The 72,089-nt window shown below is 50.7% G+C and overlaps 2 protein-coding genes across 3 annotated transcripts in view; both read right to left on the reverse strand.

Moving 5' to 3' along the window:
• Positions 1-16,401: 16,401 nt before the first annotated feature.
• dmac2 (distal membrane arm assembly component 2) lies at positions 16,402-58,612 on the reverse strand. Of its 2 annotated transcripts, XM_085973463.1 has the most exons (6): positions 58,509-58,612; positions 51,751-51,932; positions 42,905-42,985; positions 25,298-25,437; positions 22,143-22,305; positions 16,402-16,891 (listed from the first exon to the last, which is right to left on the reverse strand). In XM_085973463.1, the coding sequence occupies exons 1-6, from the start codon at positions 58,608-58,610 to the stop codon at positions 16,714-16,716; spliced, it is 846 nt and encodes a 281-aa protein (XP_085829589.1). In that variant the 5' UTR covers positions 58,611-58,612; the 3' UTR covers positions 16,402-16,713. The 2 variants fall into 2 exon arrangements, with proteins under 2 accessions (XP_085829589.1, XP_085829590.1); XM_085973464.1 differs by lacking the exon at positions 42,905-42,985.
• Positions 58,613-64,330: 5,718 nt separating this feature from the next.
• prss16 (serine protease 16) overlaps positions 64,331-72,089 on the reverse strand; it is a 33,622-nt gene continuing 25,863 nt past the window's right edge. The window contains 2 exon segments of the mRNA XM_085973467.1: positions 64,331-66,094; positions 66,930-67,075. Coding sequence (XP_085829593.1) covers positions 66,029-66,094; positions 66,930-67,075 — 212 coding nt within the window. The 3' untranslated portion in view covers positions 64,331-66,028.

Raw genomic sequence — 72,089 nt, forward strand, 5'->3', positions numbered from 1 at the left:
ACAGAGTAAAGCTCCCTCTACACTGTCCCATCAAACACTCCCAGGGCAGGTACAGCACGGGTTAGATACAGAATAAAGCTCCCTCTACACTGTCCCATCAAACACTCCCAGGGCAGGTACAGCACGGGTTAGATACAGAGTAAAGCTCCCCCTGCACTGTCCCCATCAAACACTCCCAGGGCAGGTACAGCATGGGTTAGATACAGAGTAAAGCTCCCCCTACACTGTCCCCATCAAACACTCCCAGGGCAGGTACAGCACGGGTTAGATACAGAATAAAGCTCCCTCTACACTGTCCCATCAAACACTCCCCGGGCAGGTACAGCACAGGTTAAATACAGAGTAAAGCTCCCTCTACACTGTCCCATCAAACACTCCCAGGGCAGCTACAGCACAGGTTAAATACAGAGTAAAGCTCCCTCTACACTGTCCGCTCAAATACTCCCAGGGCAGGTACAGCATGTGTTAGATACAGAGTAAAGCTCCCTCTACACTGTCCTGTCAAACACTCGCAGGGCAGGTACAGCACAGGTTAGATACAGAATAAAGCTCCCTCTACACTATCATATCAAACACTCCCAGGGCAGGTACAGCGCGGGGTAGAAACATAGAAGATAGGAGCAGGAGTAGGCCATTCGGCCCCTTGAGCCTGCTCCGTCATTCAATGAGATCATGGCTGATCATCCAAACTCAGTACCCTGTCCCTGACCCCATATCCCTTGATCCATTTAGCCTTAAGAAATATATCTAACTCCTTCTTGAATATATTTAATGATTTGGCCTCAACTGCCTTCTGTGGTAGAAAATTCCACAGGTTCACCACTCTCTGGGTGAAGAAATTCCTCCTCATCTCTGTCCTAAATGGCTTACCCCTTATCTTTAGACTGTGACCCCTGGTTCTGGACTCCCCCGCCATCGGGAACATCCTTCCTGCATCTAGTCTGTCTAGTCCTGTTAGAATTTTATAAGTTTCAATGAGATCCCCTCTCATTCTTCTAAACTCCAGCGAGTATAAGCCCAATCGACCCAATCTCGCCTCATACGTCATTCCCGCCATCCCAGATATCAATCTGGTGAATCTTCGCTGCACTCCCTCCATGGCAAGAACATCCTTCCTCAGATAAGGTGACCAAAACTGCACACAATACTCAAGGTGTGGTCTCACCAAGGCCCTGTACAACTGCAGCAAGACATCCTTGTTCCTGTACTCAAACCCTCTCGCTGCGAAGGCCAACATACCATTTGCCTTCTTAACCACCTGCTGCACCTGCATGCTTACCTTCAGCGGCTGGTGCACAAGGACACCCAGGTCTCGTTGCACTTCCCCTTCTCCCAATCTATTGCCATTCAGATAATAATCTGCCTTCCTGTTTTTGCCACCAAGTGGATAACCTCGCATTTATCCACATTATACTGCATCTGCTATGCATCTGCCCAATCACCCAAACTGTCCAAATCATCCTGGAGTTTCTCGGCATCCTCCTCACAGTACACACGCCCACCCAGCTTTGTGTTGTCTGCAAACTTGGAGATATTACATCTTGTTCCCTCATCTAGATCATTAACATATATTGTGAATAGCTGGGGTCAAGGACCGACCCCTGCGGTACCCCACTAGTCACTGCCTGCCACTCAGAAAAAGACCCGTTTATTCCAACTCTTTGCTTCCTGTCTGCCAACCAGTTCTCAATCCAAGTCAGTACCTTGCCCCCAATCCCATGTGCCTTAACTTTGCACACTAATCTCTTATGCGAGACCTTATCGAAAGCCTTCTGAAAGTCCAAATACACCACATCCACTGGTTCTCCCTTATCTATTCTACCAGTACATCCTCAAAAAATTCCAGTAGATTAGTCAAGCACGATTTACCTTTTGTAAATCCATGTTGACTTTGTCCGATCCTGTCACTGTTTCCAAGTGCTCTGCTATTACATCTTTTATAATGGACTCTAGCATTTTCCCCACTACCGGTGTCAGGCTTACCAGTCTATAATTCCCCGTTTTCTCTCTACCACTTTTTTGAACAGTGGGGTAACATTAGCTACCCTCCAATCCATGGGAACTGTACCAGAGTCTATAGAATTTTGGAAGATGAGCAGCAATGCATCTACTATTTCTAGGGCCACGTCCTTAAGTACCCTAGGATGTAGATTATCAGGCCCTGGGGATTTATCGGCCTTCAATCCCATTAATTTCCCGAACACCATTTCCCTACAAATACTGATTTCATTCAGTTCCTCCCTCTCATTAGGCCCTATGTTCTCCGACATCTCTGGGAGTTTATTTGTGTCCTCCTTTGTTAAGACAGAACCAAAGTATGTATTTAATTGATCTGCCATTTCTTTGTTCCCTGTTATAAATTCCCCTGATTCTGACTGCAAGGGACCTACGCTTGACTTCACCAATCTTTTTCTCTTCACATATCTATAAAAGCTTTTACAGTCAGTTTTTATGTTCCCTGCAAGCTTACTCTCATACTCTATTTTCCCCCTCTTAATTAATCCCTTTGTCCTCCTTTGTTGGATCCTAAACTGCTCCCAATCCTCAGGTTTACTGCTTTTTCTGGCCAATTTATATGTCCTCTCCTTGAATCTTATGCTATCCCTAATTTCCCTTGTTAGCCACGGTTGAGCCACCTTTTTTGTTTTATTTTTATGCCAAACAGGGATGAACAAATTCTGTAGTTCATCCATGCGATCTTTGAATGTTTGCCATTGCCTATCCGCCGTCAACCCTTTGAGTAACATTCCCCAATCAATCCTACCCAACTCGCGCCTCATATCATCGTAGTTTCCTTTATTTAAATTCAGGAACCTAGTCTCTGAGGCAACTACTTCACTCTCCATCTTAATGAAGAATTCTATCATATTATGATTGCTCCGACCCAAGGGGCCTCGCACAATAAAATTGCTAATTAATCCTTTCTCATCACATAATACCCAGTCTAAGATGGCCTGATCTCTAGTTGGTTCCTCGACATATTGGTCCAGGAAACCATCCCGTATACACTCCAGGAATTCCTCCTCCACAGTATTGTTACTAATATGGTTAGTCCAATCTATATGTAGATTAAAGTCACCCATGATAACTGCTGTGCCCTTATTGCACGCGTCTCTAATTTCCCATTTAATGCTATCCCCAACCTCCGCATTACTGTTTGGAGGTCTGTATACCACTCCCACTAATGTTTTCTGCCCCTTGGTATTTCTCAGTTCTACCCATACAGATTCCACATCATCAAAGCTAATATCCTTCCTTTCAGTTGTGTTAATCCCCTCTTTAACCAGCAATGCTACCCCACCTCCTTTTCCTTTTTGCCTATCTTCCTTGAATATTGAATACCCCTGGAAGTTGAGTTCCCAGCCTTGGTCACCCTGGAGCCATGTTTCCGTAATCCCAATCATATCATATGCGTTTACCTCTATTTGCGCAGCTAATTCATCCACCTTATTACGAATGCTCCTCGCCTTAAGACACAAGGCCTTCAGGCTTGTTTTTTTTAACACTCTTACACCTTTTAGAATTATTATTTACTGTGGCCATGTTTGATTTAAACCATTGATTTCTCTGGCTGCCACCTTTGTTTTTCTCCTTACTGTCTTTTGCTTCTATCCTTGTTTCCCTTTCCTCTGTCTCCCTGCTCAGGTTCCCAACCCCCTGCCATTTTAGTTTAAACCCTCCCCCAGAGCACTAGCAAACACTCCCCCTAGGACATCGGTCCCGGTCCTGCCCAGGTGCAAACTGTCCGGTTTGTACTGGTCCCACCTCCCCCAGAACCGGTTCCAATGTCCCAGGAATTTGAATCCCTCCCCCTTGCACCATTCCTCTAGCCATGTATTCATCTGAAATATCCTTCCATTTCTACTCTGACTAGCACGTGGCACTGGTAGCAATCCTGAGATTACTACCTTTGAGGCCCTATTTTTTAATTTACCTCCTAACTCCCTATATTCAGCTTTTAGGACCTCATCCCGTTTTTTACCTAGCTGGTAAGTAAGTGAGCGTGTGCATATATACATCGTGCAGTGATAGGAACAGGCTAAGCTGCCACACCCCTGCAGTAGAACCATTCACTGTTCAGGCTCGTTTTTCAGATGAGACGTTAAACCGAGGCCTCGTTTTCCCTCAAAGCTGGACGTAAAAGATCCCATGGCACTATTTCGAGGAAGAGCAGGGGAGTTAGAATCATAGAATCATAGAATGGTTACAGCACAGAAGGAGGCCATTCTGCCTGTCGAGCCCATGCCGGCTCTCTGCAAAAGCACTTCAGCTAGTCCCACTCCCCCCACCCTTTCCCCGTAGCCCTTTACATTTTTTCTTTCAGATGCTTATCCAACTCCCAAACCCTACCATTATCTCACTACTGCTCAATCGATACCCCCTGTATCTCACCGCTGTCATCGAATGGTTACAGCACGGAAGGTGGCCATTCGGCCCGTCGAGCCCGTGCCGACTCTCGGCTAGTCCCACTCCCCCGCCCTTTCCCCGTAGCCCTGCAGATTTTTTTCCTTCAGGTACTTATCCAACTCCCTTTTGAACGATAAGATCGAGTCTGCCTCCACCACCCTTTCAGGAAGTGCATTCCAGATCTTAAGCACTCGCTGCGTAAATAAGTTTTTTCTTACGTCACCTTTGGTTCTTTTGCCAATCACCTTAAATCTGCATCCTCTGGTTCGCGACCCTTCCGCCAATGGGAACAGTTTCACTCTATCCAGACCCCTCATAATTTTGAACACCTCTGTCAAATCTCCTCTCAATCTTCTCTGCTCTAAGGAGAACAACCCCAGCTTCTCCCAGTCTTATCAACGTAACTGAAGTCCCTCATTCCTGGAATCATTCTCGTAAATCTTTTCTGCACCTTCTCTAAGGTCTTCACATCCTTTCTAAAGTGCCCAGAATTGGATACAGTACTCCAGTTGGGGCCGAACCAGTGTTTTATAAAGGTTCATCATAATTTCCACACTTTTGTACTCTATACCTCTATTTATGAAGCCCAGGATCCCGTAGGCCTTTTTAACTGCTTTCTCAATCTGCCCTGCCAACTTCAACGATTTGTGCACACATACCCCCAGGTCTCTCTGTTCATGCATCCCCTTTGGGATTGTACCCTTTAGTTTATATTTCCTCTCCCCATTCCTTCTACCAAAATGTATCACTTCACACTTTTCTGCATTAAATTTCATCTGCCACGTGTCCGCACATTTCACCAGCCTGTCTATGTCTTCCTGAAGTCTATCCCTCTCCTCCTCGCTGTTCACCATACTTCCAAGTTTTGTATCATCTGCAAATTTTGAAATTGTGCCCTAAACACCCAAGTCCAAGTCATTAATATATATCAAGAAAAGCAGTGGTCCTAGAACCGACCCCTGGGGAACACCACTGTATACCTTCCCCCAGTCTGAAAAACAACCGTTCACCACTACTCTGTTTTCTGTCACTTAGCCAATTCCGTATCCAGGCTGCCACTGTCCCTTTTATTCCATGGGCTTCAACTTTGCTGGCAAGCCTATTATGTGGCACTTTGTCGAACGCCTTTTGGAAATCCATGTACACTACGTCAACTGCATTACTCTCATCAACCCTCTCTGTTACCTCATCAAAAACCTCGATGAAATTGGTTAAACACGGTTTGCCATGAACAAATCCGTGCTGGCTTTCCTTAATTAATCCTCACCTATCCAAGTGACTGTTAATTTTGTCCCTGATTACTGTTTCTAAAAGCTTCCCCACTACCGAGGTCAAACTGACTGACCTGTAGTTGCTGGGTTTATCTTTACCCCCTTTTTTGAACAATGGTTTAACAATTGCAATTCTCCAGTGTCCTGGGGCCAATATTTATCCCTCAATCAACATCACTAAAACAGCTTCTCTGGTCAGTATCACGTTGCTGGTTGTGGGAGCTTGCTGTGCGCAGGTTGGCTGCCGCGTTTCCTACATTACAACAGTGACCACACTTCAAAAAAGTACTTCACTGGCTGTGAAGCGCTTTGGAACGTCCGGTGGTCGCGAAAGGTGCTGAATAAATGCAAGTTCTTTCATTCTTAATGGATGAAAGACAGAAAGGCTTGCATTTATGTCCCTCCTTTTATGATCTCATGGCGTCCCAAAGTACTTTTTGATGTGTAGTCACTGTTGTAATGTAGGGAACGCTATAATGATGGATGAGATTAGAGAGAGTGCCATAGTCATTTATTGTGTAATGCTGTCATAAGCATCGGGAAGGTCGTCTGACTGAACTTTAATTTTGCTGGTTTCCGTGGTGACAGATAGTAAACAATGTAATTAACTCGCAGTCACCAGGGAACTGGATATGGATAGGCAGAGCTCAGGGTGGGGGTGGGGGGCGGTGCTCAGGACCCTCGATTAGAGCTCTCTCCCTCTTTTACTGTAACTGTCTGGTCCCAGGCTCTGTGTAAGGGCATTGGGAGTGAGGAGACCCCTTTGTAAATGCCCCCGAGGACCGTTCCCGGAGTCCGTGCAGACTGAGGCCCTAGACTTTGTAGTTTATCTCTTTTATATCGCAGTGTGCTGCCAGCTCATGATCATTATGAATTGGTACAACAGGATATTTACTGGAGCCAGACTCTAAGTGAATCTAATCTGTCTCTGATTACCCCACCTTTGCCCCCGCCCATTGTTTGTTGCTCATGATATCTCACTTGTGATCTTGGCTCATGTAAACTTAAGCTCCACGTATAATTCCCTGATAATTCCCTGTGCCCGCTGACCTACATCGGTTCGAGGTTAACCAACGCTTCAATTTAAAAATTCTCATCCTTACTTTCAAATCCCTCGCCCCGCCCTATCTCTGTAATCTCCTCCAGCGCCATTTAAACCCGCTGAGATATCTGCACTCCTCTAATTCTTGGCCTCTTGAGCATCCCTGATTTTCATCGCTCCACCATCGGCGGCCGTGCCTTCAGCTGCCTGGGCCCTAAGATCTGGAATTCCCTCCCTAAACCTCTCCACCTCTCTCTCCTCCTTTAAGACGCTCCTTAAAACCTACCTCTTTTCTGCCCTAATATCTCCTTATGTGGCTCAGTGTCAAATTTTATTTTATAACGCTTCTGTTATAGGTTCCAGAGTGACCAAGGTTGGGAAATAAATAGAGACTGGCAGAATAGAAAAGGAGGTGGGGGATGCTGTAGCCCTGATAATAAAGATGGGGATAAAGACAGCAGAGAGAAAGGATCTTGGCTCAGAAAAACAAAATGTTGAATCAGTTTGGGTGGAGCTAAGAAACAACAAGGGGCAGAAAACACTAGTGGGAGTAGTTTATAGGCCCCCTAACAGTAGTTGTAGTGTCGGGCAGAGTATCAATCAGGAAATTAGAGATGCATGTAACAGGGATAATACAGTAATCATGGGGACTTTAATTTTCATATAGATGGGGCAAACCAAATTTGCAGTAATAGTGCAGAGGAAGAGTTCATGGAATACATTCAAGATAGTTTTATAGATCAGTATGTCGAGGAACCTACTAGGGAACTGTCTATTTTAGATCTAGTATTGTGCAATGAGACAGGGTTAATTATGACCAGCACAGTGGCATACGAAACCGTGGATTACACAGAAGGGGTGCGAGTGCATTTGTTGGGAATTCTGGCCTCTGATTGCTGACTTGTTCTGTGATGAATGTGGGCCAGTGGGATTAGTTTGGGATTGATACAGGGCTATGGGGAGAGAGCAGGATAGTGGAATTAGTTTGGGGATTGATACAGGGCTATGGGGAGAGAGTGGGACAGTGGGATTAGTTTGGGATTGATACAGGGCTATGGGGAGAGAGCAGGACAGTGGGATTAGTTTGGGATTGATACAGGGTTATGGGGAGAGAGCGGGACAGTGGGATTAGTTTGGGATTGATACAGGGCTATGGGGAGAGAGCGGGACAGTGGGATTAGTTTGGGATTGATACAGGGCTATGGGGAGAGAGCGGGACAGTGGGATTAGTTTGGGATTGATACAGGGCTCTGGGGAGAGAGTGGGACAGTGGGATTAGTTTGGGATTGATACAGGGCTATGGGGAGAGAGCAGGACAGTGGGATTAGTTTGGGATTGATACAGGGCTATGGGGAGAGACTGAGGCAGTGGGATTAGTTTGGGATTGATACAGGGCTATGGGGAGAGAGCAGGATAGTGGAATTAGTTTGGGATTGATACAGGGCTATAGGGAGAGAGCGGGGCAGTGGGATTAGTTTGGGATTGATACAGGGCTATGGGGAGAGAGTGGGACAGTGGAATTAGTTTGGGATTGATACAGGGTTATGGGGAGAGAGCGGGTCACTGGGATTAGTTTGGGATTGATACAGGGCTACAGGGAGAGAGTGGGGCAGTGGGATTAGTTTGGGATTGATACAGGGCTCTGGGGAGAGAGCGGGACAGTGGGATTAGCTTGGGATTGATACAGGGCTCTGGGGAGAGAGCGGGGCAGTGGGATTAGATTGAGATTGATACAGGGCTCTGGGAAAGGAGCGGGACAGTGGGATTCGTTTGGGATTGATACAGGGTTATGGGGAGAGAGTGAGGCAGTGGGATTAGTTTGGGATTGATACAGGGCTATGGGGAGTGAGCGGGGCAGTGGGATTAGTTTGGGATTTATACAGGGCTCTGGGGAGAGAGCGGGACAGAGGGATTAGTTTGGGATTGATACAGGGCTACCGGGAGAGAGCAGGACAGTGGGATTGGTACAGGGCTCTGAGGAGAGAGCGGGACAGTGGAATTAGTTTGGGATTGATACAGGGCTATGGGGAGTGAGCGGGGCAGTGGGATTAGTTTGGGATTGATACAGGGCTACGGGGAGAGAGCGGGGCAGTGGGGTTAGTTTGGGATTGGTACAGGGCTACAGGGAGAGAGCGGGGCAGTGGGATTAGTTTGGGATTGGTACAGGGCTCTGGGGAGAGAGCGGGACAGTGGGATTAGTTTGGGATTGATACAGGGCTATGGGGAGAGAGTGGGATTAGTTTCTGATTATTCTAGCACAGGGCCGGCACTGACACGATGGGCTGAATGGCCTTATCTGTGCTGTAAACTTCTATGGTTCTGCACCTGGCTGTACCTTTACCACAAGGCCAGCAGAGGAGAGGTCAAGTGACTGTACTGCACCATCGGAACCGATCAGCAACTATCAAAGTTTAGCAAGTTAACACTCGCTAAGACAGCCTAAAGAAACAAGTTCATTCCTGATATCTGATCACCCCATCATTAATTCAATTTGCTACTGTGTTTGCTTTTTAAAAGTAAGATATTGTTAGTAAAGTACTTTTGATGTCCTGATATAAAGTACTTTCCTGATTATATAAATGTTCTGATTAGACATGTCAGATGAGATGTTAAACCGAGGCCCCGTCTGTCCTCTCAGGGCAGGGGAGTTCTCCCCGGTGTCCTGGCCAATGTTTATCTCTCTATCAACACCTTAAAAACACATGGTCATTCTCCCATTGCTGTTTGTGGGAGCTTGCTGTGCACAAATTGGCTGCTGCATTTCCTACAACAGGGACTACTCTCCCTCCTTCTGTCTCTGCATCTGCTTAAAACCGGTTTACATCTCTAACTTTTCCCAGTTCCGACGAAAGGTCACCGACCTGAAAACGTTAACTCTGTTTCTCTCTCGATAGATGCTGCCTGACCAGCTGAGTATCTCCAGCGATTTCTGTTTTAATTTCAAAGAAGTGATTCATTGGCTAAAAAGGGCTCTGGGACATCCTGAGGTCGTGAAAGGCGCTATAGAAATTCAAGTCCTTTCAATTCTTTTTTTTTCTTCCTTTCACTAAAAACCTGCTCCAGCGTATATACAAAAAAATCACCTGCAGAAATCTCCCCAAACAGTTGTTAGGCAGAAGTCCTGAGGAAGGGCTTTCAGCTTGATAAGTCCTCGGCCTGAAATATCTCCCCTCACAGACATTGCCTGACCAGCTGAGCATTTCCAGCATTCTCTGGGTTTTTTTTTTGTTTTCGGCTCTCCAGCTGTGTTTGGCTTCAGGGTTTTTTTTAAAAAAACCAGCAGCTGTTTCTCCTCTACTTGGCAAGAAGAGTCATTCCTATTCTCACATACTGGATCAGTGGCTAAGTGTGACCGCCAGGGCTGGCATTGTGCGTGTGCTGGGAGTGATACCGATTTGTAAACAAATCCTCGGCCTTCGAGCAGAGTCAGGCATTGTTTAGAGAAGAATTTTCGCTTCCGTTTCCTCTCAGTTAGGGCTGGCCATTGCGTGGGAAAACAGCCATTTGATGCTCTGAAGCAACTTGGGGCCAAACATTATCTTTATTGGGTAGAAATTACTCTCTCCACTTGGTCCATAGCAACATGAGGTGGCTGTGATGAAATATATGCCTTCATCAGCCCCTGTGTTTTACCTGCATTGTATTCTGTGTACCGCCCCCCCTTTTCCCCTATTGTGTGTATTGGCTCCGCCCCTGTCTTTTGTCATATCAAGGTTGATGTGCCTCAATAATTCCGAGACTCGATGTTAGCGAAACAAAACAAGGCTTTTATTAACTTAGAAGGTAACACGCAGTGGAGAGAGGTATCTTCCATCTGGAGGTCTGCAGTACTGGATATGAGGCCAGACTGAGCTTGCTTACATAGGGGCCAGGTATGGGCGGAGCCCTACACACAATACATTACAATATACAATACAATGGTGAGGAGACGGAACTGAGGTAAGGGAACTGAAACCTGAAACCAACCACAGTCACAGGCAGTGATGAATGGAATATTTCATCACAAAGGTCTCAAGAGCTGTATGAGTCATTCTGCCAGACGAATCCGATGTGGAATGACGTGCAATGTTCTTAGCGATTAAAAGCCTTCAGTTGAATCCTTTAACTTCTTGTCTGAGTTATTGATGGCACATCAGTGGCCATTTAGCCACTCGAGCCTGTTCCACCATTCAATGGGATCCTGGCTGATCTGCGACCTAACTCCATATATCCGCTTTTGCCCCATATCCCTTAATACCTTTGGCTAACAAAAGAACAATAACAATTTCTATTTATACAGTGCCTTTAACATAATAAAATGTCACAAGGGGCTTCACAGAAGTGTTATGAAACAAAATTTGACACCGAGCCACAGATCAGGACAGGTGACCAAAAGCTTGGTCGAAGAGGCAGGTTTTAAGGAGCATCTTAAAGGAGGAAAGAGAGGTAGAGAGACGGAGGGGTTTAAGGGAGGGAATTCCAGAGCTTAGGGCCGAGGCACGGCCGGCAACGCTGGAGCGATTAAAACCGGGGATGCGCAAGATGCCAGAATTGGAGGGTTGTAAGGGCTGGGGGAGCGAGGCCACGGAGGGATGTGAAACCAAGGATGGGACTTTTGAAGTTGAGGTGTTGCCTGGACGGGAGTCAAAGTAGGCCGGTGAGCACAGGGGCGATAGGTGAATGGGACTTGGTGCGAGTTAAGACACGGGCAGCCGAGTTTTGGACGAGCTCAAGTTGATGTAGGATGGAAGCTGGGAGGCCGGCCAGGAGTGCGTTGGAATAGTCAAATCTAGAGGTAACAAAGGCAAATGGATGTGGGGTTTCAGTAGCAGATGAGCTGAGGCGATGTTACGGAAGTGGAATAGTAGCAAGAACTCCTGTGATCTTCAAATAACTCACTGGCATTTTTTTTTATTAGGTCCACAGGTTTCTGTTCCGGGACTATTTCTGCTCACCGTGCTCATCAATAATTTGGATGTAAGGCCAGATTGTCCAAATTTGCAGAGGATACTAAAGTAGGAGACATCGTAAATAATCCTGAGGAGTAAAAGAAGCTGCAGGGGGATAGCGATAAGGTGGTGGAATGGGCATAAACGTGGAGGTGATAGGTTACCTCCCTCCAGGGCTCCAAGGGTTAAATCTTGAGAGGAACTTACATAAACTAGGCTTGTATGTCCTGCAATGCAGAAGGTTAAGGGGTGAGTATTTTTAGGATTTTGAAAGGAATTGATAGGGTGTATAGAGAGAAACCTTTTCCACTGGTGGCGGAGTCGAGGACAAGGGGACATTCAGGAGAAGTTAGGAAACACTTTGATATACCTATCAATTCGTCCAATAAAAAGCGACGAGTTAGGAACGTAACTAAAGGTTTTTATTGACTAAATAACAGAGCCCACCCTCGTGGGTGATCGGGTCCAACAAGGAGGAATACCAGCCAGTCGACTACCTTTATACCTGGGCAGGTAGGTGGAGCCATGGGCGGAGTCGGAGGTGGTCAGCCCAGGTATAACAGCGCGACAAGAGGCGACCTCGTATAGCGATACAACAGTGAGAACAGTGATAACAATACAACAGTGATAACTATAGTGTAACGATAGTGAACGATAAAAGTGGTTTACCACACACTTCTTTACGCAAAGGGTGGTAGAAGTGTCCATCAAAACTTTGACCACGCTCGATCAGCTCTGATGGGCGGGTCACATGGTCCGCATGCCCGATACGAGACTTCCAAAACAAGCGCTCTACTCGGAGCTCCGGCACGGCAAGAGAGCCCCAGGTGGGCAGAGGAAACGCTTCAAGGACACCCTCAAAGCCTCCTTGGAAAAGTGTAACATCCCCATCGACACCTGGGAATCCCTGGCCCAAGACCAGAGCACAAAGTGGAGGAGAAGCATCCGGGAAGGCGCCGAACATCTCGAGTCTCTTCGCCAGGAGCAAGCAGGAAGCCAAGCGCAGGCAGTGCAAGGAGCGCATGCACGTCAACCCAAGCACCCCACCCACCCGCCCCTTCAACCACCGTCTGCCCCACCTGTGACAGAGACTGTAGGTCCCACATTGGACTCATCAGTCACCTGAGAACTCATTTTTAATGTGGAAGCAAGTCATCCTCGGTTCTGCCTAAGAAGAAGAAGAAGGTAGAAGTGTGGAACTCACTCCCACAAAAGCAGTCGATGCCGGCTCAATTAATAATTTTAAATCGGGGATCGATAGAATTTTGCTGCACAAGAGTATAAAGGGAGATGGAGCCAAGGCAGGCGGATGGAGTTAAGATATGGATCAGTCATGATCTCATTGAATGGCGGAACAGACTGGAGGGGCCGAATGGCCTCCTCCTGTTCCCACGTTGCTTCTGAGGAAAGAAATTTACGTGTTGTTAAACGATGATAGTATTCAAGGCAAAGGTGCCGATTTTAAATTGACAGTAAGCCTGTGGCGAGAAGATGTTAAGGTTTCCGCGGACGAAGTGCCGATATCAGCTCCGAGGCGGCCCAGTCCTTTAACTGGAGGGAGCGATGATCTGCTGCAAGTGACTCTTAGTGTGAATTGAGATTCAACTTGATGTTCGTCCAAGCGTTAAAGGCAAGAACGACTTCCTTTTATACTTATATCCTTATATATTTATTCCTTTTATAGGTTAACTCCGTTTCTCTCTCCATGGATGTTGCCTGGCCTGCTGAGTTTTTCCAACATTTTCTGTTATGTTGGATTTCCAGCATCTGCAGTATTTTGCTATTGTACAAAGAGAATGGAGATCTGCAGATTGCAAAAACTGCTGCAACAACAGGATGGGGGCCAGGTTTTAAATCAGAAAAACAGGATGTCACAGAAAACCGATCCCAAATAGTCAGGACATCTACCTGCCAAAGCCCCACTTGATGAATGGGCCACGATGCATTTGTGAGCGCATTGACTGAGGGGGGGTTGGAGGCCGCTGTGGCGCTTCCAGGCTTACAGAGACACTGCGCGGGTCGAGGGGAAAGCGCCCCGTGCAGGTCGCAAGACACCCCAGAGACGAGAGCACAGTATCCAGCCTCCCCACTCCCAGTGAGGGGAGCGCTGTGAGCGGGACTTGAACCCACAACCTTCTGACGAGTCGAGAGTGCTTCCGCCGAGCTCGGGAATTCTGCCGGAGGGGCCGTTAGACCGAGGCCCCCCGTCTGCTCTCTCAGGCGGACGTAAAATATCTCGCGGCCCCCTGACATCATGTTGTTTGCGGGAGCTTGCTGTGCGCGAATTGGCTGCCGTGTTTCCCACAGCACCAGGGTGACTGCACTTCTAAAAGTACTTCATTGGCTGTAAAGCGCTTTGGGACGTCCTGAGGTTGTGAAAGGTGCTATATAAATGCAAGTTCCGTCTTTTTTTTTTACAATTAAGAAGGGTTGCCCTTTAGTGATTCCTGTAGGTAAAGGGTGCGGGTGATCGGGCGAGGCCCACCCCAGTCAAATAGCCCACCGTCTGGGCTCGCACATGAAGAACTGCCGACGTGGGTGCGGGACTGGGGGGGGGGGCGCCCATGGATCAGTTACCCCAGCAGGAACTGGCGATTTGAGAAGTGGGAAGGAAAAGAAAAGAGCTGTAAACAGCAAGAACGCTTCCAAAAAGATCAGTGGTGTAATTTTCCGGAGCCAGCAGGGGTCCTGTGTTGATGCCAATTCTCGGGAGTTGCTCTGTGATTACGGCCATCAGCACACACACATTGAAATATGAGGGCATCACATTGCAACTTGGCAGCGAGCTAAGGAGCTGTGTCAGAAGGAATTCAAACAGCACGACAGACAGCCCAGTATTTGGACTTGCCTTAGTAATGGGCGAGGCTGTGATTACAGTGTAAACTCCACAGCACATTTACACACAAGCTCGGAGCAGGGGAGGCTTCCTTCTCACTCGATCCAGCTGCCAAAGATTTTGGGGGTGGGAACGTTGCATTTTATTCTTCCCTCATGAGCTTGGCAGCGGCTGCGAGGGCCGGGGGGGGAGAGAAGCTTGGCTCAATTGGCCTCGAGATTACCTGTTGATTGGGCAAGTGGAAAAAAAAAACCTCGGTAACCCCATTCTGCCTTTGTAAAATAAGGGGGAGAAATTCCCCTCATAAAAGCCTTCATCTGTGCCTTTTGTCACTTCTAGACTCGACTATTCCAACGCACTCCTGGCTGGCCTCCCATAATTCCCACCGGAGGCGCAAACGAGGGGAATTTCGCCCCCAAAATGTTTACGATAAGAGTTCCTTTCCATTAACCTCCTGCCCACTCCCATCGCCCGGCAGTCTGACTCGCTTCCTTTTCTCTCCTCCTCTGCTGAAGGCTCAGGTCCGGACTCCTGCTGGGGTTCTGGCCCATGTACTGGTGGCTCGTTGGTGGGTGGGGGGTGGGGTTTGGGATTCGGGAAGTGGAGGGAGAGGGTTCTTATGAACCTACTCGGGAGTGAAGTCTTTACCTTCTCTTCAGTGTTCAATTCAATTCAATTTTATTTGTCATATATGCAGCAAACGTGTGTACTGCACAATGAAATGTTGATTTTTACGAGTCCTCCCAACATTGGAATAAATATGGCATAGCAATGATAAAAATACTACAGGTAGACTATCCTTTATCCGAAAACCTCGGGACCAGCCGTGTTTCGGTTTTCGGAAAATTTCGGATTTCAGAAGGTATTTTATAAGACTGGGAAATTTGTCGGGGGTGGGGGTCGGCGGGGGGTTGGGGTCGTGCGCACGACTTACGCTGAACGAAAAAACTTTCGGTTTTTAGAGGTTTTCGGAAGTTCGGATAAAGGATAGTCTACCTGTAATAGAAATACAGTAATAATAAATAAAACAACAGTAATAATAACAATAATAAATTATTTGCTCATGAGTCTTATGGCCTGGGGGTAGAAGCTGTTTCGAAACCTGCTGGTACGAGACCGTATGCTTCGGTATCTCTTACCGGACGGGAGCAGGGCGAAGAGGTTGTGGCTGGGGTGGCTCGCGTCTTTGATGATTCTCAGGGCCTTCCTCCGGCACCTCTCGGGGTAGATATCCTGCACAGCAGGTAGTGGCAACGAGCATGGGAAAGAAAAGAAAGGAGGAAGGAAAGAAGGCAGGAAAGAAAGAAGGGAAGATAGGAAAGAAAGACTTGCATTTCTATAGCGCCTTTCACGACCACCGGACGTCCCCAAGCGCTTCACAGCCAATGAAGTACTTTTGACGTGTAGTCACTGTTGTAATGTGGGAAACGCAGCAGCCAATTTGCACACAGCAAGATCCCACAAACAGCAAGGTGATAATGACCAGATCATCTGCTTTTTAGTGATGTTGGTTGAGGGATAAATATTGGCCAGAACGCCGTGGTTAGCTCCCTTGCTCGTCTTGGTTTAGTGCCGTGGGATCCTTTACGTCCACCTGAGAGAGCAGACAGCCCCCAAAAAAGGTTAAATGAAAGCGGCAGGATGATTGTTGAATTGCTGCACAAATGCATTAAGTGAGGCTTCCTGTCCCTTTAAGTTACTGTAGGCATCAGCGTCACTGGGTCAAAATCCTGGAACTCCCTCCCTAACAGCGCTGTGGGAGCGCCTTCACCACACGGACTGCAGCGGTTCAAGAAGGTGGCTCACCACCACCTTCTCAAGGGCAATTAGGGATGGGCAATAAACGCCAGTGACGCTCACATCCCCGCCAATGAACAATTCAAAAATGACCCCACACAGTCAGCCTCACAAAAAATAAACGAGTTGAACTTAAATTTAATAAACTTTCGGTTCAGTTATTTGAAACCCTGATTGCATTCAAGTCGAAACAAAAGCAGAATTTGAGCGGAACGCAAAGCCCTCTTTAAGGTGACAAAAGTTCTGTAAGGGTAGCGTTGCAGTACGGTCTACTGCCGTTAGACTGGTTGCACAGGTAGCCGCCAGGATCATTCACTCTGCTGCCACAGGAACGGAGATGAGGGGGCGAGCTGAACTGTCTCGGACTGCTCCCGTGCGCCTTCTAGTGGCTGATTCAAGAGCAGCACTGACACTCGGCTGGGAGCTGGCTGATCACATGTTTGGATTCGGAGAGGAGGGGCGCTGTTCAGGGTCCTGCTCTGGCAATAACCCATCCTCGTACTCGATCCCCACAATCTCGCACTGCGGCAGACACTCTTCCAGCAGGATTCTCACCAATCCCCGGCTGTGCACCCCGGGAAGGTCCGACAGGTCCAGGCGCTTTAAGTTCCTGCACAAAGAAAGACAAAGGTCAGCGGCTCGTTGGAGGTCAAGGGTACAACTGGCACGGGAACGTGGCTAGGCCTCAGGCCTGCACCTAAAACAGGCGACATCAGGTGTCTCCTGGTCATCAGTGGAGTGCAGGCTGTGCAGTTTTAGGTGTCAGCCACGGCCTCGGAGTCAGAAGGCTGTGGGTTCGAGTCCCACTCCAGAGACTTGAGCACAAAAATCTAGGCTGACACTCCCAGTGCAGTGCTGAGGGAGCGCCGCACTGTCAGAGGTGCCATCTTTCGGATGAGATGTTAAACCCCCGTCTGCTCTCTCAGGTGGACGTAAAAGATCCCGTGGCACTCTTTCAAAGAAAAGCAGGGGAGTTCTCCCCCGGTGTCCTGGACAATATTTATCACTCAATCAACATCACTGAAACAGATGATCTGGTCATTAACACATTGCTGTTTGTGGGGGGCTCGCCACTTGTGGTATTGTATATCTTCAGGAGAGCAGCGGAAAAGGTTGGGCAATAAAGCTGGTTACTAAAGCTCACAGAAAGTTAACATGCAGGTACAGCAAGCAATTAGGAAAGCAAATGTTGGCCTTTATTACAAGAGGATTTGAGTATAAGAGTAAAGATATCTTACTGCAATTATATAGGGCCCTGGTGAGACCACACCTGGAGTATTGTGGACAGTTCTGGTCTCCTTACCTAAGGAAGGATATACTTGCCATAGAGGGAGTGCAACAAAGGTTCACCAGACTGGTTCCTGGGATGGGGGGATTGTCCTATGAGGAGAGATTGAGTAGACTAGGCCTGTATTCTCTGGAGTTTAGCAGAATGAGAGGTGATCTCATTGAAACATAAGATTCTAAGAGGGCTTGACAGGGTAGATGCCGAGAGGCTGTTTCTCCCTGGCTGGAGGAGAGTCACATAAGGGGTCGGCCTTTTAGGAATGAGGTGGAGGAGAAGAAATTTCTTCACTCGGGGGGTTGTGAATCTTTGGAATTCTCTGCTCCAGAGGGCTGTGGAGGCTCAGTCGTTGAGTATATTCAAGGCTGAGATCGATAGATTTTTAGACTCTAGGGGAATCGAGGGATATGGGGATCGAGCGGGAAAGTGGAGTTGAGGTCAAAGATCAGCCATGAGCTTACTGAAATGGCGAAGCAGGCTCGAGGGGCCGTGTGGCCGACACCTGCTCCTAATTCTTATGTTCTTATAGTCCTCGCAGGTCAATATTAATTGGTTTCTATCCTCTTGATTTATCCATGGCATCCTAAATTTATTAGTTCTTTGTTTAATGGAATATATCTTTGCAATCTCTATTCTTAAACCACAAACATCTCACTGTTGCTCGACTGCCCTGTGCCATTGTTCCTTCTACCTCTCCTCGCCTCTCTCAAATCTGCCCTAATCCAATTCTGGTGTTCTAGTTCCTCTACAGATGTTATCCCTTTCTATCTGGATCTCCTAGCGAGGGCACCGCTCCCAAGGTGCTCGCCCACATTTAGCTCATCTACCCGATCTACTTCCTTACTCGTACCCAGATCGTGCAACGCCTCCACCCCGTCTAGGCCGAATAACGAACTGCGTGAGAGGAAATCTGTCCGCAGTTCGGGAATCCCGTCCCCTTTTCTCCATTCCCGCCACATTGACCCTACTCCTATTTTAGCCGTGGTTCAGTGGGTGGCACTCTCGCCTCTGAGTCAGAAGGTCGCGGGTTCACGGTCCTCACTCCAGAGACATGAGCGCAAAATCTAGGCCGACACTCCCAGTGCAGTGCTGAGGGAGTGCCGCACTGTCGGAGGTGCCGTCTTTCGGATGAGACGTTAAACCGAGGCCCCGTCTGCTCTCTCAGGTGGACATAAACGATCCCATGGCCACTATTTTGAAGAAGAGCAGGGGAGTTCTCCCCGGTGTCCTGGGGCCAATATTTATCCCTCAATCAACATCACTAAAACAGATTATCTGGTCATTATCACATTGCTGGTTGTGGGAGCTTGCTGTGCACAGATTGGCTGCCGCGTTTCCTACATTATAACAGTGACCGTATCTCATTGGCGGTAAAGCGCTTTGGGGCGGCCCCGAGGGCGTGAAAGGCGCTATTTACAGGAAACTCTCGTTTTACCGGCACCTAAATAACCGGAAATCTCTGTTAACCGGCAAAATTCAGGAGTAGGTTCAGGTAAGTTTTACTTCATATTAGTGGCTGTTCCTGGATCTGTGGCCGTGTAACCGGGGTTCCTGCACCTGTTGCCGTGCAACAGGGACGCTTGGTTTGTGGCCGGGGTTCCTGCACCTGTTACTAAGCAACAGGGAAGCCTGGATCTGTTGCTGTGTACGGGGCTCTCATACCTTTAACTATACCTCTCTGTAATCCGGACTTTTTGATAAACCGGCACCACGCCGGTCCCGTCAGTGCCGGATAAAAAAGAGTTTCCTGCAAATGCAAGTCTTTCTTTCAAACTGCTAACATTGGCTCAGGGCACCCCAGAGGTCGGAGGTCGGAGCAGTGGAAGGTGAACTGGGAACAGCGAGGCCCGGACGATGTCAGCAGCTCCAGACGGCTTCACAGCGAGCCCAGTCAGTTCAGGCAGGTGCCAGGCCCAGACTGTGGGGCTGACAGAGAACTCCAAACATCTGGCCACAGCAGCAACAGGAAGGTGAATCAGAGGCGCCAAGCCGCACAAGGTGAGGGAAACAAAGAGCCGTTTATGCTTTGACCACACCAGGCAAAGCAGGATGAGGCGGAGTCATCGGGTCCGGAAATTTTGCAAGTAATATTTAAGCAAATTATGAAGCTTAAAACCTTTATTGAACTGCTAACATTCTTTGCAACTGCAAGCTGTTTCCAACCATTTAAAAAGAAAAAAATCAGATGTTAGTTTTTTTTTTAAACTTTCACAATTCTCCTCTTTCACTTTGGAATCCCTTGAACAGAATTGCTTTAACCAGCCCTCCCTGAAATAGCTGCGTGTGAAATTGGGCGTGCAAATTTAAAAAAAGGAACGGCTTTCACGACCACCGGACATCCCAAAGCGCTTTACGGCCAACGAGGTACTTTTTGGAGCGTAGTCACTGTTGTGGTGTAGGGAACGCGGCAACATAGAAACATAGAAGATAGGAGCAGGAGTAGGCCATTCGGCCCCTCGAGCCTGCTCCGCCATTCAATGAGATCATGGCTGATCATCCAAACTCAGTACCCTGTCCCTGCTTTCTCCCCATATCCCTTGATCCCTTTAGCCGTAAGAAATATATCCAACTCCTTCTTGAATATATTTAATGAATTGGTCTCAACTGCCTTGTGTGGTAGAGAATTCCACAGGTTCACCACTCTCTGGGTGAAGAAATTCCTCCTCATCTCTGTCCTAAATGGTGTATCCTTATCCTTAGACTGTGACTCCTGGTTCTGGACTCCCCGGCCATCGGGAACATCCTTCCTGCATCTAGTCTGTCTAGTCCTGTTAGAATTTTATAAGTTTCAATGCAATCCCCTCTCATTCTTCTAAACTCCAGCAAGTATAAGCCCAATCGACCTAATCTCTCCTCATACGTCATTCCTGCCATCCCAGGTATCAGTCTGGTGAATCTGCGCTGCGCTCCCTCCATGGCAAGAACATCCTTCCTCAGATAAGGCGACCAAAACTGCACACAATACTCAAGGTGTGGTCTCACCAAGGCCCTGTACAACTGCAGCAAGACATCCTTGTTCCTGTACTCGAATCCTCTCGCTACGAAGGCCAACATACCATTTGCCTTCTTAACCGCCTGCTGCACCTGCACGCTTACCTTCAAATTTGCACACAGCAAGATCCCACACACAGCAACGAGATAATTACCAGATCTGTTCTGAGGTGTTGGCTGAGGGAATAAATATTGGCCAGGACACCGGGGAGAACTCCCCCTGCTTCTTCTTCGAAAGGGTTTAACGTCTCATCCGAAAGACGGGCACCTCTGACGGTGCAGCACTCCCCCGGGAGTGTCGGACTGGATTATGGGCTCGAGGCTCTGGCGTGGGACTTGATAGGTCCAGCTTGTTCCCAATGAATTCTGGGATACCTGACTACGTTAACCCCCTATTTGCCCATAGTGTGGGTTTAGCTGACTGAAGCACATTTGCAGACTGCAAGACGCCACTTCACTTATCAAGCTTCAGAATGTGTGTTCACAGCCTCAGTAGAACCATTGTCTAAACATGGCCTGTCCTCCCAGGAGATAAGGGTACAACTAACAACCAACATAGAAGATAGGAGCAGGAGTAGGCCGTTCGGCTCCTCGAGCCTGCTCCGCCATTCAATGAGATCATGGCTGATCATCCAAACTCAGTACCCTGTCCCTGCCTACATTGTACCAGTCACAGGATACATGAATCACTGCGGCCTTGTAGCCATCCTGTTTGTTCGACAGTCAAGGATAAAACATGTTTTCTCAAACTATAAACTATGCCGATAATGGGGAAGAGATAACAGCAGGAATGTGGGGAGTAGGATGGGACAACCGACATCTGTGACTGGCATGGTCAGAGGGTACCCGAGTTCAAGGGGTGGGCCCGACAGTTGAGTGACTAACCACATACAGGAAACTTTCTGGTATCCGGCACCGATGGGACCGAGTTGGTGCCGTCCCATCAAAACTGCCGTATAAACCAGCGCTAATGTTAAAACGTACGGAGCTTTTCAGCTCCGTGTGAAGCAACAAACCCTGTTGCTTAGCAACAGCTTCAAAACAGTCGGCCGCAGCTTAAAAGCATCTCTGTAGCTAAGCAACAGCTTCAGCTAGACGCTTGGGAGCCGCGACTGGGAAAAAAAAACGAGAAGTAAAAAAACTTATAGGAAACGGCTCCTGAATTTTGCCAGTAGATAGAGCTTTCCGGACATTTAACCTCCGGTTAAACGAAAGTTTCCTGTAAATCAATAAAGAGTAACTGTTGTGACACTGCATGTATGCCCCCATTCTGTAGTAGGTGGGCGTTGCTTATAGAATTGTATAACTTGAATGAACCGCTGCTTGTCCCTCGAGAGTGCGCCCCTAGCTTGAGGAAGCCGAGTGGCTCTCCCTTGTGCACAAGTCCTCTTGATTGTTTTAATAAATTCTGAACGTGTCCTCAATTCCGTCTCCAAATTCGAATCTAACAGACTCGAACCCACGACCCCGCTGACCCCAGAGGCACGAGTGCGTCCCACTGAGGCACGGCTGTCGCCACCGAAGCGAAATCATTTGTGCCGCCAAACCGAATTAGCGGTGGCTGTCCCAGGTTGACGTAACTTACTTCAGATGGTGCAGTGAGGCCAGGCCTCGCTCTGTGACCCTGGGGCAGCCGGCCAGCCCCAACTCTTCAAGCGAGTCTCCGAACACGTGCAGGCGGTTCAAACACCAGTCGTCAATGTAGGGGCAGTTCCTCAGGTTCAAACACTTCAGCTGCTTCAAACACACTGAACAAACACAAGGACATTAGAAAAAAGAACTTGCATTTATAGAAACATAGAAGATAGGAGCAGGAGTAGGCCATTCGGCCCCTCGAGCCTGCTCCGCCATTCAATGAGATCATGGCTGATCATCCAAATTCAGTACCCTGTCTCTGCTTTCTCCCCATATCCCCTGATCCCTTTAGCCTTAAGAAATATATCTAACTCCTTCTTGAATATATTTAATCAATTGGCCTCCACTGCCTTCTGTGGTAGAGAATTCCACAGGTTCACCACTCTCTGGGTGAAGAAATTCCTCCTCATCTCTGTCCTAAATGGCTTACCCCTTATCCTTCGACTGTGACCCCTGGTTCTGGACTCCCCGACCATCAGGAACATCCTTCCTGCATCTAGTCTGTCTAGTCCTGTTAGAACTTTATAAGTTTCAATGAGATCCCCTCTCATTCTTCTAAACTCCAGCGAGTATAAGCCCAATCGACCCAATCTCTCCTCATACGTCATTCTTGCCATCCCAGGTATCAGTCTGGTGAATCTTCGCTGCACTCCCTCCATGGCAAGAACATCCTTCCTCAGAAAAGGCGACCAAAACTGCACACAGTACTCAAGGTGTGGTCTCACCAAGGCCCTGTACAACTGCAGCAAGACATCCTTGTTCCTGTACTCAAACTCTCTCGCTACGAAGGCCAACATACCATTTGCCTTCTTAACCGCCTGCTGCACCTACATGCTTACCTTCAGCGACTGGTGCACAAGGACACCCAGGTCTCGTTGCACTTCCCCTTCACCCAATCTATTGCCGTTCAGATAATAATCTGCCTTCCTGTTTTTGCCACCAAAGTGGATAACCTCGCATTTATCCACATTATACTGCATCTGCCATGCATCTGCCCAATCACCCAAACTGTCCAAATCATCCTGGAGTTTCTCGGCATCCTCCTCACAGCACACACGCCCACCCAGCTTTGTGTCGTCTGCAAACTTGGAGATATTACATCTAGTTCCCTCGTCTAGATCATTAATATATATTGTGAATAGCTGGGGTCCTAGGACCGATCCCTGCGGTACTCCGCTAGTCACTGCCTGCCACTCGGAAAAAGACACGTTTATTCCAACTCTTTGCTTCCTGTCTGCCAACCAGTTCTCTATCCAAGTCAGTACCTTGCCCCCAATCCCATGTGCCTTAACTTTACACGCTAATCTCTTATGCGGGACCTTATCGAAAGCCTTCTGAAAGTCCAAATACACCACATCCGCTGGTTCTCCCTTATCTATTCTACCAGTTACATCCTCAAAAAATTCCAGTAGATTAATCAAGCACGATTGACCTTTTGTAAATCCATGTTGACTTTGTCCGATCCTGTCACTGCTTTCCAAGTGCTCTGCTATTATATAGCGCCTTTCACAACCCCAGGACGTCCCAAAGTGCTTTACAGCCAATGAAGTACTTTTTGAAGTGTAGTCACTGTTGTAATCGTAGAATGATACAGCACAGAAGGAGGCCATTCGGCCCATCGTGCGTGTGCCGGCTCTTTGGCAGAGCGATCCAATTAGTCCCACTCCCCCCTGCTCTTTCCCCATAGTCCTGCAATGTTTTCCCTTCAAGTATTTATCCAATTCCCTTTTGAATGTTACCATTGAATCTGGTTTCACTGCCCTTTCAGGCAGCGTGTTCCAGATCACAGCAACTCGCTGCGTGAACAAATCGTTTTCTCGTGTCGCCTCTGGTTCTTGTTCAGCTCACCTTAAATCTGTGTCCTCTGGTTACCTTTTGGCTGCCGCATTTCCTACGTTAGAGTAAATAAGGAGAAACTGTTTCCAGAGGCAGAAGGGTCGGTAACCAGAGGACACAGAAACAGTTTCTCCTCATTTACTCTAATGTAGGAAATGCAGCAGCCAATTTGCGCACAGCAAGCTCCCACAAACAGCAATGTGCTAATGACCAGATAATCTGTTTTAGTGATGTTGGTTGAGGGATAAATATTGGCCCAGGACATCGGGGAGAACTCCCCTGCTCTTCTTTGAAATAGTGCCATGGGATCTTTTACATCCACCTGAGAGAGCAGACGGGGCCTCGGTTTAACATCTCATCCGAAAGACGGCACCTCTGACAGTGCAGCACTCCCTCAGCGCTGCACTGGGAGCGTCAGCCTAGATTTTTGTGCTCGAATCTCTGGAGTGGGGACTTGAACCCACAACCTTCTGACTCGGAGGCGAGAGTGCCGCCCACTGAGCCACTGGCCGACACCTTAGAGCCCAAAGTTGGAGGGTCACGGGTTCATACAGAGGCTGCAGCTACCCGCTGGTTGTAGGAGGCGGCGAGCTGGGATGAAGAGGCTCGGTCAAGGACTGACTGTTGGCCACGGTACTGGGAGAACTCCCTCCCCCCCTCCACCCCCCCCACAGAGCCAGTGTCAGCTGTGGTTCAGTGGGTAACATTCTCGCCTCTGAGTCATTGCTGTTTGTGGGAGCTTGCTGTGCACAAATAGGCTGCCGCGTTTCCCTGCATACAGGAGTGACTTCAGAAAGTACAGGAAACTTTCGATTAACCGGCCCCTAAATAACCGGAACGCTCTATCCACTGGCAAAATTCAGGAGTCGGTTCAGGTAACTTTTATTACTTTTTTTACTCCATTTGTTGCTGTGCAAGGGTGTAGCTGAAGCTGTTGCTAAGCTACAGAGATGCTTGCAACTTGTGCCGATTGTTTTGAAGCTAAGCAACAGGGTTTGTTGCTTTATACGGAGCTCTGAGCTCCGTATCTTTTACTATAGCGTTCGGTTATCCGGAATTGTTGATGAACCGGCACCACGTCAGTCCCGTCCGTGCCGGATACCAGAAAGTTTCCTGTACTTCATTGGCTGTAAAGCGCTTTGAGACGTCCTGACATTGTAAAAGGCGCTACAGAAATGCAAGTCTTTCTTTGGGAGAGGAAGGGGAAAGAGAGAAGCTTGGCTGTGAACCTTTGAGTAACAGTTGTCGCTAATTTCACCCATCGCTTACCTAAATTCTCCATCCCGTCGTAGGTTATGGAGGAGCCGCTGGCATCGACCGCTTCCAGCGGGACCTCTTTGTAATTGAGGAAATCCCAGCTGAACTTGCCCCTTTGATTTGCCCGGAACCATTCCTCCTGACCGGCAAACCTGCAAACAACACGGGACGGAATCAATGATCCCCGTAATTTTTCTGGGCGCCGCGCGGCCCCTTTAAGGGCCCCTCAAAATACCGCGCGGGCTGTGGCTTTTTGCGTCGGAAAGCCGGCTGTGCGGGTTCCCTGGAGCGCTGCGCGGCTACTCTGCATTTCTATAGCACCTTTCACGACCTCAGGACGTCCCAATCATCGCCTGGGACTGAGCCAAGCCCGCAGTGAGCCACAGACAGCTACAGTGTGCAAGGAGGCCAATTGTATCTGTGCCGACTCTCATTGCCAGAGCTATTCGGAATTAATCCCACTGCCTGTGCGCTCCCAATCGTCCTGGCTCTTCAAAGGCGATACGCTGCGGAGGCTGGAAATCTGAAATATAAACAGAAAATGCTGGGAACACTCAGCAGGTCAGGCAGCGTCTGGAGAGAGAAAGAGAGTTAACGTTTTAGGTCGATGACCCTTCGTCAGAGCTGGAAAATGTAGGAGGTTTAACAGGTTTTAAGCAAGTGCAGGGGCCGGGAAAGGGGGGAGGAAAGATCGAGTGGGAGCAGGAGTGATTCGTGAAAAGCAGAATCAGTACCAGCACTCGCTGTCCAAAAAGTTGGGGGTTATGATCTGAAATTGTTACATACATAGGATATACGGCACAGAAACAGGTAATTCGGCCCAGCCAGTCCGTGCCGGCGTTTATGCTCCACTCGAGCCTCCTCCCGTCGTTCCTCGTCTAACTCTATCAGCATAACCCTCTATTCCCTTCTCCCTCATATGCTTGTCTAGCCTCCCCTTAAATGCATCTATACTATTCGCCTCAACCACTCCCTGTGGTAGCGAGTTCCACATTCTCACCACTCTCTGGGGAAAGAAGTTTCTTCTGAATTCCCTACTGGATTTCTTGGTGACTATCTTATATTGATGGCCTCTAGTTATGCTCTTCCCCACAACTGGAAACATTCTCTCTGTATCCACTCTATCAAAACCTTTCATAATTTTAAAGACCTCTATTAGGTCACCCCTCAGCCTTCTTTTTTCAAGAGATATGTATACCCTCGCAATTCTGGTATCATCCCTGTAAATCTTCCCTGCACCCTCTCCAGTGCCTCTATATCCTTTTGATAATATGGCGACCAGAACTGCACGCAGTGTGTGGTCTAACCAAGGTTCGATACAGGTTTAGCATAACTTCCGTACATTTCAATTCTATCCCTCTAGAAATAAACCCTAGTGCTTGGTTTGCCTTTTTTATGGCCTTCTAAGCTGTGTCGCAACTTTTAGTGATTTGTGTATTTGTTCCTCCGAGATCCCTTTGTTCCTCTACCCCACCTAGACTCGCACCCTCCAAGTAATAAGTGACCTCCCTATTCTTCTGACCAAAATGTAATACCTCACATTTATCTGTGTTGAACTGCATTTGCCAATTATATACCCATTCTGCAAGTTTATTGCTGTCACACTCCCAGTCTGACCTCAGCCTCCTACGCTGTTCGAACGAAGCTCCACGAACAGCACCTCATCTTTCCATTAAGTGCTCGTGTGTGTTGAACTCGATGCGGAGTCTGGTAGGTTGTGAAGTGCTGAATCGAAAGATGAGGTGCTGTTCCTTGAGCTTCATTGGAACAGTGTACAGGGCCTTGGTGAGACCACACCTTGAGTATTGTGTGCAGTTTTGGTCACCTTATCTGAGGAAGGATGTTCTTGCCATGGAGGGAGTGCAGCGAAGATTCACCAGGCTGATACCTGGGATGGCAAGAATGACGTATGAGGAGAGATTGGGACTGATGCACTATCAATTGCTACAAAAGACTGGAGATTGAGAAAGTAATAAACAGGCTTTTATTACCAAAGAACAGAGCATGCCTCTTGTGGTTGCCTGGTATCCAAAAGGGCCGGAGGCTGCCGAGCAGCGACCTTTATACCCAGCCATGAGGGTGGAGCCAGGGGCGGAGTCAGCTGAGGCATGCACAGACAAGTACAACAATATGCAAGAGTGAACAACAGTATTAACAACAGTGAACAACAGTACTAACAGTGAACAACAGTACTAACAACAGTGGTGAACAAAAATACTAACAACAGTGGTTTACCACATTCACCCCTTGTTTAGAATTGAGTCCGGCGGGGTGAAGTGCACTAAAAATTTGTGTACTGAAGTCTATCAGGAGGCCTTGTAAGCCGTCCTGAGCGTCGCAGCAGCGGCGGTGATGGTGCAGCATCCAACGTTGAACCCGGTGTCTCATTCAGAGGAGGTGTAGCAGGTGGCGGACCCTGGGGCTGCTGCATGCCGTCTACAGGGGTCAGAGCATGGGTAATGGGAGGTAGCGATGGTGGTCTCTCAGAGGCACCCGAAGGTGCGAGGTCTCGTGCGGGGACTGTGTCCTGGGGGTAGGCAGGAGTAGCGGTGGGTGGCGAAGAGGGTGTTTCAGGAGCACCCGCAGGTGCGAGGTCTCGAATGGAGACTGTGTCCTCCCGCCCGTCCGGGTACACCACGTAAGCATACTGCGGGTTGGCGTGGAGGAGGCTCACCCTCTCGACCAGGGGGTCCGCCTTATGGGTCCTCACGTGCTTCCGCAGTAGGACGGGACCTGGAGAGGTCAGCCATGTTGGTAGCGAAATCCCCGACGTGGACTTCCTGGGGAAGGAGAACATTCTCTCGTGAGGAGTGGCATTGGTGGGTGTACAGAGCAGCGACCGAATGGAATGGAGCGCCGCAGGGAGGACCTCCTGCCAGCGGGAGGTCGGAAGGCCCTTAGATTTTAAGTTTAAAAGGACTGCCTTCCAGACTGTCGCATTCTCCCTTTCCACCTGGCCGTTACCCCGGGGGTTGTAGCTGGTGGTCCTGCTTGTAGCAATGCCTCTCGCGAGCAGGTACTGCCGAAGTTCGTCACTCATAAAAGATGAGCCCCTGTCGCTATGGATATAGCTAGGGAAACCGAACAATGCGAAGAGGTCATTCAGACATTTAATGACCGTGGTACTGGTCATGTCCGAGCAAGGGATGGCAAACGGGAATACTCATCAATTATATTGAGGAAGTACACATTGCGGTCAGAGGAGGGGAGGGGCCCTTTAAAATCGATGCTCAGCCGCTCGAAGGGGCGCGTGGCTTTGATCAGGCTTGCTCTGTCTGGCCTATAAAAATGCGGCTTGCACTCGGCACAGATCTGGCAGTTCCTGGTCATGGTCCTGACCTCCTCGATGGAGTAGGGCAGGTTACAGGATTTGATAAAATGGAAGAACCTGGTGACCCCCGGGTGGCAGAGGTCATTGTGGAGGGTCTGTAATCTATCAACCTGCGCGTTGGCGCACGTACCACGTGATAGGGCATCTGGGGGCTCATTGAGTTTCCTGGGCCGGTACAAGATATCGTAATTGTAGGTGGAGAGTTCGATTCTCCACCTTAATATCTTGTCATTCTTGATTTTGCCCCGCTGCTTATTATGAAACATAAAAGCTACTGAACGCTGGTCAGTGAGCAGGGTAAATCGTTTTCCGGCCAGGTAATGCCGCCAATGTCGCACGGCTTCCACAATGGCCTGGGCCTCCTTTTCGACAGAGGAGTGTCGAATCTCGGGGCCCTGGAGGGTCCTTGAGAAAAAGGCCATGGGTCTCCCCGCCTGGTTAAGGGTTGCAGCTAGGGCAAAGTCGGATGCGTCGCTCTCCACTTGAAAAGGGAGGGACTCATCCACAGCGTGCATTGTGGCCTTCGCAATATCGCTTTTTATGAGAGTGAAGGCTGCACAGGCCTCTGCTGTCAGGGGGAAGGAGGCGGACTTGATGAGGGGTCGGGCTTTATCCGCATAGTTGGGCACCCACTGAACATAGTAAGAGAAAAACCCCAGGCATCTCTTCAGTGCTTTCTGGCAGTGGGGGAGGGGGAGCTCCATAAGAGGGCGCATTCTATCGGGGTCTGGGCTGATGACTCCGTTCTCCACTACGCAGCCAAGAATAGCAAGGCGCTTAGTACGAAACATACATTTGTCTTTGTTGTATGTGAGATTCAGCCACTGGGCCGTCCGGAGGAATTTCCCTAGATTAACGTCATGGTCCTGCTGGTCGTGGCCGCAGATGGTGACGTTGTCTAGATATGGGAAAGTGGCCTGGAGCACGTTCTGGTCAACCATCCGGTCCATCTCCCGTTGGAAGACAGAAACTCCGTTGGTGACGCCGAAGGGAACTCTGAGAAAGTGATAAAGCCGACCGTCAGCTTCAAAAGCTGTGTACTGGCGGTCCTCAGCCCTGATGGGGAGCTGGTGATATGCCGACTTCAGATCAATCGTCGAGAACACCTGGTATTGTGCTATCTGATTGACCATGTCAGATATGCGGGGGAGTGGGTATGCATCCAACTGGGTGTAGCGATTGATCGTCTGGCTGTAGTCAATAACTAGGCGCTGTTTTCCGCCAGTCTTCACCACCACCACTTGTGCTCGCCATGGGCTATTGCTGCTCTCGATAATCCCTTCCTTCAGGAGTCTCGCTACCTCGGATTTAATGAAACCCCTATCCCCGGCACTGTAACGCCTACTTTTGGTAGCGATGGGCTTACAGTCGCGGGTGAGGTTAGCGAACAAGGAGGGGGGGGGAGACTTTAAGGGTGGAGAGGCTGCAAATGGCGCGCGGCGGGCGATTTAAAAACTGCTGGCTGCAGACCGTGAGAGGGGGGAGGGGTCCACCGTACGCTAAAGTGACACTCTTAAGGTGGCACTGAAAATCCAACCCCAGTAGGACGGCAGCGCAGAGATCAGGCAGGACCAGAAGTTTAAAATTTTTGTATTCAGTACCCCGCACTGAAAGAGTCACCATACAGTAGCCACCGACTTCCGCTGACTGGGCTTTGGAAGCCATAGAGATGCGATGACGCGTCGGCAGGACCGGGAGAGAGTAACTGCGCACCGTGTCGGGGTGTATAAAACTCTCCGTGCTCCCGCTGTCAAAAAGGCAGGTAGTGGCGCGGCCGTTTACCGTAATGTCCATCATGGACCTGGACAGTTGATGCGGGAGAGATTGATCCAGCGTCAAGGAAGCCAGCGTATGTTCAAGCGCGTCGATGCGGTCGTCCGATGAGGCGGTGGTGGAGTCCGGGTCCCCCGTAACCGAAGTCGGAGGCGTCCAAGATGGCGGACAAAATGGCGGCGCCCACGGTCCCGATCCCCACGCGGCTGGGGGAGCCCAAGATGGCGGGCAAGATGGCTGCGCCCACGGTTCGCACGCGGCGCTGCTGGCGTTAGCGGTCTTCCCTTTGCAGGCGCTAACGTAGTGACCTTTCTTCCCGCAGCCGGAGCAGGTAGCATTCTTCGCGGGGCAGCGTGCTCTAGGGTGTTTAGCTTGGCCACAAAAATAGCATTTTTGTGCCTTGGACATCGCTGCAGCAGTCGGAGGTGGCGGTCCCATGGCCCAAGATTGCGGCGTCCACGGCGCGGGGCGATTAGGGGAGAAAGTGTCCATATTTCTGTGGGCCGCGTCGAGCGAGAGGGACACTGCCTTTGTCAGGTCTATTTCACCCTTCTCCAGCAGCCTCTGCCGGGAGTAGTCGGACCTTAGACCCGCAACGAAAGCGTCTCGTATCAGTCCCTCCGCATGTGCCGCGGCCGATACTTCCTTGCAGTCGCAGCCGCGTCCGAGTACCCGCAGTGCCTGTAGGAAGGCCTCCACCGATTCCCCGGGCTGCTGTCTGCGAGATCTTAAAAGGTGCCTGGCATAGACCGTGTTAACCGGGCGTGCATACTGCCCTTTCAGTAGGTCGATAGCCGCCGCGTAGGTCGTCGCATCTTGGATTAAAGTATAGACTTGGTGGCTCACCTTCGAGGCCAGGATTTTCAGTTTATTTTCATCAAGAGTCACGGTCGAGGCTTCCAGATACGCCTCAAAGCAACGCAGCCATTGTGCGAATTTAGTCGACGAACCCGCTTCTTGGGGGTCTAGGTCCAGGCATGTTGGTCTGAGGGCTCGCAGCAGCGCCTGCTGCTCCGCGTTTTGCGCCATCGGTTGATCAGCATCCGCAGCCAACATTTAACTTTGGTAATAAAATTGATGCACTATCAATTGCTACAAAAGACTGGAGATTGAGTGTGGTAAACCACTGTTTGTATTCCTGTTTGTCCTGTTTGTATTCCACTGTGTACATGCCTGGACATGCCTCGGCTGACTCCTCCCACAGGTCCTAGTATAAAGGTGACTGCTCCCCAGCCCTTGTATCCTGGACCGGTCGACCACTTGAGGCAGACCTCCATTCTGTTGTTAATAAAAGCCTTTAGTTACTCTTCTAACTCTCAGTCTTTTATGAGTAATTGATAGCGCATCAATTTTATTAACAACATTTTTATAATGGAGAAGATCCTCACACCAGCATGCCTGGACTTAGATCATCGGGAGGCGGACTCATCCACCAAGTTTACTCACTGGCTTAAGTGTTTCGAAAAATTCCTGACCGCCTCCGAAGCAATCAAATCGGACGAGGACAAACTGGATGTCCTGACCTCCAAAGTGAACCACCGAGTGTACTCGGTCATCCAAGACGCGACCTCGTACGCGGATGCTATCAAGCTCCTCAAGGACCAGTACACGCGCCCAGTGAACGAAGTGTACGCCAGGCACCTCCTGGGGAGTCGTAAACAACAACCTGGGGAATCGACCGTGGAATACCTTCAGGCACTGTCTGTGCTTGGCCGGGCCTGTGGTTGTAAGGATGTAAAGGCCGCCGTGTACACAGAGGAACTTATCCGGGACGCTTTTGTAGCGGGCCACAGATCCAATTACACACGACAGCGACTGTTGGAGCAGAGTAACCTCGACCTCAACAAGGCCTCTGAACTCGCACTATCGTTGGATGCAGCCTACCAGGGCATGGATGCCTACTCCTCTGCACCGTGGACGCCGCGGGGAATGACAGCCTGGGACACGGTAGGACCGCCTCATAGCGCCGTGCCACCCCAGCCACACCCCAACAACGGCCCAACTACCGCAGCAGTGTCCCAAGGCCAGACAGCAGTGCCCCAAGGCCAGAAATGCTACTTCTGTGGCCAGGCAAAACACCCCAGAGCGCGCTGCCCGGCGAAAAACGCGATCTGCTCGGGCTGCGGGAAGAAGGGACACTACGCTAGCGTCTGCAGGGCCAAAGCCACCCCGAACCCCAGCAGCGCCGCGTGTGGGCCATGCGGGCCGCCATTTTGGACCTCCCTGGCCGTGTGCGAATCACCGGTACAGCAGCCATTTTGGACGCCTCCAGCCACATGGGGATCATGGACGCCGCCATCTTGGACGACAGCCGGGACGCAGCAGGCCCCCGACACCGCCTCATCTGATACCCGCAGCGACACACCGACCCCTACGCTGGCATCCGTTACACTGGACCAAGCGAGACCGCACCAACTGGCCAGTTCCACAATGGACATTAAGGTAAATGGTCACGATACAATCTGCCTTTTTGACTCTGGGAGCACGGAGAGCTTCATCCACCCCGACACGGTGCGGCGTTGCTCTCTCCCAGTCCTGCCTGCGCAACAGCGGATTTCTATGGCCTCCGAGTCCCAGTCGGCGGACATCGGCGGCTACTGCGTGGTGACACTCGTAGTAGACGGGACCGTGTACGATCATTTTAAACTTCTGGTCCTGCCTGACCTCTGCGCTGCCGTCCTGCTGGGGTTAGATTTTCAGTGCCACCTTAAAAGTGTTACGATGGCGTACGGTGGACCCCTACCCCCACTCACAGTCCGCAGCCAGCAGCTTCCAAATTGCCCGCCGCGCACCAGGTGCAACCTCTCCACACTCAGAATCACCCCCCCACCACTGTTTGCTAACCTCACCCCCGACTGTAAGCCCATCGCCACAAAGAGCAGGCGATACAGTGCCGGGGACAGGGTTTTCATTAAAACCGAAGTGGAGCGGCTCCTGAAAGAAGGGATTATTGAGGGCAGCACCAGCCCCTGGCGAGCCCAGGTTGTGGTCGTTAAGACCAGCGAGAAGCAGCGCCTGGTCATCGACTACAGCCAGACAATAAATCGCTACACCCTGCTGGACGCCTACCCACTCCCCCGTATAGCTGATATGGTCAACCAGATCGCGCAGTACCGCGTCTTCTCGACCATTGACCTGAAATCAGCGTACCACCAGCTCCCCATCCGCCCTGAGGACCGCCAGTACACTGCCTTTGAGGCAAACGGCCGCCTCTATCACTTCCTTAGGGTTCCCTTTGGCGTCACCAACGGGGTCTCCATCTTCCAAAGGGAGATGGACCGGATGGTAGATCAAAATGCGTTGCAGGCCACTTTCCCATATCTGGACAATGTGACCATCTGCGGCCGTGACTTGCAGGACCATGACGCAAACCTCGAAAAATTCCTCCGCACCGCCCAACTCCTAAACCTGACATATAACAAGGAGAAGTGCATATTCCGCACAAACCGCCTCGCCATCCTTGGCTGTGTTGTGGAACACGGAGTCATCGGCCCCGACCCCGACCGGATGCGTCCCCTTATGGAACTTCCACTGCCCCACTGCCTCAAGGCCCTGAAGAGGTGCCTAGGGTTTTTCTCCTATTACGCCCAGTGGGTCCCCTACTATGCGGACAAGGCCCGTCCGCTGATCAAGTCCACCTCTTTTCCCTTGACGGCAGAGGCCCGCTTAGCCTTCCACCGTATCAAGGAGGACATTGCCAAAGCCACCATGCACGCAGTGGACGAATCCATCCCCTTCCAGGTGGAAAGCGACGCGTCCGACTTTGCCCTGGCCGCTACCCTCAATCAGGCGGGGAGACCCGTGGCCTTCTTTTCACGAACCCTCCAAGGCCCGGAGACCAGACACTCCGCTGTTGAGAAGGAGGCCCAGGCGATTGTGGAGGCTGTGCGTCATTGGAGGCACTACCTGGCCGGAAAACGATTTACCCTGCTCACTGACCAGCGTTCAGTTGCTTTTATGTTTAACAACAAGCAGAGGGGCAAAATCAAAAATGACAAGATCTTGAGGTGGAGAATCGAACTTTCCACCTACAACTACGAGATCTTGTACCGGCCAGGGAAGCTAAATGAACCCCCGGATGCGCTATCGCGTGGCACCTGCGCCAGCGCGCAGATCGATAGACTACGGGCCCTCCACAATGACCTCTGCCACCCGGGGGTCACCAGGTTCTTCCACCTCATCAAGGCCCGCAACCTGCCTTACTCTATTGAGGAGGTCAGGACCATGACCAGGAACTGCCAAGTCTGCGCTGAGTGCAAACCACACTTTTATAGACCAGACAGGGCCCACCTGATAAAAGCCACTCGCCCCTTCGAGCGCCTGAGCGTTGATTTTAAAGGGCCTCTCCCCTCCTCCGACCGCAATGTGTACTTCCTCAATATTATTGATGAGTACTCCCGTTTCCCGTTCGCCTTCCCCTGCCCGGACATGACCAGTGCCACGGTCATTAAATGTCTGAACAACCTCTTCACCCTGTTCGGCTTCCCCAGCTATATCCATAGCGACCGGGGCTCATCATTTATGAGCGACGAACTCCGTCAGTACCTGCTAACTAGGGGTATTGCCACAAGCAGGACCACCAGTTACAACCCCCGGGGGAACGGACAGGTGGAAAGAGAAAATGCGACAGTTTGGAAGGCCGTCCTGCTAGCCTTAAAGTCTAGGGGCCTTCCAACCTCCCGCTGGCAGGATGTGCTCCCCGATGCGCTCCACTCTATTCGGTCACTGCTCTGCACTGCCACTAACGCCACCCCTCATGAGAAAATGTTTGTCTTCCCAAGGAAGTCCACATCAGGGACATCGCTACCGCCATGGCTAACGTCCCCAGGGCCGGTCCTACTGAGAAGACACGTGAGGACCCATAAAACGGACCCCCTGGTCGAGAGGGTCGACCTCCTCCACGCCAACCCCCAGTATGCTTACATCGCATACCCGGACGGGCGGGAGGACACAGTCTCCATAAGAGACCTTGCACCCTCGGGGACCACAGTAACCCACTACCCACTACCACCCCCCCCCACGATCCGATATCCAGCCCCAGCAGACGGCAGGCCTGGGCCCCGCGACCCGCTCGACATCTACGAGGACGACACGCCTGTGCCACAGCCTACGCTGGACTCGACGCCGGAAGCTTCACTACCCCTGCCGTCGCCACGCCGATCACAGCGGCAGACAAGACCTCCGGAGAGACTCCAATACACTAACTTTTAATACACTTCACCCCGCCGGACTCAATTTTAAACAAGGGGTGAATGTGGTAAACCACTGTTTGTATTCCTGTTTGTATTCCACTGTGTACATGCCTGGACATGCCTCGGCTGACTCCTCCCACAGGTCCTAGTATAAAGGTGACTGCTCCCCAGCCCTTGTATCCTGGACCGGTCGACCACTCGAGGCAGACCTCCATTCTGTTGTTAATAAAAGCCTTTAGTTACTCTTCTAACTCTCAGTCTTTTATGAGTAATTGATAGCGCATCATTGAGAAAGTAATAAACAGGCTTTTATTACCAAAGAACAGAGCATGCCTCTTGTGGTTGCCTGGTATCCAAAAGGGCCGGAGGCTGCCGAGCAGCGACCTTTATACCCAGCCATGAGGGTGGAGCCAGGGGCGGAGTCAGCTGAGGCATGCACAGACAAGTACAACAATATGCAAGAGTGAACAACAGTACTAACAACAGTGGTGAACAACAATACTAACAACAGTGGTTTACCACAGGGACGATTGGGCTTATACTCGCTGGAGTTTAGAAGAATGAGAGGGGATCTCATTGAAACTTATAAAATTCTAACAGGACTAGACAGACTAGATGCAGGAAGGATGTTCCCGATGGCCGGGGAGTCCAGAACCAGGGGTCAAAGTCTAAGGAAAATGGGTAAGCCATTTAGGACAGAGATGAGGAGGAATTTCTTCACCCAGAGAGTGGTGAACCTGTGGAATTCTCTACCACAGAAGGCAGTGGAGGCCAATTCATTAAATATATTCAAGAAGGAGTTAAATATATTTCTTAAGGCTAAAGGGATCAACGGATATGGGGAGAAGGCAGGGACAGGGTACTGAATTTGGATGATCAGCCATGATCTCATTGAATGGCGGAGCAGGCTCGAGGGGCCGAATGGCCTACTCCTGCTCCTATCCTCTATGTTTCTATGTGTAGGAGGCCGAGGATAGAGGGGTCAGAGTGAGAGTGTGGCGGAGAATTAAAGTGGCAGGCGACCGGAGGCTCAGGGTCACGCTTGTGGACTGATCCGAGGTATTCCGCAAAGTGATCACCCAATCACAGGGGTACGGTAGCATTGTGGTTATGTTACTGGACTAGTAATCCAGAGGCCTGGACTAATGATCTGGAGAAGTGAGTGCAAATCCCGCCACGGCAGCTGGGGAATTTAAATTCAGTTACTTAAATAAATCTGAAATAAAAAGCTAGCATCAGTAATGGTGACCATGAAACTACCAGATTGTCATTATCAAACCCATCTGGTTCACTAATGTCCTTTAGGGAAGGAAATCTGCTGTCCTTACCCGGTCTGGCCGATATGTGACTCCAGACCCACAGCAATGTGGTTGATTCTTAATTGCCCCTCTGAAATGGCCTAGCCAGCCACTCGGTTGTACCAAACCGCTACAAGAAAGTCAGCACGGTGGGAGCACCGTCAGCAGCGGTTCAAGGAGGCGGCTCACCACCACCTTCTCGAGGGCAATTAGGGGTGGGCAATAAATGCCGGCCTTGCCAGCGACCAGGTGACCCTTCCCTCGCTTCCAATATTGCTGCGGAGCAGACTCGATGGGCTGAATGGCCTCCTTCTGTGCTGTACTATTCTATGACATTCCCTTTCCGTCCTTCTAATCTCCCATGTCAACTCTCTCCTACACTTTGATTATTCCTCATTATTGGTAGCTCGTTTCCTCACATGCCTTCCTTTGACGTTGCAGTTTTAATCTCTCCATGGAGCGTTATCCATAAACGCATCTCGTTTTGCCTTTTAGGATGCTTTAGAACAGGAAGAGGCCACTCAGCCCCTCGAGCCTGTTCAATTGGATCATAGCTGATCTGTATCTTAATTCCATTTACCCGCCTTGGTTCCGTATCCCTTAATACCCCTTACCCAACAAAAATCTATCAATCTCAGTTTTGAAATTTTCAATTGACCTCCCCATCCTCAACAGCTTTCTGGGGGAAGAGAGTTCCCGATTTCCACCACCCTTTGTGTGAAGAAGTGCTTCCTGACATCACTCCTGAACGGCCTAGCTCTAGTTTGACGGTTTTGCCCCTTTAATCATCTTAAACACCTCGATTAGATCGCCCCTTAATCTTGTATACTCAAGGGAATACAAGCCTAGTCAATGCAGCGACTTTTGAACTCTCTCATCTCACACGTTAAGGGGGCAAAATTGGGTCGTGCCCCCTTTGGGGTGCTAACTTCGCCGGGGCGCTACTTTTAGCATCCCCGCGTCCGAAATTCACAGGTAGCGCACCAAGAGTGAATATCGCGGCGCTACGTGCCACAGCGCCATGCGTCCCGGCGCCCAGCTGGGCCACCAGGGATCGAAGTGTCGGCAAAAGAGTCCGGCACTCAAGAGAAGTGCCGGGCTCATGGAGAGCAGCCGGCGCCCCACGGGGGGGGGGGGGGGGGGGGGTGCTGCAGAGGAGGCCGGGGACAGCAACGGGGGCAGGTGCTAGCAACAAAAATGGGCGCCCGGCACCCCCCCTTTAATTTGCGCCGCCCCGGCCGCAGGTAGGCCCCCTTCACCCCGTCGGACACAGCGTCCGGCGGTAAGTCAGGGGGCACTACCGAAGATGGTGGCCGGGGCGCTGCGCACGGTGATGACGTCAGCACCGTGGGGCGCTAACGGTTAACGCCGCTGCTAACCTCCCACTGAATTTCGCGGGAGGCGTTATTGGCGCCGCGCCCAGGCGCTAGTTGCTTTGTGCCCCGTTAGAGCCCTCTTAGGGCGTTAATGGGAGGCGCAAATCAACTGAATATTTCCCCCTAAGATTCCCCACACCCATTGACGTGAGAGTAGATAGAGAGAAACTGTTCCCATTGACGTGTTTGCTAACTTTTCTGTCCAGTTATTTTGGGGTAAATCCCTAGCCTTGATGAGTTTTATCCTTTTACAGTCCAGCACCCTTATCTTTGACTCTTCATCATCCATTTCTGATTTTTCACTGAATTTATGTCGTGCTGGCCACTTTCCAATTGTTCTCACATAAGTTATTTGCCCGAGAGGATAGCGCTCTTGCCTCTGAGTCAGAAGGTTGTGGGTTCAAGTTCCACTCCAGAACCTTCAGCACAAAAATCCAGGCCGACACTCCCAGTGCAGTGCTGAGGGAGCGCTGCACTGTCGGAGGTGCCGTCTTTCGGATGAGACGTTAAACCGAGGCCCCGTCTGCTCTCTCAGGTGGACGGAAAAGATCCCACGGTCATTATTGGAAGAAGAGCAGGGGGGAGTTCTCCCCGGTGTCCCGGCCAATATTTAGCCCTCAATCGACATAGAATCATAGACATAGCGCAGGAGGCCATTCGGCCCGTCGAGCCCGTGCCGGCTCTCTGCAAGAGCACTTCAGCTAGTCCCCCCCCCCCCGCCGCCCTTTCCTCGTAGCCCTGCAATTTCTTTTCTTTCAGGTACTTATCTAACTCCCTTTTGAAAGCCACAATTGAGCCTGCCTTCACCACCCTCTCAGGCAGTGAATTCCAGATCCCAACCACTCGCTGCGTAAAAATGTTTTTCCTCCTGTCGTCTTTGGTTCTTTTGCCAATCACCTTGAATCTCTGTCCTCTGGTTCTCGACGCTTACGCCAATGGGAACAGTTTCTCTCTATCTACTCTGTTCAGACCCCTCATGATTTTGAACAACTCGATCAAATCTCCTCTCAACCTTCTCTGCTCTAAGGAGAACAACCCCAGCTTCTCCAGTCTGTCCACGTAACTGAAGTCCCTCATTCCTGGAATCATTCTCGTAAATCTTTTCTGCACCTTCTCTAAGGCCTTCACATCCTTCCTAAAGTGCGGGGCCCAGGATTGGACACAATACTCCAGTTGAGGCCGAACCAGTGTTTTATAAAGGTTCATCATAACTTCCTTGTTTTTGTACTCTGTGCCTCTATTTATGAAGCCCAGGATCCCGTATGCTTTTTTAACCGCTTTCTCAACCTGCCCTGCCACCTTCAACGATTTGTGCACACATACCCCCAGGTCTCACTGTTCATGCACCCCCTTTAGGATTGTACCCTTTAGTTTATATTGCCTCTGCTCGTTCTTCCTACCAAAACATCACAAAAAACAGATGATCTGGTCATTATCATATAGCTGTTTGTGGGAGTTTGCTGTGCGCAAATTGGCTGCCTTGTTTCCTACATTACAACAGTGACTACACTTCAAAACGTACTTCATTGGCTCTAAAGCGCTTTGGGATGTCCTGAGGCCATGAAAGGCGCTATAGAAATGCAAGTCTTATCTTTTTTTCTATTTCACTTCCTGGAAATATATCAAGCAATTCTTCTTTCCTTGTTGGACTAGACCACTTCATGCAGTGAGTAACTATGATGTTGCCCAATTAGTCTCCAGCCCTTGGGGAGATCAGGAGGCCGGAGAGAGAGAGAGAGGCTATGTCAAGAGTTAAGGGCAATCTAATCGAGGTGTTTAAGATGATTAAAGGATTCGATAGGGTAGAGAGAAACTATTTCCTCTGGTGGGGGGAGTTCAGAACAAGGGGGCATGACCTTAAAATTAGAGCCAGGCCGTTCAGGGGTGATGTCAGGAAGCACTTCTTCCCACAAAGGGTGGTGGGAATCTGGAACTCTCTCCCCCAAAAAGCTGTTGAGGCTGGGGGTCAATTGAAAATGTCAAAACTGAGATTAGATTTTTGTTGGTTAAGGATATTAAGGGATACGGAACCAATGCAGGTAGATGGAGTTCAGATACAGATCAGCCATGATCTAACTGAATGGCGGAACAGGCCCGAGGGGCTGAATGGCCTCCTCCTGTTCCTATGTTTGGATTCAGTGCTCAACAGTTAGTCCAAATCTTCCCCTCCCGTCCAAAAGTCAAAAATCCCCACAGCCAAGAAACACATGTAACGGGGGATGCTTCACGATGCGGTACATGCAGCATTGCTCTAGCAACAGCTCCCGTTCCCCCGGGGCCTGTGCTGGCGAGTCACTGCGATGAGCTCCTCTTTCCTACATACAGGAAACTCTTTATTATCCGGCACCGGCGTGGCGCCGGTTTATCAAAAAGTCCGGATTACAGAGAGGTATAGTTTAAAAGGTACGAGAGCCCCGTACAAAGCAACAAATCCAGGCTTCCCTGTTGCTTAGCAACATGTGCAGGAACTCCGGCCACAGACCAAGCGTCCCTGTTGCTTAGCAACAAGTGCAGGAACCCCAGTTACACAGCCACAGATCCAGGAACGGCCACTAATATGAAGTAAAACTTACCGGAACCTACTCCTGAATTTTGCCGGTTAACAGAGATTGCCGGTTAAAAGGGAGTTTCCTGTAGTATTTACAGCACAGAAACAGGCCGTTCGGCCCAATTGGTCCGTGCCGGTGTTCATGCTCCTCACGAGCCTCCTCCCACCCCTCTTCATCTCACCCTATCACCATAACCTTCTATTCCTTTCTCCCTCATTTACTGATCTAGCCTCCTCTTAAATGCATCTATACTATTCGCCTCAACCACCCCCTGTGGCAGCGAGTTCCACATTCTCGCCACTCTCTGGGTAAAGAAGTTTCTCCTGAATTCACTATTGGATTTATTAGTGACGATCTTATATTTATGGCCTCTAGTTCTGGTCTCCCCCACAAGTGGAAACATCTCTACGTCTACCCTATCGAACCCCTTCATAATTTTAAAGGCCTCTTCGGTCACCCCTCAGCCCACTTTTTTCTGGAGAAAAAGATCCCCAGCCTGTTCAGTCTCTTTTGTAAATCTTTTTTTCCACCTTCTATATAAACCAGGAGGAACACGGACCTACGTACACGGAGCTCAGGGGTGATGTCAGGAAGCACTTCTTCACACAAAGGGTAGTGGAAATCTGGAACTCTCCCCCCCAAAACGATGCTGAGGCTGGGGGTGGGGTCAATTGAAAATTTCAAAACTGAGATTGATATTTGTTAGGCAAAAGGGTTTTAAGGGTTACAGAACCAAGGCGAGTAGATGGAGTTAAGATACAGATCAGCCATGATCTAAATGAATGGCGGAACAGGCGCGAGGGGCTGAATGGCCTCCTCCTGTTCCTATCTCTCAATGTGTTGACACTAACATATTACAGGAAACTCTTTGGTGTCCGGCACCGACGGGACCGGCGTGTTGCCGGTTGATCAAAAATTCCGGATGACGGAGAGGGTTATCTACCGAGGCTATTTTTAACAAAGAAATTTTTTTTTTAAACCAAGAAATGTGCAGTATACAGTAACTGGGTACTCAGCTACAGAATGTTGTGTTAAATGGATGGTGGAAGATGCTTGATTAAGTACAGTACTGCCAGTTGAGGGTAATGCAATGCAGTGACTACCAGCAGCGTGGGAGACACACAGTACCCCTGTAAAATGGCGGATCAGAAGAGGCTACCGGCAGCGCGGGAGAGTCAGACTCCTGTTACAGGGGTTTTGAGGTGTTTCGACTTCCGACAGCATCAAGAAGCCGAGTACTGTCAGTTTGGAGAACTACCCCCACTGACTAACCCGGCCACCGCGGGAGACTCGGACTCGGCAACATTGCCGGTTATTGAGGTGTTGTTTTCGGAGTGAGAATTTTGCCGGTTAATAGAGAATTCCGGATAATTAGGTGCCGTTTAAACTAGAACAGGTCTCGATTTTCCAATTTAGGATTTAGGAGCCTTTTCCTAACCTCCAGGCCCACAAAACTCAAACAGGACATTCGAAAAATAACGTTAAGCGCAGGTAGGTGTGTGCGCGCGTTGTCTGCGGCCCGCACGCTGAACAGCCCCGCTCGAACAGGCCCCGCTTTCGATCAGTTAGGGCGGAACTGCCACAGGCCAGCCTCTCAACTAAACGACAGGATCGCTCATCCCCCACCGCCCTAAAAAAAAACACACAATTCTCCAGAGGTCAGCGACCCGGCCAGACCACTAGCAGAACGCGAAGCGGTCAAGCTCGTCGCCGGTGACCTCCTGGATAAGGTAGACGGCGGTCAAAGGTCAGGAGAGGGTCGACTTCAATCTGAGAACCAGCAATAATCCGAGCAAGTCTCTCCATGGGACAGCGATGTGGAACTCGCTACCACGGGGAGTGGTTGAAGTGAACAGCATAGAGGCATTTAAGGGGAAAGACAGATAAACACGTCGGGGCGAGAGGGATATGGCGATAGGGTGAGATGAAGAAAGGTGGGTGGAGGCTCGTATGGAGCATAAATCAGTTGGGCTGAATGGCCTGCTTCTGTGCCGTACGTTCTACGTAATATCCGCCCGATACGTCGCTCTGCAGTTAAGTGAGTCAGCGACTGTTCGGAATTCTGGCCCATGGCACAGGGGGGATTGTACCGTGACCTACCGTACAGCTCCTCTCTGGCACAGGATGTAGTAAGCTGCTGCAATGTAAACACCGTGCGTTCTCTGGGTGTACCCATAGCATCTGCAACAAAGAGAAACGTTGCATTTATATAGCGACTTTCACAACCGAGAATCATAGAACGATACAGCACAGGAGGAGGCCATTTGGCCCGCCGTGCCTGTACCAACTCTTTGGTGGAGCTCTCCAATTAATCCCACTCCCCCTGCTCTTTCCCCGTAGCCCTGTAAATTTATCCAATTCTTTTTTGAAAGTTACTATTGAATCTGCTTCCACCGCCCTTTCAGGCAGCGCGTTCCAGATCACAACAACTCGCTGCGTAAAAAAATTGTTTCCTCATCTCTGGTTCTTTTGCCAATCACCTTAAATCTGTGACCTCTGGTTACCGACCCTTCCGCCACTGGAACCAGTTTCTGCTTATTTACTCTTATTAAAACTCGTCATGATTTTGAACACCTCTATCAAATCTCCTCTTAACCTTCTCTGCTCTAAGGAGAACGACCCCAGCTTCTCCAGTCTCTCCACATAACTGAAGTCCCGCCTCCCTGGTGCCATTCTGGTCAATCTCCTCTGCACTCTCTCCAAGGGCCTTGACATTCTTCCTAAAGTTCTGGTGGCCAGAATTGGACACAATACTCCAGCTGAGGCCTAACCAGTGATTTATAAAGGTTTAGCATAACCACACGATGTCCCAAAGCGCTTTACAGACAATGAAGTACTTTTGAAGTGTAGTCACTGTTGTAATGTAGGAAACGCGGCAGCCAATTTGTGCACAGCAAGCTCCCACAAACAGATAATGACCAGATAAATCTATTTTTGGTAGTGCTGGTTGAGGGATAAATATTAGCCAGGACATCGGGGATAACTCCCCTGCTCTTCTTCGAAATAGTGGCTTAAGGATCTTTTACAGGAAACTTTCGATTAACCGGCCCCTAAATAACCGGAAATGTCGGTTAACCGGCAAAATTCAGGAGTAGGTTCAGGTAACTTTTATTACTTTTTTTTACTCCATTTGTTGCTGTGCAAGGGTGTGGCTGCAGCTGTTGCTAAGCTACAGAGACGCTTGCAACTTGTGCCCACTGTTCTGAACCTGTTGCTAAGCAACAGGGTTTGTTGCTTTATACGGAGCTCTCAGCTCCGTATCTTTTACTATAGCGTTCGGTTATCCGGAATTTTTGATGAACCGGCACCACGTCGGTCCCATCCGTGCCGGATAACAGAAAGTTTCCTGTACATCCACCCGAGAGCGCAGATTGGGCACCTCCCTCGGTACTGCACTGGGAGTGTCAGTCTATGTGCTCATGTCTCTGGAGTGGGACCTGAACCCACAACTTTCTGAACCAGAAGCGAGAGAGTGCTGCCCACTGAGCCACCGCTGACACCCGGGGTACTGAGGCCAACAGTAGCATCCCAAGGGAAGCACAGGCTAACTGGGCACGGACTGGGCTGGAACCATCCACTGTCCTGCCGTACATAGCTCAGGACCGCGTCAGCCAGTGTGTATTCCCAGGGCCGGCCTTAGGGAAAACGGTGCCCTGGGTGAACTTGTATTTTGCCCCCCATTCTTTGAGTTTAAGACTGTAGTATTTTTAGCGAAAGTTTCAGAAATAAAGCTGTAATCGCAAAAGTTTTTATAATTTAAATAATAAACGATATAAGTCATAAAAGATAACACTATAGCTAAGTGACAAATAAACTAAATTAAACACTAAACTAATAAATAACAGTAACAAATAAAAAACTTTGTTCACCAAGATATTTTGAGCCACATTCTTCTCGATAGACAGGATGGCCAGTGACGATAGCCAGATGTCTCCCATGGTCGATCGCAAATATGTTTTTATGGGCTTTAACTTTGAGAAGCTCCGTTCGCTGCTCATCACCGATACGGGCAGGGTTAACAGGATCCTGAGTGCTGTCCATCGCCAGTGATACGGGCAGGGTTAACAGGATCCTGAGTGCTCTACATCGCCAGCGATACGGGCAGGGTTAACAGGATCCTGAGTGCTCTCCATCGCCAGTGGTACGGGCAGGGTTAACAGGATCCTGAGTGCTCTCCATCGCCAGTGATACGGGCAGGGTTAACAGGATCCTGAGTGCTCTCCATCGCCAGTGATACGGGCAGGTTTAACAGGATCCTGAGTGCTCTACATCGCCAGTGATACGGGCAGGGTTAACAGGATCCTGAGTGCTCTCCACCACCACTGATACGGGCAGGGTTAACAGGATCCTGAGTGCTCTCCATCACCAGTGATACGGGCAGGGTTAACAGGATCCTGAGTGCTGTCCATCGCCAGTGATACGGGCAGGGTTAACAGGATCCTGAGTGCTCTCCGTCGCCAGTGATACGGGCAGGGTTAACAGGATCCCGAGTGCTCTCCATCACCAGTGATACGGGCAGAGTTAACAGGATCCTGAGTGCTCTCCATCACCACTGATACGGGCAGGGTTAACAGGGTCCTGAGTGCTCTCCATCGCCAGTGATACGGGCAGGGTTAACAGGGTCCTGAGTGCTCTCCATCACCACTGATACGGGCAGGGTTAACAGGATCCTGAGTGCTCTCCATCGCCAGTGATACGGGCAGGGTTAACAGGATCCTGAGTGCTATTCATTGCCACCGATACAGGCATGGTTAACAGGATCCTGAGTGCTATTTTCGGTTGGCAAACGGTAACTAGTGGGGTGCCACAGGGATCAATGCTGGGGCCTCAACTATTTACAATCTATATTAATGACTTGGATGAATGGACTGAGTGTAATGTAGCCAAATTTGCTGATGATACAAAGATAGGTGGGAAAGCAAGTTGTGAAGAGGACACAAAGAATCTGCAAAGGGATATAGACAGGCTAAGTGAGTGGGCAAACAGAAGTCACAGAAACCCCACAGTGCAGATAGAGGCCATTTCAGCCCATCGAGCCTGCACCGACACATATCCCACCCGATCCCCGTAACCCCTATACCAACACATATCCCACCCTATCCCTGTAACCCCACGTATTTAATCCCCCTAACACGAAGGGTCAATTTATCATAGCCAATCATCCTAACCCGCACATCTTTGGACTGTGGGAGGAAACCGGAGCACCCGGAGGAAACCCACGCAAACACAGGGAGAATGTGCAAACTCCACACAGACAGTCACCCAAGGCCGGATTTGAACCCGGGTCCCTGGCGCTGTGAGGCAACAGTGCTAACCACGATGCCACCGTGCTGCCCATTTGGCAGATGGAGTGTAATGTGGGAAAGTGTGAGGTTATCCACTTTGGCAAGAAAAATAAAAAAGCAAATTATTATTTAAATGGAGAGAGATTACAAAATGCTCCGGTACAGAGGGATCTGGGGGTCCTTGTACATGAAACACAAAAAGTTAGCATACAGGTACGGCAAGTAATCAGAAAGGCAAATGGAATGTTGGCCTTTATTTCAAGGGGGTTGGAGTATAAAAGCAGGGAAGTCCTGCTACAACTGTACAGGGTATTGGTGAGACCACACCTTGACTACTGCGTACAGTTTTGGTCTCCTTATTTAAGGAAGGATATACTTGCATTGGAGGCAGTTCAGAGAAGGTTCACAAGGTTCATTCCTGAGATGAAGGGGTTGACTTATGAAGAAAGATTGAAACATAGAAAAATAGGAGCAGGAGTCGGCCATTCGAGCCTGCTCCGCCATTCAATATGATCATGGCTGATCCTCTATCACAATGCCATATTCCTGCTCTCTCCCCATACCCCTTGATGCTTTTTGTATCTAGAAATCTATCTATCTCCTTAAATATATTCAGTGACTTGGCCTCCACAACCTTCTGTGGTAGAGAATTCCACAGGTTCACCACCCTCTGAGTGAAGAAATTTCTCCTCATCTCAGTCCTAAATGTCCTACCCCATATCCCGAGACTGTGACCCCTCATTCTAGAGCCCTCAGCCAGGGGAAACATCCTCCCTGCATCCAGTCTGTCTAGCCCTATCAGAATTTTATATGTTTCAATGAGATCCCCTCTCATTCTTCTAAACTCTAGTGAATACAGGTCTAGTCGACCCAATCTCTCCACATATTACAGTCCTGCCATCCCAGGAATCAGTCTGGTGAACCTTCGTTGCACCCCCTCTATGGCAAGTATATCCTTTCTTAGGTAAGGAGACCAAAACTGCACACAGTACTCCAGGTGTGGTCTCACCAAGGGCCTGTATAACTGTAGTAAGACATCCTTGCTCCTGTACTCAAATCCTCTTGCAATGAAGGCCAACGTACCATTTGCCTTCCTAACTGCTTGCTGCACCTGCATGTTTACTTTCAGTGACTGGTGTACAAGGACACCCAGGTCCCTTTGTACATCAGCATTTCCCAATCTAGCACCATTTAAATAATACTCTACCTTTCTGTTTTTCCTACCGAAGTGGATAACTTCACATTTATCCACATTATACTGCATCTGCCATGTATTTGCCCACTCACTCAACTTGTCTAAATCGCCTTGAAGCCTCTTTGCATCCTCCTCACAATCCCACCTAGTTTCGTGTCGTCAGCAAACTTAGAAATATTACATTTGGTTCCCTCATCCAAATCATTGATATATATTGTGAATAGCTGGGGCCCAAGCACTGATCCCTGCGGTACCCCACTAGTCACCGCCTGCCACCCCGAAAAAGACCCATTTATTCCTACTCTCTGTTTCCTGTCTGTTAACCAATTTTCAATCCATGCCAGTATATCACCCCCAATCCCATGTGCTTTAATTTTACACACTAACCTCTTATGTGGAACTTTATCAAAGTCCTTCTGAAAATCCAAATACACCACATCCACTGGTTCTCCCTTATCTATTCTACCAGTTACATCCTCAAAAAATTCCAGTAGGTTTGTCAAACACGATTTCCCTTTCATAAATCCATGTTGACTTTGTCTAATCCCGTTGATATTTTCTAAGTGTCCTGTTATCACATCCTTTATAATACTCTAGCATTTTCCCTACTACTGATGTTAGGCTAACCGGTCTGTAGTTCCCTGTTTGCTCTCTCCCTCCTTTTTTAAATAGTGGGGTTACATTTGCCACCCTCCAATCTGCAGGAACTGTTCCATAATCTATAAAATTTTGGAAGATGACAACCAATGCATCCATTATTTACATGGCTACCTCTTTTAGTACTCTGGGTTGCAGATTATCAGGCCCTGGGGATTTATCGGCTTTCAGTCCCATTCATTTCTCCAGCACTATTTTTCTTTTACAATACTAATTTCCTTTAATTCCTCCTTCTCACTAGACCCTTGGTTCCCTAGCATTTCTGTGAAGTTATTTGTGTCCTCTTCCGTGAAGAGAACCAAATTATTTGTTTAATTGCTCTGCCATTTCCTTGTTCCCCATTATAAATTCTCCCATTTGTGACTGTAAGGGACCTACATTTGCCTGCACTAATCTTTTTCTTTTTACATACCTGTAGAAGCTTTAACAGTCCGCTTTTATGTTCCTTGCAAGTTTACTCTCATACTCTATTTTTCCCCTCTTAATCTCTTGGTCCTTTTTTGCTGAATTCTAAACTGCTCCCAATCCTCAGGCTTGCTACTTTTTCTGGCAACTTTATATGACTCCTCTTTGGATCTAATACTATCCTTAATTTCTTTTGTTAGCCATGGTTGGGCCGCTTTTCCTTTTGTGTTTTTGCGCCAGAAAGGAATGTATAACTGTTGCAATTCATGCATTCGTTCCTTAAATGTTAGCCATTGCCTATCCACCGTCATGCCTTTTAATGAAGCTCCCCAATCTGACATAGCCAACTCACTCCTCGTACCTTCGTAGTTTCCTTTGTTTAGATTTAGGACCCTAGTTTCGGATTGGATGAGCAGGTTGGGCCTATACTCATTGGAGTTTAGAAGAGTGAGAGGTGATCTTATTGAAACATATAAGATACTGAGGGGGCTCGACAAGGTAGATACAGAGAGGATGTTTCCCCTCGTGGGGGAATCTAGAACTCGGGGGCATAATTTCAGAATAAGGGGTCACCCATTTAAAATTGAATGAGGAGGAATTTCTTCTCTGAGGGTCGTAAGTCTGTGGAATTCTCTGCCCCAGAGAGCCGTGGAGGCTGGGTCATTGAATATATTTACGGTAGAGATGGACAGATTTTTGAACAATAAGGGGGTGAAGGGTTATGGGGAGCGGGCAGGGAAGTGGAGCTGAGCCCAAGATCGGATCAGCCATGATCTCATTGAATGGCGGAGCAGGCTCGAGGGGCCAAATGGCCGACTCCTGCTCCTACATCTTGTGTGTGTTGGGAACCTGCTCCTGAAACTTGGAAGTTTGCTCTTCTTGAGCTGCACTGCAGTCCGCTGGAAGCAGGCTTTGGGGATGGCCAAGATCTTCGCAGAGGTCGACGCCATTGTCAGACTCTCTTGACCGTGGCGCCGCCCCCCGCCCCCCCGCACTGACCACGGCGCCTTGAGCGCGTGCACGCCGCCCACCCATAAGGCCAGCAATGCGTATTCCCACCGAGCCACCGGAGAGCTGGCATGCTCAAGTGCCGGTCACTGGCAGGGAGCGAGGTCGCCATCATTCTGAAATAACAGCCTCCCTCGACCCTTCACACACTGGCTTCCTTTGGTGGGCAATACGCAGCATTCCAGAAAACAGGATCCGGATAAATCAGGAAACACCGCTGGGTAACACTCTGGTTGCCTTTTACAGCTTTGTCTTTCAGATGAGACGTTAAACCGAGGCCCCGTCTGCTCTCTCAGGTGGACGTAAAATATCCCATGGCATTATTTCGAAGAAGAGCCGGGGGGGGGGGGGGGGGGAGGTCCTCCCCCATGTCCTGGAGCCAATATTTATCCCTCAATCAGCATCACTAAACAGATGATCTGGTCATTATCTTCTTAGGCAGTCCCTCGGAGCCAAGGATGACTTGCTTCCACACTAAAAATGAGTTCTCAGGTGACTGATGAGTCCAATGCGGGACCTACAGTCTCTGTCGCTGTTGGGGTTGTCCGTGAGGGTCCTGACGTTCCAGGTCCCGAACTTCATTTTAAAGGGGTGGAAGATGCCTGTGCGTGAATTCTTTTAACGTGGGGTGGCCGTCACACACCAGCTACCACACGGGGCTTGACAGAGCAAGGTCTCGGTCCAGTGGCAAGGGGATCCAAGACAATTGGAGACCAGGCTCTGCTACATCAGCCTAGCACGCACGCACGCACGCACGCGGTGCTTTCATGTGGAGTCCAAAATGGTATTGTCTCTTTCCCACCCCACCGCCCCCCTCCTCCCCAACCCACCCATTATCACATTGCTGTTTGTGGGAGCTTGCTGTGCGCAAATTGGCTGCCGCGCTTCCCACATTATAACGGCGACACTTCAAAAAAAAGTACTTCATTGGCTGTAAAGCGCTTTGGGATGTCCGGTGGTCGTGAAAGGCGCTATAGAAATGCAAGTTCTTTTTTTTCCTCACATCAAGTGTGTGTGGATCTCGTTCTGCACCGACCGGCGCCACCTGGTGCCACCTAACAGACACTGCACCCAGCAGGACCGTCCCGTGGGTGGTGTAGAGTACGGAGGTGGGGGGGGGGGGGGGGGGGGCCAGAATGTGTACTTCTCAGGGCAGCCCCAGCAAGGGATGACCAAATGAAAGCTGACCACTCGCTTGGTCTTTCTCTGGGTAAGAATCAAAACTCTACCTTCACCCACACCCACCCACCCCCCCAACTCCACGATCTGGGGAGACGCAAACTATATATGTGCAGCCTACCATTCCAAAGCACGGTGCGGTTCACAAAAGAAAGAACGACCTGCATTTCTATAGCGCCTTTCAAAAACCTCAGGACATCGCAAAGCGCTTTACAGCCAACTTTTCACGTGTAGCCACTGTTGTGATGTAGGAATCGTGGCAGCCACAGTGAGATCTGAACAACCGTTCACTGGATTACTAGTCCCGTAACATAACCGCTGCACTACCATACCCCACTAGGGGGCGGGAATGATGTACAGGAAACTTTGGTTTATCCGGAGGTTGTATGTCCGGAATACTCGATCTAATGGCAAAAATCAGGAGCTGTTTTCTGTAAGTTTTTTTTAGATCTTGTTCTTTTTTTTCCCCCAGTCAGCCACTGCAAGGTCTGTAGCTATAGCAACAGCTTCAGCTAGAGACGCTTGCAGCTGCAGCCGACTGTTTAGAAGCTGTGGCTAAGCAACAGTGTTTGTTGTCAGATACGGAGATGAAAACCTCCGTATGCTTCAACATTAACTTTGTATGTCCGGCAGTTTTGATAGATCGGCAACACGCCGGTCCCGTCAGTGCCGGATATCACAAAGTTTCCTGTATTAGAATATAACTATTACAATATGATGACGGTGTCAGTCGTGGATTCAAGTCACACTCTGGAGACTTGAGCACAAAAATCTAGGCTGATGCTCTAGTGCGGTGCTGAGGGAATGCTGCACTGCCGGAGGTGCCGTCTTTCGGATGAGACGATAAACCGAGGCCCCGTCAGCTCTCTCAGGTGGACGTAAAAGATCCCGTGGCACTATTTCAAAGAAGAGCAGGGGGAGTTCTCCTCGGTGTCCAGGCCAATATTTATCCCTCAATCAACATAACAAAAAGACAGATTATCACATTGCTGTTTGTGGGAGCTTGCTGTGCACAATTGGCTGCCGTGTTTCCCACATCACAACAGTGACCCCACTTCAAAAAAGTACGCCTTTGGTTGTGAGGCGCTTTGGGACGTCCTGAGGTTGTGAAAGTCTTTGTTTAAATGCGAGTCTTTTATCCATTTTAATAACTGGCCGCAGACTTGGTCCCGAAAGACCAATTTGCGACAGATTTCTGTTGGTCTGACAGCACTCACGCATTTTGCTTCCGCAGGCTCCAGTTCTGAAACGCCACGCTCCAGTTAAACAGGTTCTCAATGTCGTAAAACCGTTCGTAAAGTTTCAGCAGGCCGCGCTGTGCCCAGTGAACCTGCGCCGGCTTCGCAGAGTTACTGTAGGCCTGGCAACTGTGTGGCACCAAGAGCCGGCATTCTCTCACCTGGAATTAAACACGACAGGGTCACTCAGCAGAATCACAACTGAGCGGTAACTGACCTTACCCCCAACACTGACCAGTAACACACTGACTGACCCCTCCCTCCCAACACTGACCAGTAACACACTGACTGACCCCTCCCTCCCAACACTAACCAGTAACACACTGACAGACCCCCCAACACTGACCAGTAACGCACTGACTGACCCCCCCCCGACACGGACCAGTAACACACTGACTGACCCCCCCGACACTGACCAGTAACACACTGACTGACCCCTCCCTCCCAACACTGACCAGTAACACACTGACTGACCCCTCCCTCCCAACACTAACCAGTAACACACTGACAGACCCCCCAACACTGACCAGTAACACACTGACTGACCCCCCCCGACACTGACCAGTAACACACTGACTGACCCCTCCCTCCCAACACTAACCAGTAACACACTGACAGACCCCCCCAACACTGACCAGTAACACACTGACTGACCCCCCCCAACACTGACCAGTAACACACTGACTGACCCCCCCAACACTGACCAGTAACACACTGACTGACCCCCCCCAACACTGACCAGTAACACACTGACTGACCCCCCCAACACTGACCAGTAACACACTGACTGACCCCCCCCTGACACTGACCAGTAACACACTGACTGACACCCCCGACACTGACCAGTAACACACTGACTGACCCCCCCGACACTGACCAGTAACACACTGACTGACCCCCCCCGACACTGACCAGTAACACACTGACTGACCCCCCCGACACTGACCAGTAACACACTGACTGACCCCCCCCGACACTGACCAGTAACACACTGACTGACCCCCCCAACACTGACCAGTAACACACTGACTGACCCCCCCAACACTGACCAGTAACACACTGACTGACCCCCCCGACACTGGCCAGTAACACACTGACTAACCCCCCCAACACTAACCAGTAACACACTGACTGACCCCCCCAACACTGACCAGTAACACACTGACTGACCCCCCCGACACTGGCCAGTAACACACTGACTAACCCCCCCAACACTAACCAGTAACACACTGACTGACCCCCCCCGACACTGACCAGTAACACACTGACTGACCCCCCCCGACACTGACCAGTAACACACTGACTGACCCCCCCGACACTGACCAGTAACACACTGACTGACCCCCCCCGACACTGACCAGTAACACACTGACTGACCCCCCCAACACTGACCAGTAACACACTGACTGACCCCCCCAACACTGACCAGTAACACACTGACTGACCCCCCCGACACTGGCCAGTAACACACTGACTAACCCCCCCAACACTAACCAGTAACACACTGACTGACCCCCCCAACACTGACCAGTAACACACTGACTGACCCCCCCGACACTGGCCAGTAACACACTGACTAACCCCCCCAACACTAACCAGTAACACACTGACTGACCCCCCCCGACACTGACCAGTAACACACTGACTGACCCCCCCCGACACTGACCAGTAACACACTGACTGACCCCCCCAACACTGACCAGTAACACACTGACTGACCCCCCCAACACTGACCAGTAACACACTGACTGACCCCCCCGACACTGGCCAGTAACACACTGACTAACCCCCCCAACACTGACCAGTAACACACTGACTGACCCCCCCAACACTGACCAGTAACACACTGACTGACCCCCCCCGACACTGACCAGTAACACACTGACTGACCCCCCCCGACACTGACCAGTAACACACTGACTGACCCCCCCAACACTGACCAGTAACACACTGACTGACCCCCCCAACACTGACCAGTAACACACTGACCCCCCCGACACTGACCAGTAACACACTGACTAACCCCCCCAACACTAACCAGTAACACACTGACTGACCCCCCCCGACACTGACCAGTAACACACTGACTGACCCCCCCCGACACTGACCAGTAACACACTGACTGACCCCCCCAACACTGACCAGTAACACACTGACTGACCCCCCCAACACTGACCAGTAACACACTGACTGACCCCCCCGACACTGGCCAGTAACACACTGACTAACCCCCCCAACACTGACCAATAACACACTGACTGACCCCCCCAACACTGACCAGTAACACACTGACTGACCCCCCCCGACACTGACCAGTAACACACTGACTGACCCCCCCCGACACTGACCAGTAACACACTGACTGACCCCCCCAACACTGACCAGTAACACACTGACTGACCCCTCCCTCCCAACACTAACCAGTAACACACTGACAGACCCCCCCAACACTGACCAGTAACACACTGACTGACCCCCCCCCAACACTGACCAGTAACACACTGACTGACCCCCCCAACACTGACCAGTAACACACTGACTGACCCCCCCCAACACTGACCAGTAACACACTGACTGACCCCCCCAACACTGACCAGTAACACACTGACTGACCCCCCCCTGACACTGACCAGTAACACACTGACTGACACCCCCGACACTGACCAGTAACACACTGACTGACCCCCCCGACACTGACCAGTAACACACTGACTGACCCCCCCAACACTGACCAGTAACACACTGACTGACCCCCCCGACACTGGCCAGTAACACACTGACTAACCCCCCCAACACTAACCAGTAACACACTGACTGACCCCCCCAACACTGACCAGTAACACACTGACTGACCCCCCCGACACTGGCCAGTAACACACTGACTAACCCCCCCAACACTAACCAGTAACACACTGACTGACCCCCCCCGACACTGACCAGTAACACACTGACTGACCCCCCCCGACACTGACCAGTAACACACTGACTGACCCCCCCGACACTGACCAGTAACACACTGACTGACCCCCCCCGACACTGACCAGTAACACACTGACTGACCCCCCCAACACTGACCAGTAACACACTGACTGACCCCCCCAACACTGACCAGTAACACACTGACTGACCCCCCCGACACTGGCCAGTAACACACTGACTAACCCCCCCAACACTAACCAGTAACACACTGACTGACCCCCCCAACACTGACCAGTAACACACTGACTGACCCCCCCGACACTGGCCAGTAACACACTGACTAACCCCCCCAACACTAACCAGTAACACACTGACTGACCCCCCCCGACACTGACCAGTAACACACTGACTGACCCCCCCCGACACTGACCAGTAACACACTGACTGACCCCCCCAACACTGACCAGTAACACACTGACTGACCCCCCCAACACTGACCAGTAACACACTGACTGACCCCCCCGACACTGGCCAGTAACACACTGACTGACCCCCCCAACACTGACCAGTAACACACTGACCCCCCCGACACTGACCAGTAACACACTGACTAACCCCCCCAACACTAACCAGTAACACACTGACTGACCCCCCCCGACACTGACCAGTAACACACTGACTGACCCCCCCCGACACTGACCAGTAACACACTGACTGACCCCCCCAACACTGACCAGTAACACACTGACTGACCCCCCCAACACTGACCAGTAACACACTGACTGACCCCCCCGACACTGGCCAGTAACACACTGACTAACCCCCCCAACACTGACCAATAACACACTGACTGACCCCCCCAACACTGACCAGTAACACACTGACTGACCCCCCCCGACACTGACCAGTAACACACTGACTGACCCCCCCCGACACTGACCAGTAACACACTGACTGACCCCCCCAACACTGACCAGTAACACACTGACTGACCCCTCCCTCCCAACACTAACCAGTAACACACTGACAGACCCCCCCAACACTGACCAGTAACACACTGACTGACCCCCCCCCAACACTGACCAGTAACACACTGACTGACCCCCCCAACACTGACCAGTAACACACTGACTGACCCCCCCCAACACTGACCAGTAACACACTGACTGACCCCCCCAACACTGACCAGTAACACACTGACTGACCCCCCCCTGACACTGACCAGTAACACACTGACTGACACCCCCGACACTGACCAGTAACACACTGACTGACCCCCCCGACACTGACCAGTAACACACTGACTGACCCCCCCAACACTGACCAGTAACACACTGACTGACCCCCCCGACACTGGCCAGTAACACACTGACTAACCCCCCCAACACTAACCAGTAACACACTGACTGACCCCCCCAACACTGACCAGTAACACACTGACTGACCCCCCCGACACTGGCCAGTAACACACTGACTAACCCCCCCAACACTAACCAGTAACACACTGACTGACCCCCCCCGACACTGACCAGTAACACACTGACTGACCCCCCCCGACACTGACCAGTAACACACTGACTGACCCCCCCGACACTGACCAGTAACACACTGACTGACCCCCCCCGACACTGACCAGTAACACACTGACTGACCCCCCCAACACTGACCAGTAACACACTGACTGACCCCCCCAACACTGACCAGTAACACACTGACTGACCCCCCCGACACTGGCCAGTAACACACTGACTAACCCCCCCAACACTAACCAGTAACACACTGACTGACCCCCCCAACACTGACCAGTAACACACTGACTGACCCCCCCGACACTGGCCAGTAACACACTGACTAACCCCCCCAACACTAACCAGTAACACACTGACTGACCCCCCCCGACACTGACCAGTAACACACTGACTGACCCCCCCCGACACTGACCAGTAACACACTGACTGACCCCCCCAACACTGACCAGTAACACACTGACTGACCCCCCCAACACTGACCAGTAACACACTGACTGACCCCCCCGACACTGGCCAGTAACACACTGACTAACCCCCCCAACACTGACCAGTAACACACTGACTGACCCCCCCAACACTGACCAGTAACACACTGACTGACCCCCCCCGACACTGACCAGTAACACACTGACTGACCCCCCCCGACACTGACCAGTAACACACTGACTGACCCCCCCAACACTGACCAGTAACACACTGACTGACCCCCCCAACACTGACCAGTAACACACTGACCCCCCCGACACTGACCAGTAACACACTGACTAACCCCCCCAACACTAACCAGTAACACACTGACTGACCCCCCCCGACACTGACCAGTAACACACTGACTGACCCCCCCCGACACTGACCAGTAACACACTGACTGACCCCCCCAACACTGACCAGTAACACACTGACTGACCCCCCCAACACTGACCAGTAACACACTGACTGACCCCCCCGACACTGGCCAGTAACACACTGACTAACCCCCCCAACACTGACCAGTAACACACTGACTGACCCCCCCAACACTGACCAGTAACACACTGACTGACCCCCCCCGACACTGACCAGTAACACACTGACTGACCCCCCCCGACACTGACCAGTAACACACTGACTGACCCCCCCAACACTGACCAGTAACACACTGACTGACCCCCCCCAACACTGACCAGTAACACACTGACCCCCCCCGACACTGACCAGTAACACACTGACTGACCCCCCCCGACACTGACCAGTAACACACTGACTGACCCCCCCCGACACTGACCAGTAACACACTGACTGGCTGACTCCCCCCTCGCCCGACACTGACCAGTAACACACTGACTGACCCCCCCCCCGACACTGACCAGTAACATACTGACTGACCTCCCCCCGACACTGACCAGTAACACACTGACTGACACCCCCCCCCCCCCCGACACTGACCAGTAACACACTGACTGACCCCCCCCCTCCCCCAACACTAACCAGTAACATACTGACTGACCGCCCCAACACTAACCAGTAACACAGGAGTGGGGGGGCGGGGCTAGGTTTGGTGTGGAGGGCGGGGCTAGTTTGGAGGGGTGGGGCTATTTCAGTGGGCGGGGCTAGGCGGAGTGGGCGGGGCTAGTGCCATGGGGTGTGGCCACGTGTGGAGGGGTGGGGATAACTCTGGAGGGAGGGGCCAGGTTTGCAGGGGCGGGGCTCCTTTCGTCGGCGGGGCTTGATGTGAAGTGGGCGGGGCTAGTTGCCTGGGGCGGGGCCCGGTTTGGAGTGGGCGGGGCTAGTTGCCTGGGGCGGGGCGAGATTTGGAATGGGCGTGGCTAGGTTTGGAGTGGGCGGGCGAGTTTTGGAATGGGCGGGGCTAGGTTTGGAGTGGGCGGGTCGAGATTTGGAATGGGCGTGGCTAGTTTTGGAGTGGGCGGGGCTAGGTTTGGAGTGGGCGGGTCGAGATTTGGAATGGGCGTGGCTAGTTTTGGAGTGGGCGGGGCAAGATTTTGAATGGGCGTGGCTAGGTTTGGAGTGGGCGAGATATAGAATGGGCGTGGCTAGTTTTGGAGTGGGCGGGCGAGATTTGGAATGGGCGTGGCTAGGTTTGGAGTGGGCGGGGCCCGATCTTCCGCAGAAAGCCCTCCCCAGCCATCGCTGCTCGCGCTGTTCGGCTAGGCCGGCCTCTGCCAGCCCCGGGGACAGCGCGCCTCCCGAGGCCGGCTCCCTCCCGCTCTCCCCGGGGACAGCGCGCCTCCCGAGGCCGGCTCCCTACCGCTTTCCCCGCGGACAGCGCGCCTCCCGGGGCCGGCTCCCTACCGCTCTCCCCGCGGTCCCGCGGCTCAGCCCCGCCGCCATGGCGCCAAGGAACCTGGGCCGGCAGCAAGAGCGGCCCCGCTCACCCTCCGGGAGGAGTCGCATTGGCCGCAGCGCCACCGCCAGGCAGGAGGACTGAACTGCCCAACTCCCAGTGACGCTGCAGCGAGGGTGTGAATTAACCCCCACCTGTCTCCGGCTCACCAAGGAAAAAGTGGGAAGAAACACGGGCAGCCCTTTGATTTATTGCTGTCCTTCAGTAATCGTCCCACAAAATTCTCCCAGGCCATTGTCCTGTCCGTTGACAAGTTGACGAGGGAACTAGATGTAATATCTCCAAGTTTGCAGACGACACAAAGCTGGGTGGGTGTGTGTGCTGTGAGGAGGATGCCGAGAAACTCCAGGATGATTTGGACAGGTTGGGTGATTGGGCAGAAGCATGGCAGATGCAATATAACGTGGATAAATGCGAGGTTATCCACTTTGGTGGCAAAAACAGGAAGGCAGATTATTATCTGAATGGCAATAGATTGGGAGAAGGGGAAGTGTAACGAGACCTGGGTGTCCTTGTGTACCAGTCGCTGAAGGTAAGCATGCAGGTGCAGCAGGCGGTTAAGGCGGCAAATGGTATGTTGGCCTTCGTAGCGAGAGGGTTTGAGTACAGGAGCAAGGATGTCTTGCTGCAGTTGTACAGGGCCTTGGTGAGACCACACCTTGCGTATTGTGTGCAGTTTTGGTCGCCTTATCTGAGGAAGGATGTTCTTGCCATGGAAGGAGTTCAGCGAAGATTCACCAGACTGATACCTGGGATGGCAGGAATGACATATGAGAAGAGATTGGGTCGATTAGGCTTATATTCGCTAGAGTTTAGAAGAATGAGAGGGAATCTCATTGAAACTTATAAAATTCTAACAGGACTAGACAGACTAGATGCAGGAAGGATGTTCCCGATGGCGGGGGAGTCCAGAACCAGGGGTCAAAGTCTAAGGATAAGGGGTAAGCCATTTAGGACAGAGATGAGGAGGAATTTCTTCACCCAGAGAGTGGTGAACCTGTGGAATTCTCTGCCACAGAAGGCAGTAGAGGCCAATTCATTAAATATATTCAAGAAGGAGTTGGATATATTTCTTAAGGCTAAGGGGATCAAGGTATATGGGGAGAAGGCAGGGACAGGGTACTGAATTTGGATGATCAGCCATGATCGCATTGAATGGCGGAGCAGGCTCGAGGGGCCGAATGGCCTACTCCTGCTCCTATCTTCTATGTTTAAATACATTTTCCCACTGGGAGGAGGCTATCACTATGCAAATAAAAAGATTTGCATTTCTATAGCGCCTTTCACAACCTCAGGATGTCCCAATGCGCTTCACAGCCAATGATGTACTTTTGTTGAAGTCAGAAATGCAGCTGCCAATTTGCACACAGCAAGCTCCCACAGACAGCAAGGTGATAATGACCAGATAACACTTCATCTAGAGCCATCCTTTGTTTCTTTACCTGTCCTATTACCATCTCGTCTCCCCTTGAATATCTCTTAATGTCTCTTCACCTCCCACAGACCTTCCCTTTTGTTCTTTCATCCCCTCCCCCATTTCCCAGCCCCCCAAACTTGCTTCTTCATCCGTTTAATTTCCTGCTTTTTTTTTTTATCAGTTCTGATGAAGGGTTTCAACCTGAAACATTAACTCTGTTTCTCTCTCCACAGATGTTGTCTGGCCTGCTGAGTTTTTCCAGCGTTTTGTTATTTCAGATTTCCAGCATCCGCAGTATTTTGCTATCATCTTTTTTAGTGATTGAGGGATAAATATTGGCCCAGGACTCCAGGGGGAACCCCCTCCTCTCTCCCCCCCGACGACTCTTTCAAATAGTGCCCATGGGATCTTTTCCGTCCAGCTGAGGAGGCAGTTGGAGAAAGGGGCAGCTTTCAGTCCTGTTCTCCAGTTGTTCCGAGTGCTCCCGTCTTTCGGATGAGACGTTAAACCGAGGCCTCTCGGGTGGGCATAAAAGATCCCAAAGTACTATTCACAAAAGTGCAGGGGAGTTTTCCCCGGTGTCCTGACCAACATGTATCCCTCGACCAATATCACAAAAGCTGATGATCTGGTCATCATCACATTGCTGTTTGTGGGAGCTTGCTGTGCGCAAATTGTGGCTGTAAAGCACTTTCGGACGTTCCGAGGTTGTGAAAGATGCTACAGGAAACTTTGTGCTATCCGGCACCGACGGGACCGAACTGTTGCCGTCCCATCAAAACCGCCGGACAAACCAGCGCTAATGTTGAAACATACGGAGATTTTGAGCTCCGTATCTGGCAACAAACCCTGTTGCTCAGCAACAGCTTCTAAACAGTCGGCCGTACCTTGCAAGCATCTCTGTAGCTTAGCAACAGCTTCAGTGAGACCTTGCAGAGCCTGACTGGTGAAAAAAAACTTAACGAAACGGCTCCTGATTTTTGCCGGTGGCTCGAGCATTCCAGACAGTTAACCTCCGGATAAACCAAAGTTTCCTGTATATAAATGCAAGTCTTTCTTTCCTTGGGTTAGGGTAGGGGCAAATCCACCACTCCTCCTGACTCCTCTCAGCAGGGAACGAGCACAGAAGCTGTTGTGGTATTTCCGCCGGGCACCCTGCAGACACAATCTAGGCTTGCACAGGAAGATTGGTAACTTGAGCCTAGCGACCACTGAAAAGCCCACCCCCCAAGCAGGGGTCAGCATCAGAAGAGAAAAAAAATCATTAGACAAAAGCCTAGCGACTATTTTACAAGTAAATTCAGATTGTGCTGAAATGGTCTTGCTACTGGAAACAAAAAAGGTTTTAATTCTGCTGGTGGGGCGAGAGTGGTCTGAGCCGTTTTGAAACATCGGATTCGCTCAGCGGGTAGCACTCTGACCTGGGGAGGTCATACCTGGGGAGCCTACTGTCAAGGGCAGACGTCGATGTCCAATACTGCCTTCAGTGTGCCAGTGCAGCCTTCGGTCGCCTGAGGAAGAGTGTTTGAAGACCAGGACCTCAAACCTGGCACTAAGTTCATGGTCTACAGAGCAGCAGTGATACCAGCCCTCCTGTATGTCTCAGAGACATGGACCATGTGCAGCAGGCACCTCAAAGCACTGGAGAGGTACCACCAATGCTGCCTCCGCAAGATCCTGCAAATCCATTGGCAGGATAGACGCACCGTCAGTGTTCTTGCTCAGGCCAACATCCCCAGCATCGAAGCTTCGACCACGCTCGATCAGCTCCGATGGATGGGTCATATGCCTGATGAGACTCCCAAAACAAGCGCTCTACTCAGAGCTCCGGCACGGCAAGAGAGTCCCAGGTGGGCAGAGGAAACGGTTCAAGGACACCCTCAAAGCCTCCTTGAAAAAGTGCAACATCCCCACCGACACCTGGGAATCCCTGGCCCAAGACCGCACAAAGTGGAGGAGAAGCATCCGGGAAGGCGCCGAACACCGAGTCTCTTCGCCGGGAGCAAGCGGAAGCCAAGTGCAGGCAGTGCAAGGAGCGCACATCAACCCAAGCACCCCACACCCACCTGCCCCTTCAACCACCGTCTGCCCCACCTGTGACAGAGACTGTAGGTCCCGCATTGGACTCATCAGTCACCTGAGAACTCATTTTTAGTGTGGAAGCAAGTCATCCTCGGTTCCGAGGGATTGCCTAAGACTGGAAACAAAAAAGGTTTTAATTCTGCTGGTGGGGGTGAGAGTGGTCCGAGCCGTTTTGAAGCATTGGATTCGCTCAACAGGTAGCACTCTGACCTGCTGAAGGTTGGGGGGCGGTGGGGTTTCAGGCCGCACTCGAGACTTGAGCCCATAATCCAGGCGAACACTCCCAGTGCAATACTGAGGGAGTGCTGCACTGTTGGAGGTGCCATCTTTCAGATGAGACATTAAAGCAAGATCCCGTTTGCTCCCTCAGGTGCACGTAAATGATCCCATGCCCAAGAAGAGCAGGGGAGTTCTCCCCTGTGTCCTGGCCAATATTTATCCCTCTATCAGCATCACTAAAAACAGATTACCTGGTCATTATCACATTGCTGGTTGTGGGAGCTTGCTGTGGACAAATTGGCTGTCATGTTTCCTACATTACAACACTTCAAAAAGTACTTCATTGGCTGTAAAGCACTTTGGGACGTCGTGAGGTTGTGAAAGGCGCTATATAAATGCAAGTCCTTCATTTCTAGAGAAGGATACGAGATCGGGGTGTGCAATGCTTTCTGGAACTGTTCAGAATCACAGAAACCCCACAGTGCAGATAGAGGCCATTTCGGCCCATCGAGCCTGCACCGACACATATCCCACCCTATCCCTGTAACCCCACGTATTTAATCCCCCTAACACGAAGGGTCAATTTATCATAGCCAATCAACCTAACCCGCACATCTTTTGGACTGTGGGAGGAAACCGGAGCACCCGGAGGAAACCCACGCAAACACGGGGAGAATGTGCAAACGCCACACAGTCACCCGAGGCCGGATTCAAACCCGGGTCCCTGGCACTGTGAGGCAACAGTGCTAACCACTATGCCACCGTGCTAAATCACAATAGTTGCAAGGATTTATCTGTTCCTCTGTGTGACCCACGCGTCAGTAACACACTCAGTGCTGCATTGACGGAGGTGCCTCAGGAGTGAGGATCAAGAAAAGACAGTCAGAGGCCATGGGTTCAAGGCCCACTCCAGAGACTTGAGCACAAAAATCTAGGCCGACACTCCCAGTGCAGTGCTGAGGGAGTGCTGCACTGTCGGAGGTGCCGTCTTCTGGATGAGACGTTAAACCGAGGCCCCGTCTGCTCTCTGGTGGATGTAAAATAAAAAAAATAAAAAAATCCTATGGCACTATTTCGAAGGAGAGCAGGGGAGTTATCCCCAGGGTCCTGGTCAGTATTTGTCCCTCAACCAACATCACTAAAACAGATGATCTGGTCATTATCACATTGCTGCTTGCTGTGCGCAAATTGGCTGCTGCATTTCCTACATTACAACAGCGACTACACTTCAAAAAGTGCTTCATTGGCTGTGAAGCGCTGAGGATGTGAAAGACACTATATAAATGAAAGTTCTTTCTTTTCCTGTTTACAAACCTTCCTTCCCATTTTTGGTCATGCTTGTGTGTGACCTCTTCTTTCTTTTCCCCCCCCCCCACCTTTCCCACTGTAAATTCCTTATATTTGCATTTCCTATACAATTTTCCTATGTCAACTTTCACTGTCACGGTTTGTTGCTGCAAGATGCTGTTTCAAAAAAAATTTCATCCACCATTTTTTTTCCTTTCAGTACCTGAAATTTCTAATGACCCGAAAAAGAAGCTAGTGAGTCAAGTTGTTTCAGAACCTGACCTTGGCAGCGGTGCCAAAAAGGTCAATGGACTCATGGTCTCATTAAGACCCCTCAGAGTTGTGAGCCGGTGTCAAACGCACACACATTCAGAAGCGAGAGCAAACCGTAGAAATCAAAGCTCAGTACAGGAAACTGTGCGCAATCCGGCACCCACGGGACCGAGCTGCTGCCATTGCCTCAAAACTGCCGTACTCTCCAGAGTTAATGTTGAGAGATACGGAGATTCTTATCTCCGTATTTGACAACAAACACTGTTGCTTAGCAACAGCTTCTAAACACTCGGGTGTGGCCCTAAAGCTAGCTGTTGCTATAGCTACAGACCTTGCACAGCTTGACTGTTCAAACAAAGCAAAAAAAAAACAAACAAAAAGAATACAAAACAGCTGCTGATTTTTGGGTGGCTCCAGATTGCCGGATAGCTCACCTCCGGATAGCACAGTTTCCTGTAATTCCCATCAATAAAATAAAAATCATCAATTGCATCAAGATTTCAAACAGTTTGATTTTAATCACTCATATAAAAAAGTTTACAGAACTTAATCAGAATTGTAAAAAAAACCTGCAGGTAGATTTTTGTAAAAATAGACTAAAAAATTAACGCATTTCTGAAAGTTGTAATCGCGGAGACTTGCGATCCCAATGGTCCGTGTCGGTGTGTTCTGAGGCTGCACCCTGGGATCTCTCTCACCATCAGGAGGGACTGGAGTGAGTGAGAGAGTCACAATTATTTGTGTTAATCTATCCCAAATCCACCTCAAACATCACTGCTCATCTCCCTCCCCTGAATAGGCACTCCACTTTGTTGGAAAGTTTTCTCTAAGCAGGGGGGGTAGTGTTCTGCCCCAGGATTCAGTGGCAATGAGAGCGGAGGTGGGGGGTGGCGCGAGAGAGTGGGGTTGGGGGGTGAATTTTACACTCCAGGGACAGGCCGGGGTTCTGGTTAAAGTTGATTAAACTAGGCCTGTATTCTCCTGAATTCAGAAGAATGAGAGGGGATCTCATTGAAGCATACAAAATTATTACAGGGCTTGATAGGGTGGATGCTGGGAGAATGTTTCCCTTGGCTGGGCAGTCCAGAACCAGGGGCCACAGCCTCAAGATAAGGGGTCGGCCATTCAGGACTGAGAGGAGAAGAAATTTCTTCACACAGAGGGTGGTGAATCTTTGGAATTCTTTACCCCAGAGGGCTGTGGAGGCTCAGTCATTGGGTATATTCAAAACAGAAGTCAATAGATTTCTGACGAGTAAGGGATAGTGGCATAGTGGTTAGCACTGTTGCCTCACAGCGCCAGGGACCCGGGTTCGAATCCGGCCTCGGGTGACTGTCTGTGTGGAGTTTGCACATTCTCCCCGTGTTTGCGTGGGTTTCCTCCGGGTGCTCCGGTTTCCTCCCACAGTCCAAAGATGTGCGGGTTAGGTTGATTGGCTATGATAAATTGACCCTTAGTGTTAGGGGGATTAAATACGTGGGGTTACGGGGATAGGGTGGGATATGTGTTGGTGTAGGGGTTACGGGGATCGGGTGGGATATGTGTTGGTGCAGGCTCGATGGGCCGAAATGGCCTCTATCTGCATTGTGGGGTTTCTGTGATTTTGAGAAGGGCATCAAGGGATATGGCGATAGGGCTGGTGAATGGAGTTGAGGCAGAAGATCAGCCATGATCTCATTGAATGGTGGAGAAGGGCCGAATGGCCTACTCCTTCTCATATTTCTTATGTTGTCATGACCAAACCCACGCACAGGGACTCGGATTTGCTGACATCGGCGCATCTTCTTGCAAAGGAGAAACAGGCTTAATTACCCCTCCCTCAGAACGTCAGGGAGACACAGACAAAGACGGAGCAACACAAACCGGCACAGAGCGACCCTCCCCGCGCCACTAGGGTCGGCTGCAGTCCGCGTGTGGGGCGGGACGCACTGCCAGGCCTCAGGGAACTCGAGTGCACTTAGGAGGTAGAATATTCAAATCCGAGGCTTAGGAAAACATCCCCCACCCCACAACCAGGGGCATGGACACTAAGAGGGGGAGAGGGGAGGGAGAGAGAGAGATTCCTGAGATTGCCGTCAGTGACTGTATTAAGTCAACAGGGGCAGGTCAATGTACAAAACTTTTGCCAAAATTGGAATGAATCTGCACACCCAACAGTCATCGAGTATAAGGCACAGCATCCATCTCTTCCTATGTCAGGGATTCTGGATACAGGCGGCCGCCGGCCAACCATATTCCAATCTGATCATCAATTTTCTGTAAAAAAGGGGGAGGAGTTAAACACATTCAATAATCATTTCTAAACAAAGATAAATAATCAAATCTTTGAGCAGCTCAACCCAATGGTTTAAAGAGATCTCACTTCCCTTTCACAAAGGTTTTGTGAAAAAAGGGACAATTGGTGAGGTGAGAGCTTAGTGCTGAGGAATGGAACACTTTGCAATTTATGCACCCAGTATTAGCATCAAACATGGGTTAGATACAGAGTAAAGCTCCCTTTACACTGTCCCATCAAACACTCCCGGAGCAGGTACAGCACGGGTTAGATACAGAGTAAAGCTCCCACTACACTGCCCCCATCAAACACTCCCAGGGCAGGTACAGCATGGGTTAGATACAGAGTAAAGCTCCCTTTACACTGTCCCATCAAACACTCCCGGAGCAGGTACAGCACGGGTTAGATACAGAGTAAAGCTCCCTCTACACTGCCTCAGTAAAGGGCGCTCTCCTGCATGACACAGTCCTCCATTGCCTTGCCCACCCTGTAGCCTATCTGCAGGATAGAGGGATATGTGCGCTGTGGCTCCAGTGCTGGAGCGAGATTGTCCAAACTCATTAGCAGGATCGTTCAACCCATCAGTTTGGGCAAGGATCGAATGGCGGCCCTGGAGTGGAGAGGACAGACCCTAGGGCACGGCGGCCACCCGTGTGCGGCTTCAGTCTTCAAAGCCCATGGCAGGAACCCGCAGAGCTCAGACACACACCGCAGTAGTTGCTGCGGATCCCCAGCTGTGCTCGGGAACCATCCCACTGCGCACCCCCCCACCCCCAACGCCGGACAGAAAGTGCAGTTGGAGGCGGCGAGTCTCACCTGTCTGGCTTGGCGGAGAGAGGGGGGGTCCCGCTCATCGGCAGGGTTCATGTTGGCGCAGTGCGCGGTGCCGTTAATGAGCACGGCCACTTCGGAACTGGACTGGTTCTTCAGCACGCTCAGAGCGTGCCAGGGGTCGATGTCACCTTGAGAGAGAGCGAGCGAAGAGATCAGAAACATCAGCAACTGAGCAGACCCGGGGGTGGCGCCGGTAGACTGGAGGCAACATCCAGCAAACCAGCCCCCCACCACCCCTCCCCACGCGCTTAAATATAGCACCAAGCTTATGGTCTACAGAGCAGCAGTGATACCCGCCCTGCTGTATGCCTCAGAGACATGGACCATGTACAGCAGGCACCTCAAAGCACTGGAGAGGTACCACCAACGCTGCCTCCGCAAGATCCTGCAAATCCATTGGCAGCATAGGCGCACCAACGTCAGTGTTCTCGCTCAGGCCAACATCCCCACCATCGAAGCTTTGATCACGCTCGATCAGCTCCGATGGACGGGTCACATTGTCCGCATGCCCGATACGAGACTCCCAAAACAAGCGTTCTACTCGGAGCTCCGACACAGCAAGAGAGCCCCAGGTGGGCAGAGGAAACGCTTCAAGGACACCCTCAAAGCCTCCTTGAAAAAGTGCAACATCACCACTGACACCTGGGAATCCCTGGCCCAAGATCGCATAAAGTGGAGGAGAAGCATCCGGGAAGGCGCCGAACACCGAGTATCTTCGCCGAGAGCAAGCGGAAGCCAAGCGCAGGCAGCGCAAGGAGCGCACGTCAACCCAAGCACCCCACCCACCCGCCCCTTCAACCACCGTCTGCCCCACCTGCGACAGAGACTGTAGGTCCCGCATCAGTCACCTGAGAAATCATTTTTAGTGTGGAAGCAAGTCATCCTCGGTTCCGAGGGACTGCCTAAGAAGAAGAAATGCAGCGCTCTGAACATTCAATAAATCCTAGAGTAATGCGGGAAGCTGGAAAAAGGAGAGAGGGTAATGAGCGAGGGAGTGAGAGAGGGAGGGAAAGGGGGGAGAGGGAGGGAAAGGGGGAAGAGGGAGAGAAAGGGGGAAAGAGTGAGGGGGAGCGAGAAAGAGGGGGGGGGAGAGAGAGAACACGCGAGAACAGGGAGTGAGAGAAAGAGATAGGGAGATAGAGAGTGTCTCCTGTTAACTCTCCCACCTCCCAATCCCACAGTGCAGGCTGCTCACCAAACACTCGGATTCAGAATATTTTTGTAACTGGAATGTTTTCCGGTCGAAACACTTCCCACGCGGACGCTGGGCGACCTCACTCCGCACTTGGTCAGGCGCAGGGAGCAAGCAGGAGCCAATGACAAGTCCCGTCAGTGAATGCACTGCCTGCCATGGTAGTGAGCTGCACCGAGCAGGAGGTTCCACCCCCGGCCTATGCCCAGTTAGATCATCTCGGCCCGGGTGACAGCGGGGTCACTAGAACTGCCCTCAGCACTCCCGGGTAAAGAGACAAACAAGAACAGCTAGGGCCCCATAATGAGTACATGCCTTTTTTTTTTATTTTTTAAATTCATTCACGGGATGTGAGCATCACTGGCAAGGCCAGCATTTATTGCCCATCCCTCGTTACCCTGGAGAAGGTGCCTTCTTGAACCGTTGCAGTCCGTGTGGTGAAGGTGCTCCCACAGTGCTGTTAGGGAGGGAGTTCCAGGATTTTGACCCAGCGGCGATGAAGGATCGGCCGATATATTTCCAAGTCAGGATGGTGTGTGACTTGGAGGGGAACTTGGAGGTGGTGGTGTTCCCATGCGCCTGCTGCCCTTGTCCCTCTAGGTGGAAGAGGTCGCGGGTTTGGGAGGTGCTGCCGAAGAAGCCTTGGCGAGTTGCTGCAGTGCATCTTGTAGATGGTACACACTGCAGCCACGGTGCGCTGGTGGTGGAGGGAGCGAATGTTTAAGGTGGTGGATGGGGTGCCAATCAAGCGGGCTGCTTTGTCCTGGATGGTGTCGAGCTTCTTGAGTGTTGTTGGAGCTGCACTCATCCAGGCAAGTGGAGAGTATTCCATCACACTCCTGACTTGTGCCTTGTCGATGGTGGAAAGGCTTTGGGGAGTCAGGTGGTGAGACACTCGTCACAGAATATCTCAGGACGCCCCGCGCCCCCCCCCCCCCCCCCTGCTCTGTGAAGAACAGCCACTTAGAGGAAAGGTGTAGGAAGGGGTCTCATCCTGCAGGGCAGTCGTTGCCTTCAGGGGAAGAGGAGGAGGCTCCCCAAGCCCATCAACAGCTCACGGCTACCGAACGGCGCCCAGTGACTTGGCAAACGTAGAAGCACTCGGGGGCACGAGGCAGAGAGAGTTTAGAGCTTGGGGCAAATCGAGACTTTGGTCTTGCTTCCTCACTCGCCCCAATCATCTCCCAGTTAAAATAAGACTTGCATTTATATAGCACCTTCCACACATCAAGGATGTCCCAAAGCGCTTTACAGCCTTTTTTGAAGTGTAGTCGCTGTTGTAATGCAGGAAACGCGGCAGCCAATTTGCGCACAGCAAGCTCCCGCAAACAGCAATTGTGATAATGACCAGATAATCTGTTTTTAGTGGTCTTGGGTAAGGAATAAATATTGGCCAGGACACCGGGGAGAACTCCCCTGCTCTTCTTCGAAATAGTGCCACGGGATCTTTCACATCCACCCGAGAGCGCAGACGGGGCCTCGGTTTAACGTCTCGTCAGAAAGACTCCCTCAGTACTGCACTGAAGTGTCAGCGGAGCAGAGGAAACCGGGGAGGGGGCCGGTGCGGCCCGTCAGTTGTGCCCCAGAGACACATAATCTAGGCCGACACTCCTGGTGCAGTGCTGAGGGAGTGCTGCACTGTCGGAGGTGCCATCTTTCAGTTGAAAAGTTAATCCGAGGCTCCGTCGGGTGGATGTAAAAGATCCCGTGGCACTATTTCGAAGAGCAGGGGGAGTTTTCCCCGGTGTCCTGGCCAATAGTTATCCCTCAATCAACATCAGTAAAACAGATTATCGGGTCATTCTCACATTGCTGTTTGTGGGAGCTTGCTGTGCGTAAATTGGCTGCCGCGTTTCCCACATTACAACAGTGACTCCTTTTCAGAAAGTACTTCATTGGCTGTAAAGCGCTTTGGGACGTCCTGAGGTCGTGAAAGGTGCTATAGAAATGCAAGTCTTTTTTCTTTTTAGAATTATAGGATATACAGCACAGAAACAGGCCATTCGGCCCAGCCAGTCCATGCCGGTGTTTATGCTCCACTCGAGCCTCCTCCTGTCTTTCCTCATCTAAATCTATCAGCATAACCCTCTATTCCCTTCTCCCTCACGTGTTTATTGAGCCTCCCCTGAAATGCATCCATACTATTTCGCTTCAACCACTCCCTGTGGTAGCGAGTGCCACATTCTCACCACTCTCTGGGTAAAGAAGTTTCTTCCGAATTCCCGATTTCATTTCTTGGTGACTGTCTTGTATTGATGGCCTCGAGTTTTGCTCGCCCCCCCCCCCAACATTTATACAGCACCTTTAACGTAGTAAAGCGTCCAGAGACGCTTCACAGGGGTGTAAATCGGACAGAATTTGACACCGAGCCATTAGGACAGGTGACCAAAAGCTTGGTTTTAAGGAGTGTCTTGAAAGCAGGAGAGGGGCGGAGGTTTAGGGAGGGAATTCCAGAGCCTGGGGCCTCGGCAGCTGACAACATTCACGATTAGATTGGACAGGTGGACGAAGGAATATGGGAACAGGGCAGGTAAATGCGATTGGAACGGTTTGTTCGTCTGGAGGGTAAATGTCAGCATGGGCTGGTTGGGCCGACTGGCCTGTTTCCGCGTTGTATTTCTCCGCGCAGCCTTTCCAATTCCATGCGCTCCCCCCGCCCTATGTTCTGCCTCAGATCTCTGGCGTAAACAGCTCATTCCTTTGGTTCCCAGAATTTCAGAGTGTTTAAGTGTCCTGGGCCAGCGACTCAGCTCTGCCCAACACCAGCAGCCATCACCTTGCCCAGCATCGTCCTGTTGCAGTACTCAGTTCAACCACACGCTGTCACCAACACACCATGGTACAGGACCAGAAAGCCCGAGATACGCTTTCATATTCATTCATTCTCAGGATGTGAGCCTTCGCTGGCAAGGCCGGCATTTCTTGCCCATCCCCCAGTTGCCCTCGAGGTGGCGGTGGTGGCGAGCCACTTTCTTGAATCATAGAAATTTACGGCACAGAAGGAGGCCATTCGGCCCATCGGGTCCATGCCAGCCGACAAAGAGCGATCCAGCCTAATCCCACTTTCCAGCTCTTGGCCCGTAGCCCTGTAGGTTACGGCACTTCAAGTGCATATCCAAGTACTTTTTAAATGTGATGAGGGTTTCTGCCTCTCCCACCCTTTCAGGCAGTGAGTTCCAGACCCCCACCACCCTCTGGGTGAGAAGTGTTCTCCTCAACTCCCCTCTAAACCTCCGACCAATTACTTTAAATCTATTCCCCCTGGTTATTGACTTCACTGCTAAGGGAAATAGGTCCTTCCTATCCACTCTATCTAGGCCCCTCAATTTTATACCTCAATTAAATCTCCTCTCAGCCTCCTCTGTTCCAAAGAAAACAACCCCAGCCTAGCCAATCTTTCCTCATAGCTAAAATTCCCCAGTCCTGGCAACATCCTCGTAAATCTCCTCTGTACGCTCTCTAGTGCAATCACATCCTTCCTGTAATGTGGTGACCAGAACTGCACGCAGTATTCTAGCCGAGGCCTAACTAGTGTTTTATACAGTTTGGAAATCACTGCAGTCCGTGTGGTGAAGGCGTGATGCTGGGAGTTCCACGATTTTGACCCAGTGACGATGAAGGATCGGCCGATATATTTCCAAGTCAGGATGGTGTGTGTGACTTGGAAGGGAACTTGGAGGTGGTGGTGTTCCCATGCGCCTGCTGCCCTTGTCCTTCTAGGTGGAAGAGGTCGCGGGTTTGGGAGGTGCTGCCGAAGAAGCCTTGACGCACGAGAACGCCACCACCTCCAAGTTCCCCTCCGAGTCACACACCATCCTGACTTGGAAATATATCAGCCGTTCCTTCATCGTCGCTGGGTCAAAATCCTGGAACTCCCTCCCTAACAGCGCTGTGGGAGCACCTTCACCACACGGGACTGCAGCGGTTCAAGAAGGCGGCTCACCACCACC

The sequence above is a fragment of the Somniosus microcephalus genome, chromosome 34 (genome assembly GCF_052327205.1).
Source record: "Somniosus microcephalus isolate GS21.2 chromosome 34, FLI_Smic_1.0, whole genome shotgun sequence".
Classification (NCBI taxonomy): Eukaryota; Metazoa; Chordata; class Chondrichthyes; order Squaliformes; family Somniosidae; genus Somniosus; species Somniosus microcephalus.

Bases quoted from the DNA above. Each gene is read 5' to 3' on its own strand.
- dmac2 (XM_085973463.1), bottom strand. From the start codon at position 58,610: ATGCGACTCCTCCCGGAGGGTGAGCGGGGCCGCTCTTGCTGCCGGCCC. The intron at 51,933-58,508 runs GTAGGGAGCCGG...GTTTAATTCCAG, and splicing joins GCGGGACCGCGGGGAGAGCG to GTGAGAGAATGCCGGCTCTT. The intron at 16,892-22,142 runs GTAAGTTACGTC...TTCTTTGTGCAG, and splicing joins GCCTCACTGCACCATCTGAA to GAACTTAAAGCGCCTGGACC.